Source organism: Bufo bufo, chromosome 9 (genome assembly GCF_905171765.1).
Source record: "Bufo bufo chromosome 9, aBufBuf1.1, whole genome shotgun sequence".
NCBI lineage: Eukaryota > Metazoa > Chordata > Amphibia > Anura > Bufonidae > Bufo > Bufo bufo.
The window spans coordinates 197,085,615-197,157,703 of NC_053397.1; the positions used below are offsets into that span (position 1 = coordinate 197,085,615).

Genomic DNA, 72,089 nt, shown 5'->3' on the forward strand with positions numbered 1-72,089 from the left:
AAGGGGCGGAGCTAAGTCACGGCCTAGCAGGCCGAAAAACCGGGGACTAAATTAGTTGAAGCGGCCGGACCGGAGCTCCGGCGGCCGCGCACAGAAACGGAAGGGAGCTGGAAAGAAGCGGACCCCAGCAGAGGCAGCCGCGACGTCCCAGGAGACCACCAGAAAAAGGTGGAACCGACCGAGAGGCAGGATTGCAGGCCCTTATGTCCAGCTACATGCATCCCTGAATGGAAGAGTCTCCTTCAGTGACTCCACCAGGAACCCCATGAAAAGACGCCCTGGCCAAGGTAGCAAGGGATCAGTGGCCCAGGGGGGGGGGGGGGGGGGGGGGGGGAGAGCTGTACTTACCCAATGACGTCTTCAGGCGCAGCAGGGTCACCCCATCAGCAGACAACACGGGCCCCGTGGGAATGCTGGTAAGCCACTGCGGAAGCAGTAATGGGGACTGGGTGACCAGCGGTACCGAAGTACGCGCCCCGCAGGGGGTGCAACTAACGTGGCACCCCACGATGGAGCACCCACCTGCAGCAGGAGAAGATCCTGCATAAAGAAGAAAAAAACATGAAGAAAAAAATAAAACAAAATAGCACCAAGACCTGCAGGAAAAAGGCAGGTCGTGTCTGCCTCCTATAGACACTAGAAAAAAAAAAAAACTGGTTTGCTCCTGCATCTGCAGTGGGGATAGCCCAGATAGGAGGAGCCAACACGTTTTACTTCTAGTGTCAGCCGGGCATATACCCATGGTGCTGTGTCCCCCAATGCATTCAAGAGAAGTGTTTTTATGGCTTTTAGTCTAGAAAAAAAAAAACAGAAAAAATTGAAGGGGCCCCAATATTATTTTAGAAGTGAAAGCTGAGCTTAGAGTGCGATGGCTGAGGTAAAATGCAAGGAGCCTGGAACTGAGCAGCTGATGTAAGGAGGTTACAGGTCTTCCATGACAGTTCACATCAGGGATGCTCAACCTGCGGCCCTTCAGCTGTTGCACAACTACAACTCCCAGCATGCCCTAATAGCTGTAGGCTGTCCAGGCATGCTGGGAGTTTTAGTTTTGCAACAGCTGGAGGGCCGCAGGTTGAGCATCCCTGTTTTAGGTCATCCAAGTGGCCAACCCCTCTGAAGGGGTTTTTACCAAAACTGACATTCATCACCCCTCAGGGCCCAAACCCTATATCATTAATAAAGTCTAATAGATTTTGATTCAAAGAAATAGACCATAGTGGCAAGTTATTGGCTCAATTTTTTATTTATTTTTTTGCCAGACGTTTGGGGCCCACTATGGTATCAGAGCCTGGGCTGGCCCACTGGAGGATCCTCTGGTGGGCCAGTCCAGTCCATGTGTACGGGGCTGACAAAAACAGGTGCGTGCAGAACTAGACTTTGAAAGGCATGAAAATTTAAAAATACAATAAAATCATGACCACTGTTTGAATTTATTAAATTTATTACAGCATGGAGGCGGAAAAATTAACCATATCATTCCAAGCTGTCCCATATCAAGAGACAATAATTTAACTATCCCTTTTTGAATACACAAGGAATTTTCTTGTAACAATGTCCTGAGAGGAGCTGCTAGTGTTCCCTCCTTCAGTTACTCCTGACAAATAAAATGAGGGGGGAAAAAAAAAAAAATTACAAAAACCCTGGAACACGTGAGAATTTGATCAGAAACTCAGCCGACAGCTTACAAGGACTGTCCCTTTTATAATACACAAACAAGCAAAAAAAATAAAAAAAACGGGGTGTAGCTGTCCGTAAAAGTTTCTTATTTCAGACTGAAGGAAATTTTTTTTTTTAAAAATGTAAAATAAAAATTACAGTGTTGTATATCAGCGGAACTTGTTCTGGGTCGATGACGATATGATGGAAAACCAGACCAGGCAGTGGTTATGCAAAGAACAAGATGGCAGCCTGGCAGGGGGCGTTTCTTTCTGCTGCCCGGGTCCTTCCAACCAGTGCCACCTTATGCATTAATCTCATTGAAGTCTGCAGCCTGAAGACAGTCCATAAGAAACCTTGCCACAAAACCTGTAGATCGTAGGCGCCATGATCCTATAAAACATCCCTTTCTGCAGCGGGGGCTTCTTCTCGATTCTAGGAGTTTCTAGTTAATTATCGCTCTTGTAGAGGTAAAAGAAAAAAATAAAAATATATATATAGTAGAGAGAGTCTTAGGTGTTTAAACAAATATCAAGTGTTGTACTGTATGAGGTAAAGGGTGCAGGTCCAACCAGAGTTTCTGCACAGTGGGAAAATAAAACAAAAACCAAAAATATATATATATAAAAAATAATAATTCCAGAGGTGGTTTTTAGACTGCATGAGACAGAAAAACTCTTTGGAGGGACGTGGGCATCTGAGAATCTCAGTTCATTTCAAAAAAATAAAAGCTAAAAACTAAAAGACACATGAAGTTTCCTATTTCAGCTATTCTCCTTGAATATCACGTCACAGACATAGAATATTTGGGGCAAAAAAAAAAAAAAAAATATCAGACACAGCGAAATCGGGTTTATACCTAGAAGTCTCCTCTTGAGAAAAAAATAAAATAAAAATTTAAAACAAAAAAAAAAAAAAGTTCTCTGTACAGGTATATATCCTCTGAGCAGGATTTTCTTGTCTTGACAGTTTGTTTCCTTTTTTTTTTTTACTGTGTTTGATGGAATAAAAAGTTTTGGCTTTTTATTGCATGAAACCAAACTGAGGGAGCTGTTCTATTCACTTCTGCAACGCCAGACAATTCTCTTCTCCAATCACCGTGACCTTCTGAGCAGCAGCTGAGTTGAGTATTGTCCCCGTTGTCACACACTCATAGTCATGCTGGGAGAGTACTGAAAGAGAACAATTACTAGGTGTTAATGCTTTGGCGGAACATGTTGCTAAGAAATTCACTCTTCTTAAGCTTGTCAAATAAGCTTTACATCATCCTTAAAAAGGGAATCGGTCAGCAATTCTGACCATGGTAATCTGTTAAAGGGGTTGTCCGGGTTCAGTGCTGAACCCGGACATAACCCGTTCTTCGCCCCTCCAAGTGGAGCATTTCATACGCAGACGCGCTCCCTTGCCCTGCATCGAAGTATGCTTCCGCCTAGCAGTGTTCCTGTGATGTCACTGGCACTAATGGGCGGTCTTTAGTGCTGCCTGCCCTAGGCTATGGTAGCGCTAAAGACCATCCCTTAGTGCCGGTGACATCACCAAGCTCACTGCTAGGCGGAAACTTCTCCCCAGTTCCTGCACAATGTCACCAGCTTAGTATGGTCCCATCAGGAGAATCTCTTATTCGTAATCCTTTTTAGGGCACAATTACCCAGATTGGAGACTAACTGCAAAGTGTGGCTCCTACTCCAGTGGGGGGAACAAGATCATGTATTACATGGATCAGCAACCTTCAGCACTACTACTACTTCCAGCATGCACACCAGCTCAGCAGTTCTTTGCACTCCCACTGTAGTGAATACAGCATGCTGGGGGTTGTAGTTGTATAACAACTGGAGGTTGCTGACCCCAGATGTATTGCATTCATTTCAATAAGCACCATTTTATCCCCCTGGTAACAAACATTGATCAACAAAGGTTTCTGCTGCCAGATTGGTGGCGATGAGCTGAACTTTAGCAAGTCCTCATTTTAGAAAAGTGGAGTTAGTTATTTTGTATGATTCGTGTGAATTGCGTTATGGATTCCGTTATCACGGACCATAACGGAATGCTTTTAGAGGCATTCCGTCATAATAGAAGTCTATGGCCTGCATAATGGATTCGTTCCGTTTAACTTATGCAGTAGAGGACTCCCCTGCATAACGGAAACGGATCCGTTATGCAGCCCACCTCTAAAGGAATTCCGTCATAGAATTGCGTTATGGTCCGTGGTAACGGAATCCATAACGCAATTCACCTTTAACCAGTAAACGAAGCGTAAACCTGAGGGGTTAACTGCCGCTGATCTGCTGCCAGTACCCGCCTCCTGTATTAAGGGGTAACCATTATCGGTGGCGCAGTGCGATTCGCCATTTGGCTTTTTTGGTTTATTTTTTCATGTGGTATCGAACATCGCAATACTTTATGGTATCGAAACCAAATCAAAAATTTGGTATCGCAACAACTCATAAACCGTATAAATAATATGTACACATTGTATTTTTCAGGCCTTAGACATGTTTAGAATTAATCCTTTCATGGGATTCGCAGTGTGCGTTAAATCGACTCACATTATCATTTTGGAAGGAATGAAGAAAGTTTCCTCCTAACTCTCCGTCATCTCGCGGTGTCCCAGGAGGGTTACTAATGCCACTTATGTTATTTGGGGAATTCTGGAAGAGAGAAGATTACCCATCACATCGTTCAGTCAGGATATCTACAGATACAAGACACACACAGCTTTCTGATACACTGCCCCAATTACATCCACATTACTACCAGCTTAAGAGGCACATAATCTGTCTCCAGAAAGGAAACATCTACCCAACCAAAAACCCGAGATCATAATTTTTTTTATTTTTTTTAACCCCTTAAATGAGATTCCAGGGTTTTAACCAATGGTCTATCAGTATCTCATTGGAAGGGATACCACAACCTCGGGATAGGGCAAAACTAACTAGTTTTTCTTGGTTCGATGTTGGGGTACACAGTGTTTTTTTGGGAGTTAGAAGGAATAAAAAAAACAAATTTACGCCTGTTTTTTTAAAAATATTTTTGATTTATTTTATATCATGTTCACTATAATGAGTAACACAGCCGACTGTATAAGTGGGGAAAGAGTTATTGATACATTGTTCCAAGTCCCTACACCGACAGAGGTAAACAACATTTAATATACCTGCGACTACATAAGCTTACTGTCTGGTGATTATATATTGACCTCCATAATTAAAACCATATGCAGTCAGTGCCTCAGCTCCCCCTGGTGGTGGCTGCAGGCAACAGAACTTTGCGTTTTAACTTCCATCTATGCAGGGGATCTGGAATGCTATAAATATATATTTATAAAATTGTTGGGCCTAAAAAATTACACATTATAAAAAGGTAGGCTCTTTATTTCTTTTTAGATACACAAGAGGAAACTGCATTATGCACAACTGAAAAAGGTAAGACTAGTTTCCTACACTCGGCAGGGAGCAGCCAGCCAGAGCTGTCTGGATCTGGCATTGCCGGACGCTATCCAATACCGACCGGCCCCATTCACTATAATGGGGATCGACAGAGATCCGGCCGCAACTCGACGCAGTGATTTTCGTCCAGCCGATTCTCTGCATATTTGCAGATGCGCTTGGATCCACATCATAGTGAATGGGGCCGTACAGCAATACGGAACGCCGAGATCTGTCAGGCTGCTTCCTGTCGGATCTAAAAGCGCTAGTGTGAAACTAGCCTAACAGCAGCAAAATCCCTGTTGTCCTAGGGATCTGTCTATGATGTGTGGGATACAGAATGACAACGGCAGCCTGCACTGTGGACGTAGGACATTTGTGCCCCACATGGCAGCAAAGCTCTCAGAGATCAATGGTATTTTTTTTACAGCAGCAACTCAGCTATACAAAGTATATTGGGGAACAGCAGATGATGCTTTTCCCCAACACAATCTTATGAACCTACAGACCACTGTGCACACGTGGCAGATTTATTGCAGACATTTTCTACATTGGAAAAATATTTTCCATGTATCAGAATGGGGTTGCTGCTGCATGCATTTCTGCAAGCCCCATTCAGAGAAACTGAATGGTCAAAAATAAAATTCTGCAACAAATCTGCCGCTTGTGAATATACCCTTAATATATGGTTTGACCAGATTTTATGCAATCCACACTCCCTTCACTGAGACCACTATGCAAAATGCAGCTAGCACGTATGGTGCCTCACCTTAGGGAGTCCGTCCATGTCTCCAGACCCTAACAAGAGAGAGAAAAATCAAAACTTTGTGAGGGGATCTATCAGGAGGGGAAGCAAGAAAAGATTCTGAATAAATGACATACAATATTTTAAAAGCTCACATCGCTTACCTAATGACCCGTTCATATGATGAGGTTCCATGCCACCCATTCCTCCCATCGGGCCATCGGAGCCGGGTCCCATTGGGAACTAGAAAAAAAAAATAAATATATATTATAATAATTAGAATATTTACAGTACAAATCATTCCTCAGACTCCTGATATGCCCATGAGGTCATATACTGTTAAGGGGGCGGTTGTCAGCATGAATTCTCGATGGGAAGTGAACCAGCGTGCTCGTGCTCTGCCAGCGCCGCGCCTCGACAGTATCTAGTATCAGCAGCCGAAACTACCGGCACCAATTGCTCTTGGGGGAAGAGATTTGTGTTGGAAGCTGTGGAACAGCAGCTACAGTCAGGTAAAGGTGGCTGCTGTTGTTGGATGACCTCCTCTTTAAAGGGGTTGTGCCAAGTTTTCAAATTATTCTCTACCCACAGGATAGGGGATAAGTATCGTTGGGAATCTGACCACTAGGACCCCCACCGATCCCAAGAACGGAGGTCCCGTCCTGCTGTCCTGATCAAGCAGCAGGCCGCATATACGCCCTGCTGCTTCATTCAATGCCCATGGGACTGTCAGAAATAGCTGAGTGCCGCAGAGTATGCATGAAGCAGCAGGGCGCATCTGAGGCGGGACAGGGCAGGAGAACAGGACCCCCGTTCTCAGAATCAGTGGGGCTCCATGCGGTAGGACCCCCAGCATTTAGTTAGTTATCTCCTATGCTGTGGATAGGGGATAACTTGAAAACTTGGTATTCACCACTAAGTAGCATCATCTTCCCTTCCGTCTTATTCTATGACTTGACTGGCCTTATAGCGGATGCCTCGTGAAGAAAGCCCTTTCCCTGAAGTCCACTTCTGCGATGATCCCCTGAACACTGCTGGTGGGGAAATGTAACGTATGCTCTCAATGAGATAACCCTGAAAGTTCAGGGTGGATCAGATTTAAATCAAACTGATTTAAATCACGATTTAAATCACTAGTCAGTAAGGCTTGATTTAAATCATAGTTTTCTACATAAAGACTAATTCTTGCTGGTATAACTTATAATATGCAAGTAGATGAACGATTTTAGAACAACAACTTTTCATATTAGTTTGATTAGGTTGATTCTGCATTCATAGGTTTGTAGAAGTTAGGATTAAAGGTATTTTTCTCAACTCTGTTCAGGTTATAAAATTTTTGCTGAGAAGAGGCATGTGATCTCTGCTGAGTCAAATTCAGTTTTGAGAACTGCAAAAGTAAACCAAGCATCTGTGATAATATCTTGTAGGCAGATAAACTGCCCAATAATCTTACAAAAACCTCTGGAAGAGCATTATGTAATACATTTTCCTCAAAAAGCATTTTATATTTAAAAAAAATCCGATTTAAATAAAATAAATCCGATTTTTTTTATTTTTTTAAATCATTGATTTTTATCCACCCTGCCTGAAATGCATCGACACTTTCCGTAAATACTGCAATATGGCACCGTGGTGGCACTTGTGTTCCCAGGATATTCCAACACGGGAACCTTTTTATACAGTTTGCATGTTAGTAAGGTGATCGATTTACTGACAAGAACAGTCACCAAATTTCGATGGCTAGTGTGATCGGATGCCAAGCACAATCTCCAATTCTGCAGGATTGCACTGCATGGACATCTCCACAGTCTCTCACAGGAAGTCCACAAGTTGTAACACAATTTTCTTGGCTCAGTTCAAGTAATTGATAAGAATCCAGTAGCTGACCCTATTCATTAAAATCTGACAGCCTGGGCTAGACTGAAGCAGAGGCAAGATCTTCAGAACTAGACCAACCCGTGGCTCTATGGCTGCTCCAAGTACAACATCTCCCAGCAGGTTTGGACCATCTGTGACCATCAGAGCACGCTGGGAGTAGAGGTTTTACGGCATCTGAGGGGACACAGGTTGATGGCCACCGATATGCAGACCCCGCAGACGTTTATTCACTTACATTAGAGCGGTTCCCTGTCGGTGGACCAGGATTTATCATTGTGTAAATGTTGTCACTTGAATTGGTCGATTCTATCATAAAGAAGAATGGGGTGTGAAGATATTATTTTATTATAATGACATCTGTACAAAGTAATAAAGCAAAAAACAAAAGCCACACACACACACACACACACACACACATTCTGTGACATACATACCTGCAGGACTGGGCATGATGGGTGTTCCTGGAGGTCCTCCGCCACCTGGTGGACCCTGCAAAGGTACAAACAATGTATTATAACGTGAAAACACTTCAGCCATGACATTGCCTTACATCACCGTCTCCATCCGGCCGGGAGAGCCCAACAGAACCTCAGCTGATTGATGCCAATGGGTCTAGAGGGCTCTCTAAACCAAATAATGCTTTAACACATGTCCTGGAGGTGTCCAAAAAATGTATTCAAGCCTTGGTTTATGTCACACATACACGTTCCATCATAAAATCAGTGACCCCGGTGTACACACATTATCGGTTAAGGGGTGAATATACTCACTGGAATATTTTATGCCCAAGTAGAGATTTTCATTTTAATAGTTATCATCATGGCTATTCAAGTACCCCACAAAGAATGACCTCCTACTTACCACATATGTGCCAGGCGATGACGACGAGTATGGAATCTGCTAAGAAAAGAGGACAAAGATGATTACACGCGTCTCTTTATTCACTTAAAAGGGTTTTCAGAGATTTTAATATTGATGACCTATACTCGAGATCAGCAGTTTGAAGAGGAGGCTACCCTCCATGGGACGGCTCTGTTTTATACACTTGCATAGGAACGAGCAGTCCCATAAAAGTAAATGGGATGGCTTCTTGTAATTACACTGCTCACCGCTGCAATGCCGAAGGCGAGCAGGTAAACAATGAAGGGAAGGATGTGCTCACACGGAGCGTGGCCTTCTCTTCAAACAGCTGATCAGTGGGGGTGTCGGACCCCCGCCGATCTGATATTGATGACCTATTTTGAGACTACATCAGGAATAAAATATGGAAAATCTTTTAAATGGATTGTCCCACACAACACATTTATCCCCCATCCACAGAATAAGTGATCTACAGGGGTCCTCTGCCAGTCATAAGAATGGGAGTCCTGCTTCCCCATATAAATGGAGCGGCAGATCACGCTTGCACATTGCTGCTTCATTAATTCATTCTCTATGGGACTGCCAGAGATAGCCGGAGTACAGCGCTCAACCATCTCCAGAAGTCCCATAGAGTTGACCTCCGCTCCATTTAAATGGGGGAAAACAGGGCCTCCTGTTCTCGTGATCGGCGGTCACACACTTATCCCCTTCTATTCTCAGGATTCTTTGGATAGAGCATAAGTGTGTTTTGTGGGAGAACTCCAAATATAAAGAACTACATAAATAAAATCTACATACATACATACATACATACATACATACATACATGCTACCCTGGGGTCTGTTCACATCACACATTTTGTACATTTAGCATATAGGTTAGGAAATTCCCCAACAAGTACCCCTGAATGTGTAGAGCTTAAAATTGGCTTAACATGTCATAAGAAGGTTTTTGGTGTACATTTGGGGCAATATGCATCATTATACTATTTCTGTGTGTATGGAAACAGGAGGCACAAGGTACTCCTTTCTGCAAATGGAGTCAATCGTTCACCTTCACATCCTACTTGGCGACTACATGTTTAATGTACAAGGTAAAGATCCTTTATCATAAGAAAACAGAAGGATAAGAAACCATAGGAACTAACACAAGTCTGCTACTTCTGCAACACTTACCGAATTTGCACTGTTTGGATTTGGCCACGGCCTGCCTGCACCCGGACCCCTGATCAGGGAGAGAGAAAAAAAGAAATACAAATAAATAAAATAAAAAAATGTTCTGACAAGAGGTCCTGTCAGCACTCCACACTTCTGTTTTATTAAATAATTGTATTCCACATGAAATTACATTTCTAGAGGCATTTTTCTATCACTTTGTTGTGCCAATCATGTATTACGCCTACTAAAAATGTATAAATTTACAATTGGGTGTTACCATTGGGGGGTGGGGGTGTCACTGCACAGTCAGACACCATCCAATCAGTGCAGCCAGTAGCAGACTGTGCAGGGACACCTATATCCATTTACTGCTAATAGGAATAATAGAACGGCCCAGCACAGAGCTATAAGAAAGTCAGGGGACGACACAGGTCCTCTCCAAAAAACAAACAAAAACAAAGTGATTATCCCCTGAAACGCCATCCTTACATGTTCATGCCAGGCCCTAAAGAATTGGGTGGTGGTCTCATCCCGCTTCCATAATTCTGCAATGATAACCAAGGATCAGACTACAGTAGCGAGGAATCATCCGGAAAGAAATGGAAGAGAAGAAAACGAGAGGGTTAGTCACACAGGATAACATGCCACCGGACTGTAAATGCAAATTACGTAAACAAGCGCTTCGATCATTATCATAATTAGTTGAAGCAGAACATGATTAATGGTTCGATTGATCCGCGCCATAAGCGCTTCAGATGACAGAACAACCAAAGGCACTAATGACTTCAAGGCGCGAGAGGAAAGAAATCTGTTCTCCTGATCCCAAAGGGGTAAGTCGCCTGCCACTAGACTCGTTAATTTCTTTAAGTCGCTCTGGAGGTAGTGTGCCAATCGCAGGGCTACATCTCCATTTCCATACGTCTGCTTATAAGCCACATGTTCAGTACCGGTCTAAGGGCTCACGCACACGACCGCGATCGGCTCTATCGCCCGCCTCTCCTGAGCCGACTGCGGGTCCCCTGACCCAAACTGACTGCATCATAGTCAATTATACAGTCAGTTCATATCTGGTCACGGGGCTATTGCAGTTAGTGTTGAGTGAAGCGAGATTCGGATGCTACATTTGAAGTCTCTTCATTCAAAACTTCTGAATAATACTGTACAGAGATCCGTCTCCACACGGTATTCGAATGTATGGGTTCCGATGAGCTGAAAGAAGTCAGTTATTCGCAAAGTCGCACGAGACTTCATTGAATAACTTCGGTAGTTGATTTTTAAAGTGGGAAAACCACTTTAAAACTTGAAACCGAACTCGAGTTCTGCTCCAACTGGTACTTCAGAACCAAAGAGGAGTTCGTTTGGGAACCATCTCCTGATACCCACGAACTCTTCAACCGAAGTGACGCCTAACGATTTACTAGTGGACATTCATGGCATATCCTGTGGATGTCTAGATGGGAAAAATCCCTTTAAGATTAGCAGTCCTAGGTTTGTTTTTTGTTTTTTTTTGTGGGAAATATAATATTGTGTGGGGAAAAAAAGGGTCATTCACAATTATTAAAATCCAGTGTGCATCAGTGGCTGGCAGCCTGGCACAGCCAAAAGGGAATATTATTTGAGGCCTGATGTCAACCAAATATCAAATGATTCTCCACTATACTTTTTTTTAGTCTTGTCTTTTTTCCCCTTTTTGTATTTTTACACTTGGGATAACGCCCTGGTGGCCATTGTTTCCCATACATTCCTATAGAGTGTTAGCAGGCAATCCTATTCCTACAGAGCTGCTTTATTTTTTCTGACATGTGCAATGCAAAAGCTGGGAATCCTCGAGAGTAGGAAATGGAAGAGCTAGTAAAGTACAGAAGCATGCCAAGCTATTACTGAAGAAGAGGAAAAATATAGAAGGTGGAGTGCAAGTACCAATATAAAAAGGTGCTCACCTGAGGTCCCGGACCCATGGGGCCCATTGGTCTAGGAGGATTCATCCTCTGCATGGGGCCTCCCATGCCAGGGTGTCCTTAAGTATAAAAAGGCAAGCTATTAGGAAGCCGCAGAGGAATGGTGACATAAGCACATTCGGCTTTGTCAGAGGGTTACCTTGTCGGGTTGGATCCATGGAGTTTGTTAACAAAGGCTGTGATCCTGGAACTCCTCCCGGTGGCTGCAAGAGAGAAAAGCTACCATGAGACAGAGTAATGGAAGACTAGGGGAAAGAGGGTTTGTTGCTGCACTATTATAAATGGTGAGGTCTCCATTTTGGACGTGCTGGATGTCTCTGGCAGCCATATACCCCCACGTACAAATAGCAAGCACATTCAGCTCCAAATATGCATGTTAGGCTACATTCACACGTCCGTGGTGTGTTGCGGACCCGCAAATTGCGTGTCCGCAACACACCAGCCCGTCACCCCCATAGAAATGCCTATTCTTGTCCGCAAGCTGCGGACAATAGGACATGCTCTATCTTTTTGCGGAGCTGCGGACCCAAAATCAGGGCCGTGCTCGCAATTGCGGCTGCAGACAGCACACTGTGTGCTGTCCGCATCCATTCCGTCCCCATAGAGAATAAATGGGTCCGCACCCATTCCGCAAAATTGCGGAAAGGAGGCGGACCCATTTTGCGGACATGCGAATGGAGCCTTAGAGGTGATAGCTGTAATTTGTGCAAACCCCAGCCAACATCTGTATAATATTTATATAGTGCACATACATTATAAACTTAAAAGGCATCTGTCAGCAGTTTTGTACCTATAAAACTGTCCGACCTGTTGCATGTGCGCTTAGGAGCGGAAGGCATCTGTGTTGGTCTCATGTTCATATGTGTCCGCATTGGTGATAAAAATGATGTTTTAATATATGCAAATGAGCCTCTAGGAGCAACGGGGGCGTTGTCATTACTCCTAGAGGCTCTGCTCCCTCTGCACTCTGAGTGACAGAACCAGGCAGTAAGTCATCACACCTGGTCCTGTCAAAGTGCAGAGGGCGCAGCAGTTGCAGAGAGAGCAGAGCCTCAAGGAGTAAGGGAAACGCCCCCGTTGCTCCTAGAGCCCGATTTGCATATATTAAAACATCATGTTTCGCAGCAATAAAGATACATATGAACATGGGACCAACACAGATGTCTTCAGCTGCCAAGTGCACATGTAACCGGTCAGCCAGTGTCATAGGTACAAATCTACTGACAGAAGCCCTTTAATGCATCTCTGGCAAACTAAGGCCTCAGGCACACGACTGTAGTTTGGATCCGCATCTGATCTGTGTTTTTACAGATCGCACATAGACCCATTCATTACTATGGGTCCGGAAAAAATAAAATATGGTCAGCACATGTCATGTCATCCGTCCCGCAAATTATCGAAAAAAGGCCTATTCTTGTCTGTTTTTGCAGACAGGAATAGCCATTTCTGTTAATAGGACTGAGAAAATAGTAGACTGTACATGGAAGGTATCTGTATTTCTGGATCCGCGGTTTACAGACCGTAAAACGGACACAGTAGTGTGTATGCAGCCAAAAATACATTTGAGCGATATTCTCTCCATTCCATTTTTCTACATGTCGTCTAAAACCTTTAATTGCTGTCAGTGATGTTGCAGCACATTGGTAGATGTAGGTAACCCAGGGGTCAGCACCTCCGGCATACAAGCTGCTGTGAAACTACAACTCCCAGAATCCTCTTTTCACTTCTATGGGAGTTGCAAAAGAAGCAGAGCAAATGTGTTCGCTGGGATCTGTAGCTTGAGTGCCGGAGGGTGCTGACCCCTGATATGAGCCACCATTAACTTCTCACCTGGCTTCCCATTCTTATGTGAGGCCTGGGTCCACCACCATATCGAGGAGACATAAAAGGCTGTAAAGAGGAAATTCAAGTATTAAAAAACAAAACAAAAAAATAAAATAAAAAATCACATACGACCAAAACTACATACAAATCCGACCAAAAATAGATATAGCAGAGCTGAGTAGGTCACTTAATGCTCAGCAAGATGTATTTTATGTGGCTTTCCAATGGTGAGTAGGTAAGTCTATGCCCCAGTTACAAAAGGGGGATAAGCATCTGATCACTAGGGGTCCAACCAGGTTTGAGAAGAGAAGTCCAATGTCCCCCACTTGAGCAGTAGCTGGGGTAAACAGCAGACTTCCAAAATCCATAAACCCCTTAAAGTGAATGAGCCATGGCATCAGTGACTTACCTGACTGTGAGGACCCATCATGTTGGGGTTGTGAGGAGGTGGCTGTGCGTGAGGAGATGGCTGTGACCCTGGTGGACCCTGCTGAAAAGAACATGCACAAAAAAAAAAAAAAAAAAAAAAACAGTTTAGCAATTGGCGCACAACCTCCATCCATCTCCCCATCATGAATCACCCTTGGCGCATTTCTGGAGAACAGAAATATTGCTCCGTTTAGAGGCTGGCGTGCGCAGATGGAGCAGACCGCGCTCAGCACCACCGCACCCTCTCGGTGGAGCAGCCTCTGCAGCTGTGATGCATCCCCTTAACACCGTGAACAGAAGCCTGTCCCCTGAACCCTCTGCCAGAGACAGCACGGCTAGTTACCACCAGCAGTTGCCTTAATTAAGAGAAATTAATTAGCCATTTTGCAAGCATTTGTTTAACAGCTTTGCTAAACATTAATGCCACTGATAATTCGTGCTGATTAGCGAGTCCCATAATTAGCAGCAACGTAGCAGAGCAAGGACGCCTCGGCACCTGTACGCCCACTAATCGGAGATCTGGCTGCTGCACCAGGCGACGTGCCCGCTGGAAGGCTGACGAGAGGGAGCTGCTGCGAAACGCACACGATCTAGAGGCGGCGTACAGATCTTACCTGGAAGAATCCAGGGGGAATCGGCCCTCCCGGCATGCCATCGTTTGGAGGAATGTTACCAAGCACTGGGCTCGGGGCAGCAGCTGCACTCTGTGGAGAGAAGAGAAAGAGTCCATGATCTAGAGCCAAGGTAAGCAACATGTGGTTGTATAGCGGCTGTGGGACTACAAAGCCCAGGACACAACTCATGCAAATAAAATTATTCTGCATGTGCTATCAGCCATTTAAAAGGCCACAAGCCCAGAGGGTATAAATCATGGGGAGGGGCATTCTTTTGGACTTCTAAGACTATTCACCTTGTTTGCCCGCCAGCGATCCTGCGCAGAAGCTGCAGTGGTCACTCGCTGTATCACTGGAATCATGGCTGCCATGGGGCGCTCATACCAGTACTACAGCACGTGACTGCGGCGGTACATGCCGACAACAAATCGGGAGAACTACCGATGTTTCTGCTTATGATGGCTGGGGGAAAGAGGAGATGAGGCGTTTTTTTTCTTTGTAAAAAGGTGAAAACGCTTTTAGGACGCCTTCACATACAGCAGATTTTGTTACAGAAAAGTTGTGCCACATTCACACAAAATGGTTTTTTTTCCAAAAAAAATAAAAAATCTGCCATGAGTGAAGGCCACCTAACAACGCAGACTTTCATTGCCATTTCTTAGTTTGTAATTTGCATTACATTAATTAAAATATTATTGTTGGTAACCAGACAATTTTCAACTCCGATACCGTTTTAGTTCAGCTTTGATCACTTTTTTTACGCATTGCAAATACGGATGTAAAATACTGACTTATGCCTCTTGCACACGAACGTGCGCTGCCTGTGGCCGTATTGCGGCCTGCATAAGGCGGGTCCACAATGCACGGGGCACCGGCCGTGTGCATTCCGCATCACGGATGCGGACCCATTCACTTGAATGGGTCCACAAAAGCGGAGATGCGGTGCGGAACGTGGTCTTCCATGCTTCCATTCCGCAAAAAGATAGAACTTGTCCTATCTTTTTGCGGAACGGATTAATTGCGGACCCTAAATAAGGCTACTTTCACACTTGCGGCAGGACGGATCCGACAGGCTGGTCACCATGTCGGATCCGTCCTTCCGCTATTTTGCCGTGCCGCCGCTCCGTCCCCATTGACTATAATAGGGACGGGGGTGGAGCTCCGGCGCTGCCCCCGTCCCCATTTTAGTCAATGGGGACGGAGCGGCGGCACGGCGAAATAGCGGAAGGACGGATCCGACATAGTGAACAGCCTGTCGGATCCGTCCTGCCGCAAGTGTGAAAGTACCCTATTCGCGATTCGCATGCGGCTGGCCCACGCCCAGTGCCCGTGCATTGCGGAACGCAAGCAGTCTAAATCTGTATGAAATGAGGAAAACTGCCCCTAAGTCTGCCTCATTTTTTGTTGAGGATTTTCGGTTTATGTTAACAACCCCAATGAAGTCTATGGGGAAAGTACTCTACAGAAGGTGCGGAATAGCACAAAGAATCGATAGGCTGCAGAATCTACACAGCAGGGCCATTTTGACACAGAATCAAAAAGCAAAGGGTGTAGGAGTTTTGTCAAATCTCATACACTTTGCTGTTACCGTATAAAGCTGCGGTTTTCCATGCAAAAATCTGTGTGTAATCCGCAACGTGTGCAGCTACCCTTAGGGCCCATTCACACGTCCGTATGAGTTTTGCAGATCCGCAAAACACAGACACCGGCAATGTGCGCTCCGCATTTTGCAGACCACACATCGCCAGCACTCCTAGAAAATGCCTTTTCTTGTCAGCAATTGCGGACAAGAATAGGACATGTTCTATTATTTTGCAGAACAAAGTGCGGATAGCACATTCCCGCCCCATTGAAAATTAATGGGCCCGGTGCCAGACTCCCACCAAGCACCCCTGACGATCAGCTGTTTGAAGAGGCCGTGGCACTTTAGTGGGTGCTGCAGCCTCCTCACAGCTTACCAAACACTGCACTCTACATTGTATAGGGGCTGTGATTGGTATTGCAGCTCAGGCCCATTCACTTGAATGTAACTGAGCTGCACAAAGGCAATTCACCGACCAATTTTGCGGAACAGCTGGCCCCTAATAGAACAGTCCTATCCTTGTTCGTTATGCGGATAATAATGGGATATGTTCTATTTGTTTGTGGAACGGAAATACGGAAACAGAATGCATACAGAGTAAGGCCTCATGCACACGACCGTTTTTCGGGTCCGCATCTGAGCCGCAGTTTTTGCGGCTGAAGTGCAGACCCATTCACTTCAATGGGGCCGCAAAAGATGCGGACAGCACTCTGTGTGTTGTCCGCATCAGTTGCTCCGTTCCGTGGCTCCGCAAAAAATAAAAATAAAAATATAACATGTCCTATTCTTGTCCGTTTTGCGGACAAGAATAGGCATTTCTACAATGGGCTGCCCGTTCCGCAAATTGCAGAAGGCACATGGGCGGCTTCTATTTTTTGCGGATCCGCGGACCGCAAAAAATGCCATGGTCGTGTGCATCAAGCCTAACTTCCGGGGTTTTTTTTGCGGACCCACTGAAATAAATGGTTCAGCATACGGTCCGCATAGAAGAAAAAAAAAAAAAAAAAAGACTAAACGGAATGGACACAGAAAGAAAATGCGATCATGTGCATGAGCCCTTAGGAAGAGGCCACAGCATTTACTGGGTCACTGATAGGTCATCAATATATGAATCTCAGAAAACCCCTTTAACAATCATTTTGGAAAGTGCCCATGTCAGGGCAGCTAACGCTGGGTCACTACAGCTGGCGTTTCCAACCCCATTCAATAAACATAACATTTTTCACAATCACAGATATTTACAATGATTTTCTAGCTGAATAAGTTGCTTCCATGACAGACGTACCGTATCCTTTACATGGATGCCCGTTATTTCTAGACTTTTTTTCCCCAAAAAAAAATTGTAAACACATTTTGAGGCAGGTCCTATAGATGTTCCAATGTTCTATTTCAGAAACCACATGCCGATAATTGCCTCTATGACCACAACCTTTTTGTCAGAGCAAAAGCTGCAGCAGGCACAAAAATAATGAGGCTACTTTCACACTGGCGTTTGGTGCGGATCCGTCATGGATCTGCACAGACGGATCCGTTCAGATAATACAACCGCCTGCATCCGTCCTGAACGGATCCGTTTGTATTATCTGTAACCTAGCCAAGACGGATCCGTCTTGAACACCACTGAAAGTCAAAGGAGGACGGATCAGTTTTCTATTGGGTCATAGAAAATGGATCCATCCCCATTGACTTACATTGTGTGCCAGGACGGATCCGTTTGGCTCAGTTTAGTCAGACGGAACGGAGGCAAACTGATACATTCTAAGCGGATCCTTTTCCATTCAGAATGCATTAGGGCAAAACTGATCCGTTTTGCACCGCTTGTGAGAGCCCTGAACGGATCTCACAAATGGAAAGCCACAACGACAGTGTGAAAGTAACCTGATAAAAAAATTTATATAGCGCCACCATATTCCGCAGCGCTTTACAAATTCATAGGGTTCATGTACAAAACAAAAGTAACTGGCTAATATGCAACTGAAACACTAGGAGTCAGTCAGGGCCCTGCTCGCAAGAGCTTACAATCTATGAGGAATTGGAGGTGACACATAAGGTAATTGATTGTGATAAGTCGGATTCGATCCATTATTGAACTGACAGGAGTGGTGCCGGCCGATCCGCTTCGGGTTTGGGACTACTAGAGGATCGAGTTCAGGCCAGAGGAGTTGGTGGGGGGAGGTTTAGTCGGGGAATAGTCAGTTTCGGTAGCTTGATAAGCCTGCCTGAAAAGATGAGTTTTTAAGGCACATTTGAAGGTGGAGAAGTTGTGAATTGACCTAGTATTCCGGGGCAGAGTATTCCAGAGAGTAGGTGCAGCTCGAGAAAAGTCTTGAAGACAAATGTGAGAGGTACGTATTATGGAGGTTATTAATCTTAGGTCGCTAACAGAACGGAGAGCACGAGTAGGGTGGATGGAGATGTATGGAGGTGCAGCACTGTGCAGAGCTTTGTGGGTGAGAAGTTTAAACTGTATTCTGTGGTGATGGGCAACCAGTGAAGTGACTGGCACAGGCTACTGGCATCAGTGTAGCGGTTGGATGGATAGATGAGCCTGGCTGCAGCATTTAGGACAGACTGAAGGGGGAGAGTTTAGTGAGAGGGAGACCGATTAGTAATGTGTTGCAGTAGTCAAGAGGAGAATGAATCAAGGCAACAACAAGAGTTTTTGACGTTTCCACCGTAAGAATAGGGCGGATTCTGGCGATATTCTTGAGGTGCAGACAAGAGCGTGCAAGTGATTGAATATGGGGAACAAAGGAGAGATCAGAGTCAAATGTGGCCCCAAGACAGCGGGCATTTTGCACAGGAGTCCTGATAGTGCTGCAGACCGAAATTGAATTATCAAGTTTAGGCGAGTTAGTAGATGGGGGAAAGACAAGAAGTTCAGTTTTTGAGAGGTTCAGTTTTACATACAGAGAGGACACGATGTTAGATACAGCTGCAAGACAATTACTGGTGTTTTGGAGTAAAGCAGGGGTGATGCCAGGGGGCGAAGTGTATAGCTGGGTGTAGTCAGCATAGAGATGGTATCGAAAGCCAGTTCTACTGATTGTCTGTCCGATGGGGGCTGTATAAGAGGGAGAAGAGTAGAGGACCTAGTACTGAGCCCTGAGGAACGCCGACAACAAGAGGAAGAGGAGAAGAGCCAGCGAATGATACACTACAGGAGCGGCCGGAGAGATGGGAAGAGAACCGAGAGAGCAGTGTCCTCAAGGCCAATTGAGTGGAGCATGGTGAGGAGGAGTTTAAGGTCTACGGCAGGCATGCTCAACCTGCGGCCCTCCAGCTGTTGCAAATCTACAACTCCCAGCATACCTGAACAGCCTACAGCTATCAGACTACAGCAGGGCATTGTGGGAGTTGTAGTTTTACAACAGCTGGAGGGCCGCAGGTTGAGCATCCCTGGTCTACGGTATCAAACACTGGAGAGATCCAGCAGAATCAGTAGAGAATAGTCACCATTTCTTTTTGCTGTTAGGAGATAGACACTTTAGTAAGGGCGGTTTCTGTAGAGTGAAGAGGGCGAAAGGCAGATTGTAAGGGGTCAAGAAGAGAGTTTGCAGAGAGATAGCTTTTTAAGCAAGAGTAGAGAAGACGCTCAAGGAGTTTAGAGATGAAGCAGAGCTTAGAAACAGGTCGGTAGTTAGCAGCACAGGTCGGGCAAGAGATGGTTTCTTTAGTAGTGGGGTGATAATAGAGCGTTTGAAAGAGGAGGGAAGATACCAGAAGAGAGAAAGAGGTTAATAATTGTAGTTAGGTGAGTGATGACAGCCGGGGAGAGGGACTGGAGGAGGTGTGATGGAATAGAATCATTGCTATAGGTTGTGGGTCAAGAAGAAGAGAAGCCTGGAGACTTCTTCCTCTGTTATAGGGTCAAAAGGGGAGAGAGAGCATGTGGAGGGAGGAGGATTGAAAATATTTGGGGACTTGGAGATTATTTCCTGCCAATCTCGTCTCAGACTAAATAAAAGAAAAAAATAAATAAAATTCCCTCCTTCCACCAGCAGAGGGCGCCCTTGTACCAGTTCCTGCACTCCCTCCAGGTCAGGCTCAGGAGATCAGCAAGTCAGCAGCAGTGTCACAATGCCGTCAAAGTGCGTCAATCAGCATAACAATGGCGGCCTGGGTGACGTGCTGCTATATACATACAGCTCAGCCCGCTCTCTTTGCATTACAACACAATGATTTATCATGGAAAATAACTTCTGTGAAGTGCACTCCATGCATAAGGGCCCATCAGCCTCTCCTCCGAGTATCAAGATCCCGTTCTCCGCACATATGGCATTCCTGTACTCCTCGTATTAAATCAATCGATACTCCAGAATCTGGGCGCTGGGGGAGGGGGGCGTTCCCTCTTCCATGGTAGCACACACTTGGGGGCATTTCTGGAAGAATGGCCACGCGGACTAACACACACGCGGCGCTGTCTGCCGCCCTGGCCAGTCTCCGGCGACCATAGAGAATGAGAGCGCAGCTGACAGGTTTAGCCAGCGGGGCGGTCAGGTACGTTTAATTAGTTAAGAGACTTAGCTGGATTCCAATTAAAGTAATCACATCATCTGCAGTCGGCGAGAGCTGTCACACCTGCTGTTCTCAAAGCAGACGGCGGACACAATAGCGTCAACTGATATCAGGTCAAAGAGCCACGAGTCCAAAGACGACGACAACCCCCCCCCCCCCCCCCCCTCCCCTCCGATACAGACGTGCTCCTTAACATTTCCAATCGAGTTTATAGAGGATTCCCTTGCACACTGTAACGATGGTTCAGACAGGAGTAAGCCAGGAATCAGTGACTGATGACGTCTGGCTGTTACGTTCCATTTACTCTGAGATATTAGCATTTTTCTATGGCAATTGCGACAACAGGAAGTGCAGCCATATTGGATTTCACAGTTGTTGAACTGGCTTCTCTGTAAAGCTTTATCGACTGGACAGGCTGACAAAATGACAGTAGGCCATCGGTATCTGAGCAACTGAGTAGACACATAGGGTCAGGAGATAAGCGTCACTAGATCATGTAGCCCACCGCAGGCAAATGTGAACGAATGTCACCTTCAAGAGGTATCCCCGCTTATACGCTGTATATATAGCTAGGACATGCCATTGGAACTCCTGCACCAGTGAAACTACGACTCCCAGCATGCACACTCGCTGGGCTGCTCTTCCAATTCCCACAGGAGTCAGGGGGGCATGCTGGTATTTGTAGTTTCACAACAGCTAGAGCGCTGGTGGTTGCTGTCCCCTGCTCTAGCATTAGGATTTCCTGCAAGCCCCATAAACATAAGCCAGCCTATAGACAGAAGATCCGCTGATAGCATCTCTCCTATGGTACTTGACTGCCTGCTCTCTGATCCTATTAGCAGAGACAAGCGTCGTCAGTAGTAGCCAACGGCTGCTTATCCCCGTCTCCACCACAAAGATCACATGCCCGTGCAGATCCGTCAAGATCCTGACTGATCGGCGGTGGGATTAGATCTGCGCCTTTTCGGTATATACGCTGCCTATCAAATCCAATCCAAAAGCGAATGCATGTGGGATATTTTAGATTTTTTTTTTTTTAACCGTAAGCCTGCGCATCTAACGTGTCATGACCGAACTGGACCCGTAATGAAATGTCACCCCGACACCAATCAAATCGGATACAAGTTTGTTTTTCTTTGCAGCACAAAAGGAGAGAAATGTAAGCACCGGATGTGCAAATGTGTGCAAGTGCACAAAGCAGGTGTGAACAGATGTCAGACACACACAGGCCGGCCCAGCTCTTTGTTCACACGTCTCCGATTATTATGGACTACAGGGTGTCCCGGGGGGGCATCTGTTCCAGGCTGGCTGCTTGACAGCCATCAATCAGACTCAATACGCTGGGCAGAGGCCGGACACCAGAGCTTACACTCGTCACACACAAAAATGCACAACGCCAAAGTCTGGTCGCCGGGGCATAGAGCGACCTCGCACCTGAATCCGCACGTGTACATGATATGGCTGCCTATTACAAGCTACCATACCAACCGCTCGTGGATACATAGGATATCCCAGCGGAAACTAAACGGTCTTACTTTATTTTCCAAGGAACATGCAATATTCAGGACGCATTTCGGGCCATCCCAGCCTGCATATTACTTGGAAAATACCGCAAGATTGAATAAGACATTTTCGCGTCTGCTGGGAAATTCTGTGTACGCAGCGTTGGGAATCTCTCCCTTCATGGGCAGGACATTATCCTGGGATCAAGTGCTGACCAAGACTGTCCACTGCCGTCATGCTTTACACCGCAGCTGTACTCGGTCGGATCAATAGGGGATCAGTGCACGGAGAGCGCAGAAGACAGGATGATCGGATCCAATGAGTGACCGTTTTTACAACAATCATCAGGGAGATTTCAGACTCCCAATTGGTCTATAGAGAGAAAAATTGCTAAGAGTTGGACTTAATGTGCGCACAGCCGTATCCGTATTTCAGCTGGCAAATCACAAATCTGCAAAATACAGTGCACTCCGCAATTTCCGACTCCTTATTAATAGAAAGGACTATTCTCATTTGCAATAAGGACCAGAATTCATGTTCTAGAATTTGTGGAGCGTCCACACTGATCCACAGAAAATACGGGGGTGTGCATGGCCCCATAGAAACGATTTGGTCAGTGTGCCATCTAGGGAAAAAAATAAATAAATAAAATAAATAAATGAATGAATGAAAAAATAAAAAAGGCGGATATCACACGGATTAAAAAAATAGCCAAACACCTTAGATAGCTAACCGGATATTACTCCTGACCCCTTCCCCATATAGGGAGCAGGGAATAAGCGGCTGCAGACTTCTCTCCCATGGGAATAAAGGATCAAGCATGCTGAAATCCAATATGTCCAATAACTCTGGGACGCCCCCATATAATCGGAAGTTCAGCTAGTCCCACCAAACCAGTGCACATTAATCTAATGTCTATGGGCACCTATAATCAAGCCTGGTATAGGACTACTATCCATGGAGGCAATACATATGATCATCTATAGATTTACTGTTTTATATATATTTATATATTTCAGGAATGGAAATAAACGCACATGAAAAATTAGGCAAATAATTAAAATGAAAAAAAAATTGGGACTGGGGAGAGTGAAAGGGAACAGGGGGGTTTCAGAGGCACCACCATTCACAGACACAAATACTTTAGATGCCAGAGAGTCTATAGTGTAAAGCATGGAGGAGATCAGGAAGTCGTCCACTGAGTCACCTGCATATAAGGGGGCCGTATCCAAGGAAACCACAGCGATTAACCCCATCATCGCCAATTGAGTAAAATGGGTTCATTGCTGCAACCTTCACGGTCTTGTAGAGGACTGCACTATTAAGAGCAAGTCTCATAACCATATATTATTTTTTATATATATGCACGTACATCTGACGCATAGATTTAGCTTGGGGTCAGGCCTAGAAAAAAAAATAAAAAAATTCCTTACAATAAAAGGGCATTATGGGGGAATGCCGCGTATCTGCATCCTTTGTAGCATCCATTGTGCCATCACCAAACCCTCCCCCCCACCTTTGCCAGTAATCCCCCTGAAGGCCTTAATCAGTTATGCAAATACTGCCCCTTCCCCACCCCCACCCAATGCATCTGCTCAGGGTCCTCAGCAGAGCTGCTTGCCCTATTCTGAACCACAGGGCGTTAACCCCTGAACTGCTGCACAGACACAAATCTCTGAGAAAAAAAAAAAAAAAGAAAGGACCAAGAGTGTGAGGACGAGAAACAAAGCCGAGCCTGATCTCCAACCCAGCACCAGTGGAAACCTAAAGAAAACATACATGAACTGCTTACGTCCAGGAAGAAGTTGCCCCAAGACCTCGTTTTGTCACGAAGCAGCACGCTATGAAAAGTACACGCATAGAGGCACATGGCGCCGCGGTTCTGTACTACGGACCCATAGGCACTCTCCAAGCCCTGCTACATGGGGTCTCCATACTGCACCCCATCACAGAGGTATAACCCCCTAGAAATAGAATGAATGACGGAAAGAACCTCCGTATACAGTACTAAATCGAAAAAAGGTACAAAAAAAAGCCGCACATGTCACTATGGGTGCACGGTACTGCACAAATCGATGGCTGCACCGTGCCGCAATATGAGTATATATGCGTGCTCTCTGCGCTGTAACATTGGACTTTTAAAACACAAAGCAAAAAATAAAATAAAAAAGCTAAAGGGTCATTCATACAAATGACTTCTGGTCAACGTTTAAAGGAGAGTGCAAAGATGGCTGACAGGTACGAACGCGCAACGCAAATATTTAAAGTGATCATTCCAATTTTAGAGGGATTTTTTTTTATTGTAGAGCAGGGGACTGCGTAAAATAAGGGGGGGGGGGGGAAATAACAAACTTTTAAATGACTTGCTACAGTGGTCGCCACGTGCCGTTCAAGACCCGGAGAAATAAAACCAAACCCCGGAAACGGCTCTTCAAAGCTAGAACACGGCTGCCAACGCCCCCCTCGGCCTATCCCTTCATATCGCACGGTGCAAGGAAACAGATATAACCATTTAGCCTGAAGAGACGGCGGACTGGATGCTGCCCGGTTTGGCGGATTGTCCCGTGGCCGGCGCTCGCCGCGCAACAAGCAGCTTGTTTGCAAAAGGATAACAATCTCCTCAGTCGTGAAGGTCACGCCCCAAGTATCTCCAGTTCACGTATATATAACTCCGGATACATTATAGAGGTGACCTCAGATTTATTTCTCGCTTCGCCCAACAGATTGGGCAGACATCAAAAAGTGACAGCGGCGCAGGAACAGCGGCAGATCTATGGGGAGAGGAGACACATTGACAGCGTGCGGCAGAGGCCGAGAGGGGTTCCCAAGCAGCCATCGATTATGATCTGACATCACAGGAGCCCTCCTGCCCTCACCCATATGCTCAATAACCCTGCCAGGCAGCCGTGGACTCCTGACCCTGCCGTTTAGGATGCTTCACAAAGATTTTTAGTGCGTTTTTACAACAAAAACCCCAGCTCCAGATGTTTGTTCAAGGTCTATGGGAGATATGAAAGGTAGGATAAGTGTTTTGGGGTTTGTTTGTTTGCTTTTGGTGCTGGTAATCGTTAATTATGTGGCTTTTTGGGTCTCTGGCATTTTTTTTTATCCCCCCCAAAATGCAGTATCTTGAAGCTTTTAGGATACGTCCACACGTACCAGAAATTGTAGCATAATAGTCAGCATTGGCTTTTGTAAGGGTGCCGCTGCAGCAAAAAAATAAAACTAAAACCCAAAATGCAACAAAAACTGCATGGACCAGATGCAGAAAAGCGAGCAGACTTCACGCCATTGCAAAAGGGTGAAATCCGCTGCGGAGAAGCGCAGCATAAATGGACATGCTGCAGGTCAATCTATGCTGTGTTTTTTTTGTATGCAGTGTGTGCATGAGACTTCTGAACATCTCGTCCAGCTTGCTGGTACGACGCTGCGGATTTGCCACACAAAGACCCAAAAGCTATTCAGTCATGTGTGAACCCAGCCGTAGTGCGTCCCCCCCCCCCCCGGTGGTTTGACATCTTGTGCCCCATAAGGGGGTGCGGTTAGGAAAACAAAGCATAAAAACAGGTATGGAAATAAAAAGCAGGACGTTTCTATGATGTTTTTAGTGAGAGAAAAAAAAAAAAGTGTCAGACCAAGTGAGTGTGTGTTAGGCTCCATTCACACGTCTGTAGCGTGTTTTGCGGATCCACAAAACACGGACATTGGCAATGTGCGTTCCGCATTTTGTGGACCGCACATCACCGGCACTAATAGAATATGCCTATTCTTGTCAGCAATCGGACATGTTTTATGTTTTTCGGGAACGGAATTGCGGACCCGGAAGTGCGGGTCCGCAATTCCGTATTCGGGCAGCACATCGTGCGGCCCCATAGAAATAAATAGGTCCAGAATTCCGTTCCACAAAATGCGGAACAAAATTGCGGACGTGTGAATGGGCACTAAAAGGACAAATTTGCGCACTACGTTATTGCAGCATATACTGAAAATAGGTAGCAAATCCCAGCACATGCACTGGTTTTGTAGGGGCAATGGGTGCGATGCAGGTTTTGAACTCCACAGAATGTCCATTATGTTGCCAGTTTGTCGCAGGATGGATTACACCTTTTGCAATGCACAGGATGAAATCTGCATCAAAATCTATACAATGTGTGGGGACTCTGAATGACACAAAGAGCCATGCATGCAATTAACACCGTACTGTCCAACGGTATCTGATAAAACCGTTCCCTTCCAAGACGTCATTTTATGGCAAACCCACATCATAGATGGATGTCCCAATAATCTAAGGCAGGCATCCTCAAACTGCGGCCCTCTAGCTGTTGCAAAACTACAACTCCCAGCATGCCCGAACAGCCTACAGGTATCAACCTACAGCAGGGCATTGTGGGAGTTGTAGTTTTACAACAGCTGGAGGGCCGCAGTTTGAGGATGCCTGATCTAAGGCCTCATGCACACAACTGTAGTTTTGGTCTGCATTGGATCCACGGTTTTTTGCAGATTGCACGTGGACCCGTTCATTTCTACGGGGACAGTACACAGATTTCATCCGTGTGCAGTCGGCATGTGTGCGGCTGCTCCGCAAATGTCCGTTTTGCGCACTAGAATATCCGTTTTTATAATATGGAACTAGGAAATTGCAGAATGCCAAGTTGGGACTTCTTCGGTTCTGCATCCCATCAATGGAAGCCCAGACCAGACCACGGCAGAGATCGAACTGTTGTTTTGCCATCATGGCGCTGTCGTCCGAGACCTCACCCTCCAAAGACCAACCATGAAGGACAGACGAGTCACCTAAAAAATTTGGGCAACCCGAGTGGAGACCTAGAAGACATGGGGGGGGCTACAAGCAATGATTTTCTTGATCATTCTAATGCATTTTATATCAACACGATTTGGTAAAAGTGAAGCCCTCGAGACCACCACAAAACTACTGGGTGGTTGCACCTTCATGATGCACAAGAACAGTCATCCGGCTTCACTGTCTTATTCACAAGAGAACAAGTCTTCAAATTACCAGTAGCAGATGGTCCGGAGGAATCACAGGCCCTTCCAGAGGCAGGATGATGTCTGGCCGGGATCCAGCAACCCGCCGGAGTTCCTTTCCGCTAAAGTAACCTTATGTTGTCAAAAGTAGGGATCAGATGCAGACGGCACGCCCACTCTCGAAGCATTAAAGGGGTATTCCGGTTGTTTAAGCCATCCCCTATGCACAGGATAGTGGATAACTATTAGATCAGTGGGGGACCCAGAGGTAGAACGAGGGCCATACCCCCCTTTGCGGGGCTGCGGAACAGACATATGGATGTGGACAGCACGCGGTGTGGATAGGGAATAACTTCAAACAACTGGAATATCCCTTTAACACATGAAGCAATCCAATGGCTTATTTGGAACTTACATTATAAGGAATAGTGGCGGGCGAGAGGGAGGACAATCTCTGTACAGCGCTGTGAAATAAGTTGGCGCTATATAAATGAATAAAATAAATAACTACCCCGTATTGTGCTCACAGTTCATGCCCCGGAAGGGTGAATATTGTCTTTTATGCTCCACTGCACAAGCCAACTTTTACGATGATGTCAGAAGGATGACACTGGCATCGCCTGAGGTCATCACCGCAATGATACAGCGCGACCTTGGACAGCCGAGCGGTGAGACCTTATGCAAGGTTATCAGCATAGATGATGGTCTTGGGTCTGGGATTGTACCGAATAAGGGCTCGTTCACACAAACTTATTTTGCGTTCCGTATATGGGCTGTTTTTTGCGTTCTGTATACGGAACCATTTATTTCAATGGGTCTGCAAAAGAGGTGGACAGCACTGTGTGTGCTGTCCGCATCAGTTGCTCCGTTTCATGGCCCTGCAAAAAGAATGAGTCCTGTCCTATTCTTGTCAGTTCTGCGGACAAGAATAGGCGTTTCTATAAGAGGCCTCCTGTTCTGGTCCGCAATTTGCGTACTGCAAAAAACAAACAAAAAAAAAAAAAAAAACACAAGCATGGTCGTGTGAACGAGCCCCAAGGCAGCATGTAAAGAAACTTTAAACATGCTGTCCCAGAGTAGAAGAGATGGCGGCTTTCTTCCACAAAAACAGCACCCCACTTGTCCACAGGTCATGTCTGGTATTACAGCACCTCTCCATTTAAATTAATGGAGCTGAACTGCAATACTGCACACAACCTGTGGACAAGTGAGATGCGGTTTTAGGGAGACAGCAGCCATGTTTAATCTACTGTCTTTAAGGGTTCATTCACACAACTGTATGCATTTTGAGGTCCGCATCCATTTTTTGCAAACAATGCCTATTCATGTCCACAAAACAAACAAGAATAGGACTTTTTTTGGCGGGGCTGCGGAACGGACATGTGGACAGCCGCATTTTTTGCGGCCCCATTGAAATGCAGAAAAAAAAAAAATGCAGAGCGGATATGGAGCAAAAATACGGTCATGTGAATGGCACCTAATACGGAGGGGAGGGGGAGATTAACTCTTTTGGAATTCAGATAAACTCTAAAAAGGAGACAAATCACGGGGGTCATGACAGTAGTACAGTCAGCTGATATAAGGGGCTATTGCTATAAAAGATATACTGTCTGATAAGTGCAGGTCCCGCTCCTGGCTCAACGCAGGACCCCGTTCTTGAGATAGGTGCAAGTCCCACCATTGGGACCTACCCTCATCAGATGATGGGAGATACCCGTCAGAAAGTGACGGATTTTCTTTGGTCGTGGTTAGGAGCTGCAGTTAAAAAGCAGTTCATGCCAAATTATAAATCTGCATCCCAGGCCACTGATCATGGCAGCAATGGATCCATATTCTCATTTTAACTTAAAGCTAGACGAAAACCTTCAGAAGTGACCCCCCCGAAATACAAGTAGTCATGTATGGCCGGCTGCTGCAGGGAGCAGTGATGCTACTAGGAACCTCCAGTGTAGGAGACATACACTTCCTTCAGCCGCCCGCCCCGGCATCTTATGTAGCACCACCAAGGAGCCGAGCTGCAGAGCCTGTATAACGTCTTCCATGGACGGAGGATGGGAAGTTCAGAGTTTCTACCCCTAATCTCCCGGATTCTTTTCACGCCAGATGCACGTTGGGGGAGGGGAAGCAAGCATTTTTATCTCCTCAGCACAAAAGAATGTCATCCCCACCTTTGTCTTGACATACCTAACACACGTACACATCCATGTCAGACCTGCATTCAGCTTCCAAACGTAAAGACCATTAACCCATTATCATAAGGAGCCTGCCTTGAAATGACGTAGGCATGGCTAGCTTTAGGTAAGGCATTATGGCGATATAAAATGCTGCGGTCCACACGTGGCAGCCACGTTTACACAATCCCATTAAAATGTAGAGGGATGCTCTGGATGACCGAGATGAGCGTGCATGTGTAATTCTCAAGATATCCCCCAATAGACAAGCCTGATCGGGTCAGCCGAGCGTGCACGTGTTATGAATGGGGGCAGCTGCTTATGTCCCCTTGAGAACAAAGTATCGGGCATACTGAAATACAGCAGCCTAAACCTTTCTTCCTGCGACATCTGCCACTGGGGGAATGTCAAGAGGACCCCCCCACCATACATGAGAGGCTCAGACAGCACTACTAAAATCAGACACCAATGAGTAAGAGTTGACCACTGGGGGTCCCAGCAGTAAGAACCCCACCATCGGTGGACGCAGCCACTGAATAGAAGTTGCTTAAAATACAATGTAAAAAAGAAGAATGTAGATATATTACTAAAAACGACGGCCAAGTAGTGATCTCTCTGCAATCTAACCGCTCGCTCTCACCCTGGCACCTCCGTGGACATTAGAGACAGGCTATGTTTGCACAGCGGCACAAGCTCCTGTTTATTTCAGCTAAGGAGTGACAAGTGAATCCTGCGCCTCCTCCACTGCCACCGGCAGATATTGTCTGTTTGCTTCACAAGGCAGGGAGGACGAGGGGGCACGCCCAGCTGCCCTACAGATCCTGGGGGAATCAGAGTGATCAGTGGCCGCACAGCTTTCACTATAAGGAGGTCTGCATCCCGCCCAAGCTACAGTAAATACATCTAATTGCACCTATTGTCGCTGCGACACTGCAGATCACTTCCTGTGCAATTACAAAAAGTGGGCATCCCATAACCAATGCCCTAAATGACTTGGATTTGTTTATGCAAGAAACACTGCAAATCATAGCTATTATTTCAGCATTTTTGTACCCCCTCCTCTTGGTGCTGCTGCTAATTAAATGGAATCACCCTCCTTCCCCCTCTGGCAGCTGACAATATCGTTCCTTCTCAATTTCCTAGCTTGAAGGCACCTTCTTTAGCTACGCTGCTAAATTTTTGCTCCAACTTTTTTAGGAAATGGCAAAATCAGCTTCATTTTTTTAAATAACCTTTACTTGGACAACCCCTTTAAAAACCACAGACTACATAGACCGTACAACCAATGTTCATTGGACTCTACAGGACACCAAAATTTGTCCGACAAACCTGAAATTCATAGAAGGTGCAACTTGGAGGAGGCAAAGACATTTGTAACGTGCTTTTCTCACATATGCCGACTTCAGGCGCGGGGACGGTCATGGAGCAGGTAAGTTAGTAAGTGCCATATAGGCGCTCATCCTCAACACCCTAGGGTCAGTTTTATAGGAAGCCAATTCACCTCTTTGTGTTTAGTACGTTTGAAGAGTCAGAAGAAACCCATGCAGATGTTGCCCATGGTCGGATATTGAACCCAGGACCACGAAAGCGACCACACATGTTCTTATGCATGCAATAACGTTGTAATATTTCCATATATCAAAGGGACTGTCTGGGTTACAGATATTGCTGACGTATCCTTCAGGCAGGTATCAGATCGGTGAGTGTCTGACAACCTGCACCCCCAGCTCCTTCTGGCTGCTGTAGTGTGAGGGGACAAGCAGTGTGCAGAGTGGAAGCAGAAGGCTCCATCCACCATGTAGCTTCTGGCACCAGAGTACTGAACGGGAGCAGAGTTGCGGTATCCCAGCATGGCCAATACAAAATGTACGGAGCCATCTGCCTCCAGATAGTACTCTATATAGTTTCCAGGGGCATGGCAGCCCAAGACAGCTGAACGGTGGGGCAGACCCTCACCAGCCGGATACTGAAGGCCTGAAGATAGGTCATCAATATCTGCAGCCTTGAGGACCACTTTAACATTACATCTCCCACTGGATGGCCAGCTCCATGTTTGCCTTTCAAATGAAAATACAGGACCCCACATCGGGTGCTTTGGGGCCGTTCGCAACCGTTTAAAATAGCGGATCCTAGTGGTTGTGATATTTCTTTGCACCGTCCTCTATGGAGCGGGGGAGAAGCCACGCCGTTCACCAATATTAACGCAACAAATTATATTCACAAACAGTGTTGAACGTAACCGCAGAACGCCTTGGTACTTTCTTGCAACTCCTATGGATCAATGCACCATGACTGTGCGGTTGCCCCTAACGGACGAAGAGCCCAATTGTCCACATCCCATTGTCCATGCAAAATTCCATCAAATTGAAGCTAGCATTACAAGTTTTGCTATGATCCGAACAGAAACATTGCTGCCTGTAAAATGATGGGAACAGGCCTCTCGACCCTGGATCTATAGTCCTCGCCGGGTGTTCTCCTCAGGCGGCAATGTACATGCACAAGACGTTCTCAAGTCCCAGATACGCCATAAGGAGAGCTACAGTTTGGTGCGGGACGCGAGCAGCGCTGTACAGAAGCCAGCGGCTTAATCCACATCTGCTCCGCAGGACACCTGTGCGCTGAAGTCCAGCTAATCCTCACTGCCTGTATAGCCGAGCAGCAAAACATTGTGAAGGATGAAGACCTCAGCGCTCCTGAGGAGGAGGGCAGAATTTCACGTCACGTTAGAATATGATCGCCCACATCCTATTTGTCGTGCATGCCAGGGTTTAAGGATATCAAGAGTTTTTTCAGCACGATCCAGGGGTGTCGCATTGTGAGATGCCGGGCCCTTGAGACAACACAAAGCTGGTAATTAGAGCGCCAGTATGAGGAGGACGATGCTGGGGCAGAGGTGTTCCAGTCTGGTTCACTGATTTATTGCTGTCCGTTACCTCCCATGGAAAGGAGGCTTTTTGTTCTTAGCCATGTGGAGGCACAGAACTGCAAATGTGAACGGCTTTTGTATCCCTTTTGTTTCCTTGACCAAGAACAATAAAAACAGATAAGTGAGGTTTATGGGCCGGGAGCCGGCACCCCCTGGAGATCTACACCCTCTGGTCACTGAGGATAGACAAAAAGTGGAGAGGAATATGAAACCTCCAAGAAACCAGTAACACACACCAAAGATAGACTGATCACATTTCACAGTGTTTTTTTTGTGGTTTCTGCATCAATTTTGTGATAAAACGCATGCGATTTTTGCCCACATGACTACTGATGCCGCCATGCAAGGTGGATGATTAGCAGGTTCGGCCGTTACACCTCTAATGGGTACGGCCAGATCAAAGGTGGATTTTCACAGCCCAATATTTGGGCAGATTATCAGGAACGAACATTCTTATGAACTTTCATGCCCAACAATCTGCCCGTGAAAAGGTGCAGTCGATCATCCGGTGGACGAGCGAAACGCTGGTTCATCGGGTGAAACTGTCGTTTACACAGGCACCTAAATTATCATTTCATATTTCTAAACATCGACCTGCTGCCCAGAAACAATACAGCCGTAGGAGGACAAGGGATCGGAGGACTGTGGAGGGGATCGCTGCATGTAAATCCAGCGCTTCACCTCCACTGAACGAGAAGCCGACTGTCGGGAAGGAAAGCCATCTGCTTCTCAAACCCACTTTAAGTCTTACAAGGAAGACAAAGGGGGCCTCATTGATTAAAGCAAAGCTCCGAATGGTTTGTGTATACAGCTCCGGTGCGGACCTATACCTCTCCACGGTAACAGACCACAAACAAACCCTGAGTAGTTGGATCCTGCAGCAACACAAACTTTAATAGGGGTTATCCAAAATGCCTGGGCCCCTCACACAGATTGTACATGCCTCGCTCCCAGGCACCCGCATGCATGCATGTCCGCCGCTGCATTTCCCTGCGATGCTAGGGAGGCTCGTTCCTGTCACGGCCAGCAATTGGCTGCCCCCACCCGTCGGCAGATGTTTTGATCCGCCCGATGGGGAGATGCAGCGGCGGCAGTGAAGGCAGCAGAAGCGACGCGGGTGCCGGGGAGTGAGGCAAGTACAATCTGTGTGAGGGGCTTGCCCATTTGGGGGTTCGATAACCCCTTTAATCTATCCTCTACTGCCCCCGTAAGGGTACGTTCACATAAGCATTTACACATTTCCATTGAAAAGTTTCAGCCTAGCCGGATACTGCCCCGCACTGCCAGATTCCCACTGACTATAATGGAATCCCAAAGCTTTCCAGCCAAAAGTCAACTTTTGGCTGGACAAAAAGCCACACATGCACAAGTTTCTGTCCGGCCAAAACCCAGAATTTATGCCGGAAAGCACACGGAAACCATTATAGTCCATGGGGATCCGACAGTGAGCAGGCAGTATCCGGCGTGGCCAAATACGGTGAACTCCGGCAGGACGTTCCTCTGGGAGAACAGCCAGATTGGCATAGGTGAACGTAGCATAACATACACTGGGTATCTTAGCAGTAAGTATGGGTAAGATGGACAGCAATGCAAGTGTAGGATCATGCTACACAGCGTAGAAGCTGTATACGGTTAACCAAGGCAGCGCCTTCCCTAGCCCAAGGATGTATTCACACAACAGGTTTATTTTTTTTTTCATTTTGAAATGTTTTAAACAGCCAGTGAATATAGACAGACAATCAAAACATGAGATGTCCTATTTTTGGCCGTTTTCATGGATTACCAACACCCATACATCTGAAGGGGTGCAGCGTTTAAGAAAGAACCCCTTAAAAAAAATGCTTTTATTTTTTTACAGTTGTCTAAACGTACCCTAAAAATGGCTTCTTACATGGAAGACCAGATTACATATGATGTAGACAGAAGGCAGAATTCCAGGCTACTGTCTCTTTAAATCTCTTACACTTGTGAACATCCGACGTCAGATCTCCCATCTTTTAGTGGGGGAAAAAAAATAATAAACAACTGGCAGCGACATACCCAGCGTTCGGTCACAAAGAGAGTTAATTGGAAGTTTTGGTGTTCCAACGGGTGACTAAGCATTGACTCATCGCCCAAAATGTCAATTCACCCTCAGGAAGAGTCATCCTTTATCAGTGCTGCGAGATTTTAAAAACATGGACGAAAAGAAGTATAAATTTTATGTCATGGGCAACGTAGAATACTCCTGTCAATTTAAAGCCACCGTCTGATCCGGACTTCAGATATTATAGGCAAGTCAGTACCTACGGGGGGGATGCTTCCCTGTTATTTATTATCCTCAGATCTTGCTCCTTGGCTGCCAGAAGGGCAGAGAAGCGACTACAGCGTAGGCTACTTTCACACTGGCGTTTTGGCTTTCCATTTGCGAGATCCGTTCAGGGCTCTCACAAGCGTCCAAAACGGATCAGTTTGCATTCTAATGCATTCTGAATGGAAAAGGATCCGCTGAGAATGCGTCAGTTTGCCTCCGTTCCGTCTCCATTCCACTGGAGGCTGCTTGCAGCGTTTTGGTGTCCGTCTGACAAAACTGAGCCAAACGGATCCGTTCTGACACACAATGCAAGTCAATGGGGACGAATCTGTTTTCACTGACAATAGAAAACGGATCCGTCCTGGCTATGTTAAAGAAAATACAAACGGATCCGTTCAGATAATACAGTCTGTGCAGATCCATGACGGATCAGCACCAAACGAGAGTGTGAAAGTAGCCTTAGCTACAGCGCCTGCAGGAGGTAGTCCGAGACACCCCCTCCTCGGACTACCTCCCTCGCAATATTGATTTCGGACGGTTTACTGAATATCTTACCACTCTGACTGTATTAATATTTCATCAGAAATCTAAAACACTCAAAACTATCTTCCTCCGGACAGAGCGAGGAGGACAAGGTTTCATCAACACTTCTAATGATCTTACTAATTTATGGGCCCAGCCAGAGATCAGGCCATCAGCGGATTATTTATTCATTTGTTTATGAGCGGTGACAACTCTCCATTTCCTTGTAGTACACATGTATTAACACCATATCATACCAGCTCTGAATATGGGACGCCTCCATCGGGTACACGGGCGTACAAGCTGCAGATTTCCTATCGAGGTGTCAGACCCCCTGCAAACCTACCAAACCGCTCTTTTGCAAGTCCACGTTGTTCTGGGGAGCGCTGCATCCCCAAAAAAGCTCACCAAGCACAGCGCCATACACTGCATAGTGGTTGTGCTTGGTATTGCAATTCAGGCCTATTCATATGAATGGCTGCAAAAAAAACTGCCACGGCCCTCACCGAAGCTCCATGACCTCTTCAAATGGCTGTCCGGAGACAAATCCCCACTGATCAGATATTAAGAATAGGCCAATAATACCGCACTTCCAGAGTCCACCCATTCAAACAAAACATACCAACCACACGGAGTCAAGAATCCTGCGTGGAATCTGTGCAGAAACCGACACATGGTGCATATTTTAAAGCCGCAGAACGTCAAGTTGTTCTGCCGATCTTCACCTTTTGCAATGCAGAGGGCAAGCTCCTCGTGTTTGCGACATTTTACATTCCACGTGGATGTACCCTTGCTAAAAACTGTGCACAAATGCGTTATGTGACCATACATTACATGCAGGCTTGAAACTCAGACTGGTTAAACATGAAATTTTGGTTTGGCCACCCACAAGGCTAGCCGTGGAGGATGGGAGCCTGACACATGACCCCTCAGGTCACACACCCGGATCACTCCTGGCGATAATGTGTGGTCACAGGACTAGGCACACAAGGGGAAAAAAAACATCAGATTCTTAGGACTCTCCTCCCGACGACATCTTTCTTACGTGGCTGACCTCATCTCATTGCTGAACACAACTCGAACCGCCTCTACTAACATTCCTCCATTATAGTTCAGGCACTTGGACAATCTTGCAAAGGTCATGAACATTTTGCAAGCCATTGTTACTCCTCCAATGCAACCAGAAAATAAAAAAAAGTTAGGAAGCAAGTTCAGAACCATGTGTCGCTATGGTTACAGACTACAAACAAATCCAGCGAGCACTCTGATCCCTCCAGTCATGTTTTACTCCTTGCCCTCCACTGTTAGGGCTCATGCACACGACCGTTTGTATTTTGCGATCCGCAAAACACAAATGACGTCAGTGTGCGTTCCGTATTTTGCAGAACGGAACAGCTGGCCCCTAATAGAACAGTCCTATCCTTGTCCGTAACATGGACAATAGGGCATGTTCTATTTTCTTTGCGGAACGGACATACGGAAGCAGAATGCATGCGGAGTCATTTCTGTTTTTTTTTTTTGCTGACCCATTGAAATGAATGTATTTTGCGGACCGTCCACGGAACCAAAAAATAAAAATAAGAATATAGTGGACAAGGAAAGAAAATTTGTTTATGTGGATGAGCCCTGTCCATTTACATGTCTGCAAAATGGGTCCGGAATGTGCTGTCCGCAAAAAAAATTAATAAATAGAACATGTCCAATTCTTGTCCACAAATTGCTATGAGAGTGCCAGCGATGTGCGGTCCACAAAACACATACGAACGTGTGAATGGACCCTTAGTCTGTAGGTTGGTAAGGGGTGCAGGAGGGGACAATCCTGTGACCGCAGGAAGGGGGTACACACTGGGCTGTTTGTAGATGCAAAACACCAGAATGTTTTCTTCACAATTTTTTTTTTTGTACTAATAATTGCATTCAAAAGTGAACAGTCTATAATCATCAGCTCACGATAGAAGATCTTTGTCCAGAGATAAGTGGATTCAGGGGTATCTGGCAGCTGCTTATACTTCAATTCTATTGAAATATCATGCACGAGTAGCTGACCCCCAAAAAAAATGTAAAAATGGCAAGATCATTGCATATGCAGCACACCAGTTATCGAAACAACCATAAAAAAAAAATATATATAATTTGGAAAAACCACAAATGTGCATCTTCACGGTAATGCTGCCATATACAACACGGATAGGCAACAGAGGAAATACCGAGCAATCACTGTCCGCCAGCACTACACCGCACATGTTACTTATGCAGAAAGCCCGTCACCAAGAGATCAACAAACACCTCCACAGGAGGACGACCAGTTACCATGAGGTAGTAACAATCTGTCCATACTGGAGGAAAGGGGAGTCTGACAAAGTCAATCCAGGCTGGTGATGGAGCCTGCGGATCACCTAAAAGCAATGTGTGTGAGGCAGCCGCCATGATGAGCAAAGATGTAAGAATCAGGTCCTGACACTGCCGAATTCATCATTTACCAGGATTTCAAGCCCCCGTCATCCTTTTTGGTAACTGTTTGAATTCCCCAAGAAATAATTGTGGTCTTTGTTTCTATATTGTTCCAGTCCTCTATTATTCCTACTAAAACTTTAGAAGAAAGGTAAAACTGGGTGTTATCAGTAGGGTGGCGTGTCCATTAACAGTCTGCTACTGGTAGCACTGATTGCATAGTGTGTCAGACTGTTCAGGGACACGCCCCAACTAGTAACACCCAGCTGGATCTTCAGTGCAAACTTCTAGTAATTCATCCAAGAGGGTCCAGAATTGCATTGAATATCCAAGGGCTCCCATGTTATACATAGGACCTTATGGGACATAGGTGCCAAAGAATGCTCAGCCAGTGGCATAAGTCAGAGACATGCATCCAATATATACTGCTGACATACACAATGGGAATTAACCGTAAAAGTTCTGACAGACCACACCTTTTGGCCTTTTTCACACGAGCGAGTTTTCCGTGCGCGCGCAATGCGTGGCGTGAACGCATAGCACCCGCACTGAATCCTGATTCATTCATTTCAATGGGTCTGCGTACATGAGCGCTTTTTTTTTCACGCATCAGTTCTGAATTACGTGAAAAACGCAGCATGTTCTATATTCTGTGTTTTTCATGCAGCCCTGGACCCATAGAAGTGAATGAGGCCCGGTAGCAAGTGCGGATGCAATGCCTTTTTCACTGATGGTTGCTAGGAGATGTTGTTTGTAAACCTTCTGTTTATTACACACGTGAAAAACGCATCTGAACGCAATTGGAGACAAAACTTGCTTGCAAAATGGTGCGAGTTTCACTAAACACACCCGGACCTAATCCATCACGCTCGTGTGAAAGGAGGCTTAGGCCCCTTGCAGACGAGAGTGTCTGGATGCGTTCAGTGATTACTGCGTGATTTTGTAGGCAAAGTCATTCAGCTTTGCCTGCGATCGTGTTCACTTGTTTGCGCGGGTGCAATGCGATTTAATGCGTTTTGCACGCGCGTTATAAAAAACTGAATGTATACAAACATCTAATAGCAACCATGCGTGAAAAACGCATCGCATCTGCACTTGCTTGCTGATGCGATTTTCACACAGCTCCATTCACTTCTATGGGGCCTGCGTTGTGTGAAAATCGCAGAATATAGAACATGCTGCGATTTTCATGCAACACACAAGTGATGCGTGAACACTAACGCTCATGTACACAGACCCATTGAAATGAATGGGTCCGGATTCAATGTGGGCGCAATGCGTTGGCATCACGCATTGCACCCGCGCAGAATACTCGCTCATGTGAAAGGGGCCTAAGTGGATTCACCATTTTATTAACAACCACATTTTATCTGTGCATTATATCCAGAACAACAGGGGATAAAACCAAAACCTCCGGCTACTTACATAGTCGTGGAAAGCTTTTGCTTCACTTGAATGTTCACAGGTGTCTCTGCGCTCGGGCGCTGCACAGTACAGGTCCCAGAATACACTGCGCGCAAAGAAGAGGGAGAAGAACAGAGTAAGACGACAAACTAATATAATATACTATGGAAAGTAAAAGTACTGCATGTCTCGTCACTTGTCATATTACAGGCATCACCAATTATTGTGATATTTTTGTTAAAAAACTAAGAATTATTTCATTACAGGTAATGAAGAAAAACAACCCAAGACAAAATCGCAGCAAAGGAAGAAAAAAAAAAGGCAACACCATAAAAAACACTTTTTTTTGTATAGTACTAATCTCCGTCACATTTAGGTAAAATTTGGACAATGTGGTTTTCAAGCTGCATATAAAAAATAAAAAAACAACAAAACACAGACAGAAACTTGCTCAATGTTTCACTCACCACCACCATGAATGTAAGAATCCTGGAGGTTCTCCTAATGTGATATTCTTCTCCCACCTTATCTGTAAGAACAATAAATGACATTTAAAACTGCAAAAATAGGATAAATAGAAAAAATAAATAAACAGGAAATCCCCCCCCCCCCCCCCCATACACAGACTTTCTGCCGGTGACAGTCTGATGCAGGGATCAGCAATCTCCTGCACTCCATCTTTTCAGAAACTACAACTCCCAGAATGTCAATAAACAGATGGAGGGAGTTGATGTCTGTATTTTAACCGAAGACAAATTAAGATAACGGCAACATATACAACCCTGGAACTTCTGTGAGTTAACACAGAAAAGAATGCTTCATTCACTTCTATGAGATTTATAAGAACAGCCAAACATGTTTGCATGCTGGGAGTTGTAGTTTCACAGCAGCTAGAGTGCCAAAGGTTGCCGATCCCTGATCTAATGTATATGGGGAGCTTCCAACTCTATCTACAGATGTCAGGGGAGATAAGGATCAGGGGCATTGAATTACAACGCCTGATCTTTTCATTCTCCCGGGAGGTAAGCTGCCGCCATCTGTGTCTGGCACCAAGTGAACGGCAGTGCTACAGTAACCAGGTGCGAGCACTACACAACGGACCGAGGTGTAGATCCGGTGCCGCACATCACATTCCCAACTGATCTGATACTTACAGCCTTTAAGTCCTGGAAGAGCCCTTTAAATTACTAAAATGTATGACTGGTCACAATTTCAGTAGCAGACTGCGCCATGTTGGAGCTCTCCCGGTCTTTTTGACTTTAAAGGGGTTGTCTCATCTTAGACGCTTGTGGTGGGACTCCTGAGGTGAGCAGAGAGCAGCTGCGTACGCCCTCTGTTTATTTCTAAAGGGACTTCCGAAAAGAGCCGAGTGCAATAGTTTGGCTATTTTCAGAAGTCCCATAGAAATTAAGAGCACGCTGCGCTCTCCTTCACTCTTAGGGGCCCCTTCTGGAGATAGGTAGGTGCGGGTCTCAGAGGTGGGACTCACACCTATCACTAGGATATGCCATCAAAGTCTGAAATAACACAACCCCTTTAATAGTTCAGCAATAAATTAAAGCAGTGTCCAGGAGCAGAAAAACCATGGCTTCCAAAAAAAAGAACCGACTCTGTCCACAGGTTTTATGTGGTACTGCAGCTCTGCCCCACTAACGCCTCATGCACTATTTTTGCGAATCTACAAACTGCGGATGCGCAAGATACCGCCATGTGTTTTGCGGAACGGTACGTCCTGCCCTATCTTTGTCCACAAAACAGACATGAATAGGTAGGACATGGTTTTTTTTTGGGAAGGGGGGGGGGCGCTGCGGAACGGGCACTGAAGTGAACGGGTCCATATCTGATCCACAAAAAAAAAAAAAAACACACAGATAAAACCCAAAGTCATGAGCACTAACGCCAATGGAACCAAGCTGCCATTACCAGTCACAACCCAGGGACAGCGTTGGTGGTCGTTTTGGAAGAAAGCAGCCATGTTTTTCTAATCCTGGACAAACCTGCTGTAAGTGGCAATCCCAAATCCTGGGACATCCATATGTATCAGTCGTTTCCTTTCCAAGCAGGAGGTGTGAGATCTACCCAAGTGTCCTGACTTTCCTGTCGCCTATGGAAGCTTGAGAGGCACATGCAGAATAACGTCTGCTGTAAATAGAGGCCTGCATTCTGCAGATGTCTCAGGCCTGGGCCCGTCTTAAGTCAGAGCTCTGATCGCAATAGATCCTAGTGCAAGACGATAAGCCAATACTGCTAATGTTACCCTATGGGGGGGGGGGGTTAGCAGAGGGCACCACAGCGATTGCACACACTGCCTAACCACATGGAAATTGCATTACTGCCGTTAGGGATAACCTACGTGGTGCATGAAACTACATGTACACATGCAACTTCACGCACCTCCGTAGGTAAGCATTCACGGCAATCATGTCTGCTATTGCCCTGCGATCTACCGTGACTGCAGTAATTGCCGTACATAATGTCCCCGTGGAGCCCCGGCCTAAATGATAGCAATATAGACATCTAGATCTTACCTCTGACAGGAAAGTCTGTGCAGATTTCTGGGCACCAACATGAAGTAGATATTCATACACGTAAAGAGCAAGCCTAGAAAAGAGAGATGAAAACAATAAGGATGGATCCTTCTTATCCTAGGAAGCAGCACGCCTACAGTGGAGGGGGCGATGTACAAGAAGCACAATTACAGTCTGTGGAGGACTCACGTCATGAAAAGGAGCACAGGGTACCATAGACCTTTAAAGTGATATCCCCCACCTGGGACATGCCCGGCTTTCTTCTTTCAATGCTATGGGACTTCTGAAAACGGTTCAGAGCTGGCTCGGCTAATTTCTTAAGTCCCATAGCAGCGCGTGGAGAGGAGGAGAGGACGTTCTGCGTGCGCAGAACGCTCTTCATCCACGTCGCTATCCCGTTCTTGAGAAAGGAGCGGATGCCAGAGGCCGAGACCCGCACCTATCAGACATTTACGGCGCGTCTGATGGATGCCACAAAAGTTCACCTTTTTCAGAGATTTTATTTTGTAAGCTTCAGAGCTGCAATCCCCCAGCATTCAATGCTGGCTCAGAGCTCGCTGTGGCGATTTGCATTCTGGGAATAAACCAGGTACGACGGAAAAGCAGGAAAAAAACTAAAAAGATGGCCATATACATTAGGCCTAGTTCACACTTCAGTGATTTGGTCAGTTTCCATCACAGATATCTGATCAATATCTGTCCAATCAGATCAAAAGTTAGTGTGTATAACAAAAAAGATGTAAAATCGCCATCTGACCAATGATTGGTCAAGAAATCTGTCAGATAATCTGTTGGTGTAATACAGCCCTTATGTCCGTGGAGGCTCACAATCACTGACCAAACACTAATGTGTGAACTAGGTCTTAGACAACTGTCAGTTGAACGCATTTCCCTGCAGGTTCCCTCTAAGTTTGGCCGAGTGTGAATGTGTCGAGGTGAGAAAGCTAAGAATGCATGTGCATGGGACGTGGATAGAGAGAAAATGCAGGCAGTAAACATGGAAGATCTCTTGCAGATATTTTTTTCAAAACAAAAAACAGTTCCCTTCATCTAAATAGGGTCCTATGGAAAGAGAAGGGGGGGGGGGGGGGGGGGGGGAACGCAGTAATGTTTACTATTGCATCACTCGTCTGAACGGGGCTTGCAGAAATCCTGCCGCAAGTGAATTCCCGATCTGTAACTCGGCACCACTGTTAAGAAGCAATGCGATGTATGTACACGTGCTTGCACTTCATGCCGTGCGTCGCTTGGGACGTACAGATGATCAGACGGCAGACAAGAGATCACTGCTGGAAAGAGCGTACAAAGGAAAAAGGGGGTGGGGGTCCTGATGCATGAAATCCCAGGGAAACAGGAAAAGAAGAAACCTGAACCATAGAAGACAGGAAGACAGAGCAGGGAGGAAACTTTACCAAGATGGAGCCGAGCATGGAAGAGGTGGAAAAGGCCGCTATATGTATGAATAAGGATACTTTCACATCAGTGTTTTGGGTTTCCGGCAGAGGATCTCAAAACCGGGCCATAACGGTTCCGTTTAGGGCCAACGTATTGTGAATGACGTATGCATCAGTATGAAATCCGTTTAGTGACCGGACATGAAATGAAATTGCAGTTCATCAAAACCGATCAATTCGGATCTAAAAACAATGTAAGGGCACTTTTACATTAGCGTTATTCTTTTCCAACACCGAGTTCTGTCCTAGGGGCTCAATACCGGAAAATAACTGATCAGTTTTATCCCCATGCCTTCTGAATGGAGAGCAATCCGTTCAGGATGTCTTCAGTTCAGTCACTGAACGGCGCCTTGGACGGAGGAAATACCGCAGCATGCTGCGGTATTCTCTCTGTCCAAAATTCCGGATCCGGTGTTAATTTACATGCTGGATCTGGCAATAAAAATACCAGAATGCCGTATCCGTCCTACCGGTCTGCGCATGTGCAGACCGGTAAAAACGTGAAAAAATAATAAATAGAAACGGATCCGTTTGTCCGTATGACAAATGGAGAGATGGATCCATTCTTGCAATGCATTTGTGAGACTGATCCGCATCCGTATACAAATGCTGTCCGTTTGCACGCAGATTGCCCGATCCTTGCCGGATCACTCTGCCGCAAGTGTGAAAGTAGCCTAAGTCAACAATGCCGGATCTATTTTTTTTATCCGTCAACCGCTGACTTACAATGTTTTTAATGACGGATCCGGTTTGTTCCGTTTCGTATTAACACAACCGTACGCATCAAACGCAACGGAACCATTTTGGTCAGGTTTTGAGATCCTCTGCAGCTTCTCAAAACCGGAAACCAAAATGCAATTGTGAAAGTAGCCTAACTGAAGACTAAAGACTGGAAATAAAAGGTGTGGGGGGGGGGGGGGGGGGGGGCGTCAATATCGGATGAGTGGAGGTCCCACACCCCCCACCGATCGGCTGTTGGAAGAGGCCTCTTCCTAGGCCAGTGACGTAATGTTCATTTGGTCACATGACCGAGGCGCAGCTCAGTCCTACTCAAGTGAAAGGGACTGAGCTGCAATACCAAGCACAGCCACTACACGGCGCTGTATCACACAGCTGATCGGCAGGGGGCCCGGGTGTTGGACCCCCACCAATCTAACCTATCCTGGAGGATAGATCATCCTTATGAAAACTTCAGAAAACTCTTACAATAACGACACGCAGGGCTGCCGGAGACCCCGGGTTCCCAGAGCTGAACTACATACTCCCTAGAGCAGGGGTGCACAACGTTTCCTGGTTGGGGGCCACATTGCCAGACTGAACCAATGACGAGGGCCGAAATTAAAATTTAAAGGTGCATTAACAACTGAAATATTGTACTTATGGCATATTGAACACACATTATATACCATTAATGTCTAGTTACACTTCCAGGACTCCCATCTAATGGGAGTAATACATGAAAAATACATATGAGCAGCCACAAGACATAGGCATACATGTCTGTTACCAAATGGTTGGGGGCCGCACAGAATAGTATCAAGGGCCGCATGTGGCCCCCGGGCCGCAGGTTGTGCACCCCTGCCCTAGAGGAACACAGGCGGACGGGAATCAATGGAGCGGTCAGCAGACCACAGGCTGTTAAATAAATGACTATAGCCCGTCGACAGGTCTTCGGGGCGTAACCAGAAGGCTCCGCAGCTAAAGGGGAGCAATCCTGATAATATGCGATCAATTTTAAGAAATCACAACTTTACGGGAAGGAACGTTCATCCGATCGGCCCGTCAAAAACCTTCCACTGATCAGGTGACATTAGCGGCTGATCGAATCTTTTATATAGCCGCTAAAATGAAAAATAATTTAGCACCGCGTCTCCCCTTGTAAAGAGAGGGCATGTCGACGACAATAGGCAAAACTGAACGGGGGGCAAATGATTGCACGACCCCCATACAGTTTGCACCGACATATGTAAACAAGCGCTGGTTGACTTGTCGTTTCTTCGACTGGTGCACGTTACGGCCCATGGAAAAAAAGCCCAAAGTGTCCCCCAGGGGTGCCACACCGGATCAACAACTCCGCTCAGTCTGACAAAACAACGACTACAGGATCTCCTCACGAGACCGACCCCGAGCCAAAGCATCGGAGCTCCCAGGTCACAAATGGATATATGTAATGGAGCTCTCCACTCCGGACAATCCCAACTTGTTGGATAACACAATGATAAAAGTACCACCCCACCCCCTTTTCTGGGCTACCTGACAGTAAGTGTTCAGAGGCAGGAGGGGGGGCAGCAGGTATCACCAGAGGGGGCATCAGTAGATAGAAGAGTGGGGGTATATAGCATGGTTCTGGGACACGGGCATCATCAGGAGGTCCATAAAATGGGTACAGCAACAGATCTAGTTAAAGGGACGCAGGTCACATGACTAGGGGGGGGGACCCAAAACTTAGGGGAACAAAAGAGATTACTCTACAGGTACAGAAGCAACAGGTAGGCACAGGTATGGGGTACATCATTATCAGAGGGGCACATACATCAGAGACAAATATACTGTTGGGGCACAGAAAGTCTTGGTGGGGAGGATGGAAATTTTGAGGGGTACGTAACATTTGGTGAGGAGCCGACAGAAGGGGGCAACATACATTGCATAACATGCTACAGACATTAACGGGGGGACACAAATTTTTTGGAAGACCTCAAACATCAATGTCTAGGGGAGCGGGAGGAATCACTACGGGGGACATAGTATTAAATAAAAACCAAAGGTTAGGGGGGCAGCAGACAGAAGTATGGGGGTACAAGTGCGTTGGGGGGGGGGGCAGCAGACAGTGCTATGGGGGTACAAGTGCGTCGGGGGGGCAGCAGACAGTGCTATGGGGGTACAAGTGCGTCGGGGGGGGCAGCAGATTGCTATGGGGGTACAAGTGCGTCGGGGGGGCAGCAGATTGCTATGGGGGTACAAGTGCGTCGGGGGGCAGCAGACTGTGCTATGGGGGTACAAGTGCATCGGGGGGCAGCAGACTGCTATGGGGGGTACAAGTGCGTCGGGGGGGCAGCAGACAGTGCTATGGGGGGTACAAGTGCGTCGGGGGGCAGCAGACTGTGCTATGGGGGTACAAGTGCGTCGGGGGGCAGCAGACTGTGCTATGGGGGTACAAGTGCGTCGGGGGGCAGCAGACTGTGCTATGGGGGTACAAGTGCGTCGGGGGCAGCAGACTGTGCTATGGGGGTATAAGTGCGTCAGGGAGCAGCAGACGGTACTGTGGGGGTACAAGTGTGTCGGGGGGGGGGCAGCAGACGGTACTGTGGGGGTATAAGTGCGTCAGGGAGCAGCAGACAGTGCTATGGGGGTACAAGTGCGTCGGGGGCAACAAACAAAACTATGGGGGCACAAGTGCGTCAGAGGGCAGCAGACTACTGTGGAGTACATGTGGGTCAGGGAATAGATGTGGGTCGGGGGCAGCAGACAATACTAGGGGGTATATGTGGGTCAGCACAGTATTTGGGGGGGGATACATGTGGGTCGGGGGGCAGCAGACAGTACTAGGGGGGGGTACATGTGGGTCTGGGGCAGCAGACAGTACTAGGGGGGGGTACATGTGGGTAGGGGGGCAGCAGACAGTACTAGGGGGGGGTACATGTGGGTAGGGGGGCAGCAGACAGTACTAGGGGGGTACATGTGGGTCGGGGGGCAGCAGACAGTACTAGGGGGGTACATGTGGGTCGGGGGGCAGCAGACAGTACTAGGGGGGTACATGTGGGTCGGGGGGCAGCAGACAGTACTAGGGGGGTACATGTGGGTCGGGGGGCAGCAGACAGTACTAGGGGGTACATGTGGGTCCAGGGCAGCACACAGTACTAGGGGGGTACATGTGGGTCAGCAGACAGTACTGGGGGGGGGGTACATGTGGGTCCAGGGCAGCAGACAGTACTAGGGGGGGTACATGTGGGTCCAGGGCAGCAGACAGTACTAGGGGGGGTACATGTGGGTCAGGGGGCAGCAGACAGTACTAGGGGGGTACATGTGGGTCAGGGGGCAGCAGACAGTACTAGGGGGGTACATGTGGGTCCAGGGCAGCAGACAGTACTAGGGGGGTACATGTGGGTCGGGGGGCAGCAGACAGTACTAGGGGGGTACATGTGGGTCCAGGGCAGCACACAGTACTAGGGGGGTACATGTGGGTCGGGGGGCAGCACACAGTACTAGGGGGGTACATGTGGGTCTGGGGCGCGGGCATTACTGTGGCGGTCCCGGGCACATAATGGCTGAGGCCGGACACAAAGACACAGGCAGCCGCGGAGGACCCCGACCATGAGCCTCCCCCCTACTCCCCACTTACTTCTCCCGGGCCTGCCCGTCTGACGGCACCGCTGAGCCTTTCCCCTTGGCGAACATGACGAGCGTGCGGCCAGGAGCCGAGGCGGCCTACCGACACCCGGCGAAGACTCCCGGCGCGGGGAGGAGCGCTGTGTCCGTGCGGCTGCGGCCGGTGCCTTACACGGTCTGCTACCAAGTGCGAGTCCGGGCGGTAAAGCAGCAGCTGCAGGGAAGGTGCGCGGCTTAGTCCCGGGCTCTAGTCGTCGTCTTCACGCCTGACCCCATCTCCCGCTGTCCGCGCTCTGTGTGTCCCGGGCCTGGCCCAGGTCTCCCCCAGTCTGCTGCATGCACTGTGTGTATGTGATGAGAACGTGTCCTGGAGGAGGAGGAGCCCGGACCTTCCGCTGCCCCTCACCCACCCGGCCGGCCAATGGGAGGGGGAGCCGTCCCCTGTGTGCACTGTGCATGTATCCCCCATTGTGTGTACTAGGCTTTGTGTGCCATCCATCAGCCGTGCAGCCGGCCCCGGGCTCTGTATGCACATACCTGCCACCATGGCTGAGACAATAACATCATGTAGGCACTGCTGTGCCCAATGCAGGGATGGGGCAGGTGCACGGGGTGCCAGTGGGGGGCGCTAAGAAGCCAGTGTGCCATGGCATTTACATGCAGGGTTAGGGTATGGCCATGGCACCATATTTATTATAACCCAACTTCACCATTGCCAAGTGATTAGATTGGTGCAACATCTTAACCACATGCAATGCAACAATACCGTATAATGCATGGCCCACCGCCTTCTTACAAACCCTAAAGCCATTTGTGGCCCCGTTCCTGATCACATCAGCATTGGAGGGCCCTTCAGGAGCCTCCGCTCCGCTGCACTGTCCATCACATTTGGTGCATGCAATTTTTTTTCTTCATACAAATGATTGACAAAGCGACGGACCCCATTCTATGTGGTATGGTCCATCAGCTCCAGGTCCAACTGCTTTGTTTGGACTCTTTCACATGGTCAGTGTTTGATCACTGATTTCCATCACTTATTGTGAGCCAAAACCAGGCACGGGTAAAAAAAAAAAAAATCAGAACAGGTGCAAATCCTTCCCTTATACCTTATCTCCAGGCAGCGTCGGACTGAAGTCCCTTGGGCCCACCAGAAGAAAAGATTCTGAGGGCCAACACTCTATGTATACAGGCCCTGTAGGGTTTTATTAGGGATCCATTATCGTCAGATCTTGGGTCCACTGGAGGATCCTCTGGTGGGCCAGTCCGACCAGTCAATCTTCTTGCTTGCAGGGGCCCCATGGGGCTCTACACGATGTACATTTTGTATGTAGACCTCTAGCCATGGGTGCTATAATAATATGGAGGACAGAGGTGTAAGGCCGTGAACGGTCCGTGGTATCCCGGCCTGGATTCCTGCTGACAGCAGGAGTGCATGGCGTCATTGGTTGCTAAGCAAAACCTGTATCAGAATCCCCATCCCCACCTGCCATGTGCCATAATTGGTGGCTTATTATGTGGCAGAGGGACCTTTGAGACCCTCAAGGCCTGGGAGCATCTTCTACCTCTGTACCCCTTATAGTAATGCCCCTGAGAAAGGCTTTAAAGGGTCGTCTCACTTCAGCAAATGGCATGTATCGTGTAAAGATGTTAATACAAGGCACTTACTAATGTATTGTGATTGTCCGTATTGCCTCCTTTGCTGGCTGGATTCATTTTTCTGTCACATTTTACCCGCTCGTTTCTATGGTTACGACCATTATGCAATCTAAGGCTACTTTCACACTAGCGTTCGGAGCGGATCCGTCTGATGTTTCATCAGACGGATCCGCTCCGATAATGCAGACGTTCGCATCCGTTCAGAACGGATGCGTCTGCATTAAAACTTTGAAAATTTTCTAAGTGTGAAAGTTGTTTGAGCGGATCCGTTCAGACTTTACATTGAAAGTCAATGGGGAACGGATCCGCTTGAAGATTGAGCCATATTGTGTCATCTTCCAGCGGATCCGTCCCCATTGACTTCCATTATAAGTCTGGACGGATCCGCACGGCCAGGCGGACACCCGAACGCTGCAAGCAGCGTTCGGGTGTCCGCTCACTGAGCGGAGCGGAGGCTGAACGCTGGCAGGCTGATGCATTCTCAGTGGATCCGCCTCCACTGAGAATGCATTGGGGCCAGACGGATGCGTTCGGGGCCGCTCGTGAGCCCCTTCAAACGGTGCGCACGAGCGGACACCCGAACGCTAGTGTGAAAGTAGCCTAACAGTGGTGGTCGTGCTTGCACACTGTAGGAAAAAGCACCGGTCTAATGAATCCAGCCAGCAAAGGAGGCAATATGGACAATCACAATGCATTAGTAAGTTCCTTGTATTTAAGGGGTTTTCCCATCACAGACAATGGGGGTATATTGCTAGGATAGGTGCGGGTCCCACCTACACCGAGGTGGTGGAGGGCGCATGCGCAGCCGCCCCCATTAATTTCGACGGGGCCGCCAAAAATAGTCTCTTGGCTATTTCCGTCAGCCCTATAGAAATTAATGGGGTCGGTGGCCGCACAAGCGCGGTGTTCTCCCATTCACTTGGATGGGGAAAGCGCTTGGCTGTGGCGGGACCCTGGGAAACCCAGGGTCCTCCAGCCACTGTTCTGCCCACTCCGTTCTCGGCGTAGGTGCGGGTCCCAGAGGTGGGACCTGCACCTATCAGACAAGGGGGGCATATCCTAGCGATATGCCCCCATTGTCTGTGATGGGAATACCCCTTTAATTTTCTCTACATGATAAATACCCTTTAATAGAACAGCATCAGGACCTGATTATAGGGAGGGCACAAGGGGCATTTGCCCAGGGGCTCTACCATTCCCAGTGGTCAAGCAGGTGTGTTTATTGCCATAGAAGATAAGCAGTTGCCAGATACCCCCTGGCTCTGCTAATCTCCACGTAAAAACCAACATGCCAGACCTTGTTTCACCCAACAGATGGGGAAAGGTGGGTTATACACTTCATGGCAGGCGATGGCTGCGCCATTTTACCGCTAAATTGTGCAGTTATTGGCTTTTACCGGTAGGCGTGTGACTTGGCTACATGCAGCCAGCCGGACCGTCAGGCCAAACTATACAGGTGGCCATAAACCCTCAATAGCTATTGTGTATTCAGGTGACAGATATTCCTACCGACCTCACCATTCACATGCTTGGTTTGACCGGGCGAGCATATGTTCCCATCGGAGAGAGGGGAATTAGGCTACTTTCACATCTGCGTTTGGGGATCAGCAAAAACGCATCCGGTCAGTAATACAAAAAAAACGGATCCCGCGCCATTGACTTACATTGTGTTTCATGACGGATCCATCTTGATCAGTATTCCGTGCCGCACACAAAAACGCTGCTTTCAGCCTGGGAACGCAATAAAATGGATTCTGTGCATTCTGTTCTAGTTTGTTTAGTTTTGTCCCCATTGACAATGAATAGGGACAAAATTGAAGTGTTTTCCTCCAGTTTTGAGACCCTATGACGGATATCATTACCGGAACGGAAAACGTAGATATGAAAGTAGTCTTAGCTACCAACAGACACCTTAGGCGTAGGCTTATCTCCCTTGAGAACCAAGAATCAGGCATGTTGAATTTCCTTTTTTCCTCAACATCGGCTGACCGAACATCACCCGAGCATCTAATACACATCTGAGGCTCGGCCTCCACTGCAGTATGGCGTCACCCCTGAGTCTCGGTGAACGGTGCCACTTCTGTGACCTGTGCCGCTGGTTTAATGTTTTCCTAAGGGAACTAAATTTGCTTTGCAACCAGTGAAAAAATAAATTGACAAGAGCAAGATGTGGTAATGCCACCATGACTTGTGGACTATACTGTGGAGCACCAGCACTGCAGGCAGGAACGCATTGGGGGTCACTACTGAAAATTTTTACGCCTTTTTGCAACTTTTTAAATGATAAAAACGAAATATATATAACAATATGTCGTCACACGATCCTCGTCACTTGGGAGTGGCGGGGTCAGGGCCGGGACTTTGGCTCTGGCAAATTTACTATTATTTACACCTCAAAACAGGAGTAAAAGTGGGGTGAAAACGACTCCAGTCAGGGACTTACGACAATTTTTGATCTAAAAAAGTCCCCTTTTCTAACCGGCCGTGCGACAATATTTAGTCACATGGCCAGTTTTATGCCATGTCTGCCAGTTGGCCAGAAGAGGGTCGTGCTGTGGACGAGACTTCAGCGCTGGCAAATTTACTGGAAACATGCGTAAATGTTAGTGGAAAAACGAAGCCAGCCAGGGGTTAGGTAGTTATTACACCAAGCGCAAGGACTGTCACAGATGCGCCTAATTTATGAAGAGGCGCTCACCTCGTCATAAATTAGACGAGTCTTACAGTAGCGCAAGGAGGAAACTAAGAACGGCGTAAAAAGACAGTGGGGGAGATTTATCAAACTGATGTAAAGTAGAACTGGCTTAGTTGCCCATAGCAACCAATCAGATTCCACCTTTCATTTTCCAAAGTAGCTGTGAAAAATGAAAGGTGGAATCTGATTGGTTTCTAGGGGCAACTAAAGGCTCATGCACACGAACGTATTTTCTTTCCATGTCCGGTCCGTTTTTTTTTACGGATGTGGAACCATTAACTTCAATGGGCCCGGAAAAAAAACGGAAGTTACTCCGTGTGCATTCCATTTCCGTATTTCCGTTCCGCAAAAAAATAGAACATGTCCTATTATTGTCCGCATTACGGACAAAGATAGTACTGTTCCATGGAAGGTCAGCTGTTCCGTAAAATACGGAATGCACGCGGACGTCATCCGTATTTTTTGCGGATCCGTTTTTTGTGGACCGCAAAATACATACGGTTGTGTGCACGAGCCCTAAGCCAGTTCTACTATACACCAGTTTTGTAAATGTGCCCCACAGACTAATAGACTGCTGGAGGTGAGCCTAATTTGTGACAGGGGGCATGCCTCGTCATAAATTTGCTGAATCCTTCTTCCGGCAACCCGGGTGGCGGGGGGTTTATGGGACAAAGACCAACGTAAGAAGCCGGTCTTTGTAAACGAACCCATTGGGACAAATTTACTAATCTGATTCGGCCTACAGTTTGCTGTAAAATGTGAAAAAAAAATGGGGGCATTTTATTTGGCAGAAAAAAATAATAATCCATTGCACTGAGCAAGTCAGTTTTGGTTTTCTAGTTTGCCAAGGGGGCGGGACTTAGCAGAAAGGGGTGTGGCTTAAGATGAGACCATGTGAACCATCATTTTGACACAAATAGTTGGTGTAAAGTTATGCAAATGTATCTAGCCATGCGCTCGTTTTCAGACAGACGGAGCCACGGTGAAAAATTTGGCACATCTTTGGGGTAAGGCCAAACGGACGCACAGCCACACCCACCAACTTTTCCCTGCGGCTGCCATGGCTGTAAGGTATGTTCACATGTAGCGGTTTAACTGTGGATTTCTGTGCGCCTAGTCCAGCACCAGCAGAGCGGATACGATTTTGAGAAGTATCATCCACACACCGCTATAAAAATTTAAAGAAAATTTATCTATATACACTGAAAATTGGCATCTTGTTTAGATTGCAGAGGATGAATTCCGACGAAAATCTGCAGAAAATTCTGCAACGAATTCATTGCAGCAAATCCTCCCCAGCGTAGGGGCACATGCAGTGTAGCTTAGGCTACTTTCACACTCGCATTTGGTGCGGATCCGTCATGGATCTGCACAAACGCTTCCGTTCAGATAATACAAGCGTCTGCATCCGTTCAGAACGGATCCGTTTGAATTATCTTTAACATAAGCCAAAACGGATCCGTCATGAACATCATTGAAACTCAATGGAGGACGGATCCGTTTTCTATTGTGCCAGTGAAAACGGACCCGTCACCATTGACTTACATTGTGTGTCAGGTCGGATCCATTTGGCTCCGCATCGTCAGGTGGAACGGAGGCAAACTGATGAATTCGGAGCGGATCCTTTTCCATTCAGAATGCATTAGGGCAAAACTGATCCGTTTTGGACCGCTTGTGAGAGCCCTGAACGGAGCTCACAGACGGAAACCAAAACGCCTGTGTGAAAGGAGCCTTATGCGTTTGCGGCCAGAATCTGCATCAAAATCCACGTAACTTGCACATTTTGTAGTGGATTTTGATGCATATTCGCCCCCAGATTTAACCCTCTGCATGAAATCCGCACTTAAAATCCGCACAAACAATCGACATGCTGCTGATTTAAAATCTGCACCGCAGGTCAATTTCCACACCAAAATTTTCCGCACCATGTAGATGAGATTTTTATATTCTCATCTACTTAGGCCTCATGCACACGACCGTTGTGTGTTTTGCGGTCGGCAAATAGCAGATCCGCAAAACACGGATGGCGTCCGTGTGCGTTCCGCAATTTGCAAAACGGCACGAACAGCCATTAATATAACTGCCTATTCTTGTCCGCAAAACGCGGACAAGAATAGGACAGGTTATATTATTTTTGCGGACCACGGAACGGAGCAACGGATGCAGACAGCACACTGAGTGCTGTCCTCATCTTTTGCAGCCCCATAGAAGTGAATTGGTCCGCATCCGAGCCGCCAAAACTGCGGCTCGGATGCAGACCAAAACAACGGCCGTGTTCCGCGGCCGAGAGCGGTCCGTGGATACACGGCCTGGATTCCTGTTGAGAGCAGGAGCGCACGGCGTCATTGGTTGCTCTGACGCCGTGCGCTTCATGTCGCCGCTGCACTACAGTAATGCTCTCAACAGGAATCCAGGCCGTGTTACCACGGACCGCTCTCGGCCGCGGAACACGGCCGTGTGCATGAGGCCTTAGGCTGAGTTCACATAGCATTTAGATTCCAGTAGCCTGATCCTCAGCCAGATCAGCTCACTGCACTGCCGGATACGACAGTGTACCACCGGATCACCTTTGACTATAATGGGATCCGGCGTTCCAGACGCTTTTCTGGCATAATTTTGGCGCAAGTGTGATATGGTTTAGCCACTGTCAGTAAAAGTACACCAGAGGGTTGCAATTTTTTTTTTTATCGCACATTATAAATGAGTCTTAACACTGTTCTAATCTCTAATCCCGACCTACGTTTCACTCCACTTTTGAAAGTAGCAAAACTCATTAAACGTCGAAAAAGTTCACCTAAAGTCACAGAAAAAGATGCACAAATGTTTCACGCCTGTAACATTTTTATGCCACAAAACTGGCAAAGCAGATTACATATGATCAGATACTGATGACCTACCCCAGGGAAAAGCAACCTACAGCACTCCTGCAGTTGTGAAACTACAACTCCCAGCATGCCCCTTCCACTTGTGTGGGAGTTTAGAGAACAGCCAACTAAGTGTGCATGATGGGAGATGTAGTTTCACAACACCTGGAGTGCTGGAGGTTGCTGACCCCTGACCTACCCTGAGGATAGTTCATCAGTATCAAAATCTCGGAAAACCCCTTTAATGTGTGTATTTATGGATCAGTGGTTTTCCACGGACCACGGATGTGTGACGACAGAGGGTGAAATCTGCACTGATAATGAGCACCAGCAATTGATACGGTGTGGATTTCAAAATCCGCAAAGCAAGTAAATTTCCGTTCTGAAAATTTCCGCACCCTGTAGATGTGATTTTGATCTCCTGTACTTAGCTGGTACTGTAGTACACTGTGGGTTTTCCGCAGGAATATCCGTGCATAACACACACCATGGGGGTCATTTACTCACATTTTTATGGCTGTGCAAAAGGAAAACACAAAAGACCGTAAAAAGCTGGCCTTTGTAGATGACCCCCCTCCACGTGCACAGGGTCGGACTGGCCCACCAAAGATGGGAGTACCCCATTAAGGGCCCTTTTTTGTAAGGGGTCTATTAGTGTCAGAGCTTGAGCCCACCAGAGGATCCTTTGGTGGGCTCAAGCTCTGACACTAATAGACCCCTTACAAAAAAGGGCCCTTAATGGGGTATTCCCATGTTTGACATTGGGGACATATCGATAGGTGCAGGTCCTACCTCCTACTGAGCAGCCACCCTCCATTCATTTGTATGGGATTGCACTCGGCTATTTTTGGAAGTCCCATTGAAATGAATGGGAAGCGCACTGTGCAAGCGCGGCCACCGCTCCATTCTCTTCTATGGGGCTTAAAGGGGATTTCCAGGCTTTTAATATTGATGACCTATCCTCAGGATAGGTCATCAATATCAGATTGGCGGGGCACCCCCGCCAATCAGCTCTATGAAGAGAAGACACGCGGCGTGCGCCCATGCAGTCTCCCTTCCTGCTCGCTGCTGCTATGTCTATGGCAAGCAGGAAGACAGACAGGAGACGGCACGTCCTCACGTACAGCTGATCGCCGCCGATCTGATATTGATGACTAGGGATGAGCGACTGAACTTCGGATGAGACATCCGAAGTCGATTCGCATAAAAATTTGTTCTAATACTGTACGGAGCGGGAGCTCCGTACAGTATTAGAATGTATTGGCTTCGATGAGCCGAAGTTATTGCTAATAACTTCATAAATTAATTTCTAGTGTAAAAAAAACATTTCCCGAACTCGGGTTCAGTTCCAAGTGGTTCGGGAAGGGAGAGGGCATGGGCGCACGCCGCGTGTCTTCTCTTCATACAGCTGATCGGCGGGGGTGCCGGGTGTGGGTGCCCCGCCAATCTGATATTGATAACCTATCCTGAGGATAGGTCATCAATATTAAAAGCCTGGAAAACCCCTTTAAGCCCCATAAAAGAGAATGGAGCAGTGGCCGCGCTTGCACAGTGCGCTTCCCATTTATTTCAATGGGACTTTCAAAAATAGCCAAGTGCATAACTTTATAAATTAATTACCGAACCTGAGTTTGGGAAATGTTTTTTTACAGTACAAATTAATTTATGAAGTTATTGCGCCAAGTCTTGTGAGACTTCGCAAAGCAATAACTTCGGCTCATCGGAGCCAATACATTCTAATACAGTATTAGAACAAAGTTTTATGCGAATCAACTTCGGATGTTTCATCCGAACTCGATTCGCTCATCCCTATTGATGACCTATCCTGAGGATAGATCATCAGTATTAAAAGCCCCGAAAAACCTGTTTAAAGGAAATAGCTGAGCCAGTCCCATAGACATGAATGGAAGGTCGGCTGCACATGCGTGGTGCACCCTCCAGCACTTTGCGGGCTCCGTTCTAAGTATAGGTGCAAGTTTCAGAGGTGGGACCCGCACCTATCAGTCTAGCTCTGTCTCCAATGTCCAAGATGGGAATACCCCTCTAAGGTCCTGTGCGCACAGAGGGCGGACCCTCAGTATAATTTCTTCTGGCGGGCGCTGTCTGTAACCTTAAACTGCGCGTCCGGATTTTCCACAGGACTGGTTAGCCTGCGTCGCTGGCTCCAGTTGAGGCCCTTTGTACCCGGAGCACCCACAGGTCTTGTGTTGTGTATACACAGGGCTTTGTGTAGCCTACACAACAGGTACAAACAGTCTGCGTTGCCAATTTAGGATGAACAAGTTATATTCAGAAATGTCGCCTATTTATAAAAAAAAAAATTGTAACACACTGAAGAACGCGTATCGGTATGTGACGCCATATGCATGGACCGCGCCGCTCCTTTCCTATGGGAGGCTATGATACCAGTGGGCACCATGCAGCGCTTCCAGTTTCATAGTAATGGCCTAGGACCCCACTGGGTATAAAGAGGCAGGGGTCACACATTGGGTCAGAGAGCAATCCAGCTTTTTACCTGCAATCTGCATGGCTGCGCAGTTTCTGATGCAATGTGTGAACGCAGCCCAATAATGCATGGTGTCTGGGTGGATACCTGGCTACTGCAGATTACATGGATGGACTCGGAATATATGGATTTGCTGTGCAATAAGAATGATCAAATAAAACAGGAAGTGTTGTCATAGGGCACTGCACAGGCTGACAAAGCGTTAACCCCCTTGATGCAAGGCATCGATGACTAATGCCTGATCAGAGCAGTGCCTGGTCTCTGCACACAGATCACTCAGCCTCTAATCTGGGATTCACACAGCAGCAGCTACATTAGTTGCTCCTCATTATTGACTATAGCACAGATCTCTTCCACTGGGGTTATTAGGCCTCTGCTCACTTACCCTCCCTCCCCTTTAAATCGTATAATCGTTCTCCCCCCACCTCTCCTCTTTCTCTAACTGGTGCTACTGCCCCTTTAAGTCAAGCGAGTTGGGGCTTCCTGTCTCTTTAAAATTGTCTGAGGTTCAGAATGCTCTGATTGGCTGTTTTCCGAGGGGAGACTTGAAACTGCTCGGCCGGCCCGATTATGAGCGCCGCTGTTCCAAGAAGAGACACTGCCCCCCACAATGCGCGAGCGCCCGTCCGGGGAGGATGGAGGGGGAGGGAAGGAAAGACTGCCTGCTGGAAAGAGCCTGACAGGAGGGAGCACTGAGGGCTCCTGCAAGAGACCATCGTGCTAGGTGTAGAACCACAAACCCCAGCATTCCAGCTGTAGAACTACAAGTCCCAGCACTCCAGCTGTAGAACCAGAGGTCCCAGCACTCCAGCTGTAGAACCACAAGTCCCAGCACTCCAGCTGTAGAACCACAAGTCCCAGCACTCCAGCTGTAGAACCACAAGTCCCAGCACTCCAGCTGTAGAACCACAAGTCCTAGCACTCCAGCTGTAGAACCAGAGGTCCCAGCACTCCAGCTGTAGAACCAGAGGTCCCAGCACTCCAGCTGTAGAACCAGAGGTCCCAGCACTCCAGCTGTAGAACCAGAGGTCCCAGCACTCCAGCTGTAGAACCACAAACCCCAGCACTCCAGCTGTAGAACCAGAGGTCCCAGCACTCCAGCTGTAGAACCAGAGGTCCCAGCACTCCAGCTGTAGAACCAGAGGTCCCAGCACTCCAGCTGTAGAACCAGAGGTCCCAGCACTCCAGCTGTAGAACCAGAGGTCCCAGCACTCCAGCTGTAGAACCAGAGGTCCCAGCACTCCAGCTGTAGAACTTCTAGTCCCAGCACTCCAGCTGTAGAACCAGAGGTCCCAGCACTCCAGAACTACTAATATAATACCAGCATTCCAACTGTAAAACTACAAACCCCAGCATTCTTGCTATCGAACTACAAATTCTAGCTGTAGAACTGCAAGTCCCAGCATTCCAACTGTAAAATTAGAAAAATTCCAGCATTCCATCTGTAGAATTACTAATACCGGCCTTCAGCTGTAGAACTACAGGTCCCAGCATTCCAGCTGTAGAACTACTAGTGGCAGCATTTGAACTGTAGAACCACAAGACTCAGCATGCCACTTGTAGAACTACAAGTCCCAGCATCCCTGCTATACAACTACAAGTCCCAGCATACCTGCTATACAAATACAAGAAGTCCCAGCAATTCTAACAGTAGAACTACAAACCCCAGCATTCCTGGTACAGAACTACAAGTCTTAACATTCCAGCTGTAGACTACAAGACCCAGCATTCCAGTAGTAGAACAACTAGTGCCACCATTCTGACTGTAGAACTACAAGTCCCAGCATTCCAGCCGTAGAACTACAAACCCCAGCATTCCTGCTACAGAAGTACAATTCTCAGCTGTAGAACTACTAGTACCAGCATTCCATCTGTAGAACCAAAAGTCCTAGCATTCCAGCTGTAGACTACAAGACCCAGCATTCCAGTAGTAGAACAACTAGTCCCACCATTCCAACAGTAGAACTACAAGTCCCAGCTGTAGAACCACAAGTCCCAGCATTCCAGCTGTAGAACTACAAGTTCCGATGCGTTTTTTTGACACGGTTTAGGGGGCGGTTTTTATCCTTCCAAACAATTTCAATGAAAACACTGAACACGGATTCCGCATCGAGATTGGCCGTCACTTCTGTTATCTGCAGCGTGATATTAAAAATAGAAAACGGATCCGTCTTGGCGATGTTACAGATAATACAAACGGATCCGTTCTGAACGGATGCAGACGGTTGTATTATCTGAACAGATCCATCTGTGCAGATCCATGACGGATCCGCACCAAACGCGAGTGTGAAAGTAGCCTCATTCAGACAACCGAATGAATGGGTTTGCATCTGTTCCGCGATTTTACGGAACGGGTGTGGACCTATTTATTTCAATGGAGCCACCAAAGATATTCCGTAGGATGCGCCAAAATTATTAATTGGTGCGTGAATTTTAATCATTTTGGTGCTTGTATGCCAATAAGCTTTTTCCTAATTAGGCTACCTTCACACGAACGTATTTTGTTTCCGTGTCCGTTCCGTATTTTCTTGCGGATTGGATGAGGACCTATTCATTTCAATGGGTCCGCAAAAAATACTGTCCGCATCGGTATGTCTGTTCCATAGCCCCGCAAAAAATATAGAAGATGTCCTATTGTTCGTTTTGCGGACACGGAGAGGCATAGTTACAACAGATCCACACAAAAAAACGGATGTCACACGGACTTCATCCGTATTTTTTTTGCGGATCCGCATTTTGTGGACCCCAAAATACATACAGTCGTGTGAATTAAAATCATATCTGACATGTGAAAATCGAGTGCGTTTCTGAGAATAAGGACTCATGCACATGACCGTATGTATTTTGTGGTCCGCAAAACACGCATCCGCAAAAAGAACAGATGAAATCCGTATTGCATCCGTATTTTTTGTGGATCCATTGTAATAATGCCTGTCCGCAAAACACTAAAATAACGTTCAGTTTTTTTGCGTTCCGTATACGGAACCATTTATTTCAATGGATCCGCGAAAAAAAAAACAGAAGGTACTCCGTATGCCTTCCGTTTCCCTTTTTCCGTTCCGTTCATCCGTATAGAACATGTCCTATTATTGTCTGCATAACGGACAAGGATAGGACTGTTCTATCAGGGGACAGCTGTTCCGTTCCGCAAAAAACGGAATGCACACGGACTTCATCCGTATTTTTTGCGGACCGCAAAATACAGAAAAAAAGCCATACGGTCGTGGTCATCCGTATTTTTGGGGGGAACAGACTTGCGGACATACGGATACGGAATGCACACGGAGTCATTAACGTTTTTTCGCTGCCCCATTGAAATGAATAGTTCCGCACACGGGCCGCAAAAAAACGGGACAGACGTGGACAAAAAATATACGTTCGTGTGCATGGTCTGTATTTTACAATCATTATGGGCTATGTTCCATTAGTGGTTTATTTGAATGGCTGCCTTTTATTTCCTAATATCTTGGGATATTTGTTATTTATATTCGCTTTCTGGCTTGCACTATGCACTTTATTTTGTTTAGGCTACATGCACACGAACGTTAGGGCTCCGTGCCCGTGCTGCGGGCCGTAAATTGCGGTCCGCTATGCACAGACCGCGGGGCAGCCGCATGCGGATCGTGGACCCATTCACTTGAATGGTGTCCGCGATCGGCATCCGACTGTCCGCACCGCAAAAAAGTAATGCATGCGCTACTTTTTTGCGGTGCGGAGGCACGGCCAGAGTGCTTCCGATCCGTGCCTCCGTTCCGCATCTCCGTGATTGCGGACCCATTCAAGTGAATGGGTCCGTGATGCGGAATGCACGCGTATGCGGGCCGCAATACGACCATAGGGGGCACAGGGTCGCGTGCATGTAGCCTTATATGCACTTATGTGATTAGATGATAGTTTTGGGAGCCTTAGGCCTCTTTCACAGTACCGTTAGTACCGTTTGTTTTTTTTTCCATTCATTTAAATGGTTCCGCAAAAAAAACTGAATGTACTCCGTATGCATTCCGTTTCCATATTTCCGTTTTTCCGTTCCGTTGAAAGATAGAACATGTCCTATTATTATTGCCCGCAAATCACGTTCCGTGGCTCCATTCAAGCCAATAGGTCCGCAAAAAATAAGGAATACATACGGAAATGCATCCGTATTTCTTCCGTATCCGTTCCGTTTTTGCGGAACCATCTATTGAAAATGTTATGCCCAGCCCAATTTTTTCTATGTAATTACTGTATACTGTATATGCCATACGGAAAAACGGAACAGAAAAATGGAACGGAAACGGAAACATAACAGAAACAAAAAAATGGAACAACGGATCCGTGAAAAACGGACCGCAAAACACTGAAATAGCCTTATTACGATGTATTAAGCCCATGTGACATATGAAGTTTTTTACTACAGAACCACTGTATCCTCCATTTTCTCTATATGTATGCCGCTGTTGTGACTGATTTTAATATATTTACGTTATTGATGTGCACCTTATATTTTGTTATTTATTATTTTATTATTGATCAATAAGTGGGTGGTTTTATTCTATAGGTGTGTATAGTTTAATTATAAGCTCACATAACCCTAATGGCAGTAGCCAGCTAGTGTTTTTTTTTGGGGGGGGGGGGGGGGGGGTGGCTGGTGTAATAGGGTTGATTCTGCTGATGGGTGCTCTTTCAATGGCATCTTCTGATTTTCCTTTAAGAACGTTTCTAGCAGTCAATGACCTGTGGCGTGAGAGGCGGTAAAGCAGTATAATCTGCCTTAGGTGTTCTCCATCCTGCTAACGTCTCGCTTTTTATCCTGTTAGTGAGAAGAGGCTCGCGCGCGCGGTAGATATGACAGCTGCTGCCGCCTCAGTGCGGTTTTCAGAGCACAGTTTGTGCTGGAATGGAAACAAGTATTTTGTCCGCATTCTGTGCGCTTCCAGGAAAATCCTTCTCAGTAGACCGCTTCTGAAGCGTGCCCAACATGAGACTTTCGAGGAGAAGCCACCGAATTATCTAATCCTTTCCGTGTGATGAGAGTCTTAATAAAAATTAATATTTATCAGCAGATTGCAATATTTGCCTATTAAAAATTAAAGTACCCCTTTGCAATATAGAACCTGTGGGCTGCCTCCTTGATAAAGGGAAGACTGCTCAGAAGCAGTGGGGTACCTACCATGGAGCCTTCCTATGAAGCGATTGTGAAGGGAGTCTCAGGGCTGTAACTGCTTCTACTGTTCCTGACATAGATTCACTGCATTTTCCAGCAGCCACCACTAGGGGGAGTTCAGTGCGGAGAGAATTATTTACAGTTTCCATTGTTATCAATAGTAACTATGCATTTCTATGCACTGAGCTCCCCCTAGTGGTGGCTGCAAGCAGACAGTTTTGCAATAGAAGGGAAGAAAGAAATAATTGATGTATTTATACCAGTTGTCTGGTGTCCATACATTGAGAAATATGGTGGTCAGAAGGAGCGCCATATTTAGGAAGCACCTGTTCCACTTTTCCCAACATGGAAGTTGTATAAAGTGAGTGAGGCGGAGGATGATTTATAAAAAAAAAATGTAAATTACATTTTTTTAATTCAATTTCTTCCACTTTGACATTGATCCAGAGTCAAACAAAATTATTTCAGACTTCAGCCCTAAAATGAATTCAGATCCCAGACTGCAGAAACAAGAAAACTGCAAACCCAGAGGCTGCTGCAACAGGAATGGATGGGGGGGCTAAACATGGATGGATGGGGAACTGGACTTAGGGAAAGGGATCTCTTGGCATGTGCACCTGACCAGCAATCACCCGCCTTACTGGACCGGGCAGCAGGTGTACACTGGTACTGAGCCTAAGCTATGGTGGTTGTAGGCCCATGTTTGGATGAATTTTATTGACTTTTGTTTAAAACCACAACCCCTGCAGCGCCCTCAAAATATATTATGTCCCCCACAGTGCCCTTGGTATATATAGGGCCCCCATAGTGATCCTAGTATAAATAATGCCCCTCTGTAGTGCCTATAGTAGTTATAATGCTACCCATAATAACCCTCAGTTGTGCCCCCAGTATCTATAATAATCTCCAGTTTTGCCCCCAGTAGAAATAATGGCTCCCAGTTCCCCCAGCAGAAATAATGGCCCCTAGTATAAATACTGTCCCCAGTTGAGCCTCCAGTAGAAATAATGGCTCCCACTTGTGCCCCCAGTAGAAATAGTGCCCCTCCCCATTGTGCCCCCAGTGGATGCAGTGCCGATAAATAAAAACTCCCCCAGGCACTCATGGGAGGATTGCTGCTCCCAGTGTGATCATGTGACATCACGAGTGCCTGTGGGGAGGTGAGCATTTAAAAAAAATCTCTGCTACTCATGTACCTGTTTTTAACGGCCGTCAGAGGGGTTCACTTAAAGGGGTTTTCCGAGTTATGAAAAAATAATATAGCACTGTAAATCTGATAAGCAGCAATATATAACTAAGCTAAGCAAGTTTTAGGCAAACAAATATATATATTTCCTCATTTCCCTGGTTCTCTTCTGGCCCTTTGTTTACCTGCAATAAGAACAATCTCTTCCCCCTCCCCCTGCTCTGCAAAGGGAGTGAATACAAGTGCTGCCCTGAGTGACATGTCTGCCTGCTGGGAGACTCAGCAGCATGTTGTATTTGTAGGACTACAAGTCCCAGCTGTACAAGGACACTGCTGATACACACAGGATCTTCCTGTAGCTGGCCAGCTAAGACCTGTCCTAGTTTGCTAATATGCCTTATATGTGTATACAGCGGAACCTGCTAATAACCTTAATACAGTTCCTATGTTTATGTGTTAGAGACAAAAGCAGAGGTATTTACTGTGACATCATGTTTTGGATGTCATATAACTGTTATATTTTGTGTTCACAGAAGCAGAAAAAGATAATATGCCTTTAAGATTCATTTTATAGTGAAAGGTAAGCTAAGTGACACAGCAGAAACAACAGAAAGCATAGTGTTAATCTCTTGTTGCTGGCCAGAAGTCTAGACCAATCACAGACAGCTTCTCACACAGCAAGAGTTTTCACCAATCACAGCCAGCTTCACACACAGCCTGTCTGGGAATTCCCCCAGTTCCTGCTGCTAGAATCATTATTCACCAGAGACAGGAGCTGAAGAGACATTCACTCCACTGAGAGCTGTGTTTTTATGGAAGCAGAAGAGGCCAAAATAGGTATTTAAACAGTTATATAATGTTCATATTGTTAGTATTGTGTTTAGAACTGTATACTGAACTAGATATATATGTGTTTACTTACAGTTCCACCATACTGGGGCATACAATAATACAATCCATACAAATTACAAAACCAAACTGAAATCTGCAGTGGAACTATTAGTTAGACCTCAGATATACTGTACCTCTCAGAGAAATAATAAAGTGTTTAAATAACTTAAAATGAGAGTACAGATACTCAAGAGAGAAATATATTTTGTGATATCTTTTCAACACGTGTTTTGTACATGGACTATCTGCTGCGGAGGCATCAGTATTATATATGAAGAAAAGTTGAAGTTAATAAAGAAGTTATTTGAAGCATTTGGTGTGCTCTTTAAACCTACTGTTTCCATAGAACGGCGCTAGAGGAATTACAGAGTAACTGTCAGTCTGGTTAGACTAAAAGTCAGAGATATCCAAATTTTTCTAATGCCACAGCGTAAAAGGCACTTCATAGTGCTGCGCCTGCCACACATCCCCCTACCTGTTCTTGTGCAATGCTCTGCAGAACTCCTCTAGTCTGTCAGCTCTATGTCCAGCATTTGTCTCCTCACTGCCTGCAGCTACTTAGTAAAGCCTTCAGCCCTGAGTCTGTGCAGCTGAAGGGGTTAATGTTTTTCCTCAAGAATCCAGGGAGAGAGGGACAGCAGCAGAGGCAGTGCAGGGGGGCTTGGCCAGTACAGTAACGTCTCGTGTACAGACTCCTATCTGCTCTCTCAGGCTTGTGCACGAAACATCAGAGCAGGGAGAGAGGCTGACATCACAGGTCATGTGACCCTCAGTGAAATCTGAGAAAACAGCAACTGGAGATAAAGTAAGTGAATTGTAAAGTCCTTACATTTGCCTAGTTAGAAACATACAAAGAACAAAAAAATAACTCAGACAACCCCTTTAAGTCTAAACGACCATTAAAAACAAACCCATTCATTTCAATGGGGTCCTTCTGGCCGTCAAAACGGCCAAAAATAAGACATGTCCAATTTTTGAATGGACGTTATTCACGGCCTTAAAAAAAAAAACAGCAGTGTAAATACCCCCATAGACTTCAATGGTTCTGTGACGGCGGTTAAACAAACACTCGTCGGATGGCTATTTCTCACTTTTGTGTATACGTACCTTTCATGAAGACCCACTCAAGTTAGGATACTTGGCTTTACCTGGGCCATTTAACCCACCGTCATCTAAGTGTACATGTGTTCAAAGCACTGATTGCCTTAAAATAGTTACTGCCTCTCTTCCGGGCTCCATAAATGTTGAGTTTTATGGGTCATCTTCTTCTACCTGCCATGTTTGTGTATTAAATATCAAGGAAGTAAAGAGTTGTCATGTCTCAGGCTCTTCGGTTTTAGAACAAACCCAAAATGATGTTCCACTTAAAGAGACAACCATGATCTTACTATCTGACGTGTCTAGAAATTGATGGACGATCAGCCAGGGGCTGTGAAGGAAAGTTGTGCTTCTTCGGTCTTCTTGACTATTGTGGCAGGCGCAGCACTATGAAGTGCCTTTTGCGCTCTGGCATTAGAATAATTCTGATATCTCTGACTTTTTTAGTCTAACCAGACTGTCTGTTACTCTGTAATTCCTCTATGGAAACAGTAGGTTTAAAGAGCACACCAAATGCTTGAAATAACTTATTTATTAACTTAAACTTTTCTTCATATATAACACTGCCGCCTCCGCAGCAGATAGTCCATGTACATAACACACGTTGAAAAGATATCACAAAATGGCAGTATAACTGTTCAATCTTGTCATTCAACATAAAATGGTGGATATATTTCTCTCTTCAGTATCTGTACTCTCACTTTAAGTTATTTAAGCACTTTATGATCTCTCTGAGAGGTATATCTGAGGTCTAACTAATAGTTCATTTCCTGAATTTGGTCACAATTTGCAGTATGCAGTAAGCAGTAACTATTTGCAGATTAGTTGATATATGATCTGGTATGGTTGTATGCAATTTGGATTGAAATATGGAATTTGGATTGTGAACTTTGTAGTTTGCAATTGGTGGAACTGTAAGTAAACACACATATAACTGGTTCAGTATACAGTTCTAATCACTATATTAACAGTAGGAACATTATATAACTGTTTTAAATACCTATTTTGGCCTCTCTGCTTCCATAAAACACAGCTCTTAGTGGAGTGAATGTCTGTCCAGCTCCTCTCCTCTAGTGTAATGATTCTAGCAGCTCCTGTTAGGGGAATTTCCCACACAGGCTGTGTGTGAGGCTGGCTGTGATTGGTCAAGACTCTTGCTGTGCTGGTCAAAACTCTTGCTGTGTGTGAGGATGGCTGTGATTGGTCAAGACTCCTGACCAGCAACAACAGGTTAACTGTATGCTTTCTGTTGTTTCTGCTGTGTCATTGAGCTTACCTTACATTATATAATGTCTTAAAGGCATATTATCTTTTCTGCTTCTGTGAATACAATATATAACAGTTTTATGACATCCAAACATGGTCACTGTAAATAACTCTGCTTTTGTTTTTAACACACAAACATAGGAACTGTATTAAGGTTATTGGCAGGTTTAGCTGTATAAACATATAAGCTATATTAGCAACCTAGGACAGGTCTTAGCTGGCCAGCTACAACGATAATTTCTTTTATTTTTTATGTTTTATATTATGGGTCCATGGTCTGCATTTTGAAGACTTATTCTATCTTTTTGCAGAAAGGATATATGGATGCAAAAAGCACATGGATGATCCATGTGCTTTCCATATCCATATGTCCAATAGGCCCCATGCACACGACTGTATCGGTTTTGCGTGTACATCGCACATTTTCTCCTTCCGCAGGTCCCGCACTTCGTTACAAATGCCTATTCTTAGCTGCAAAATGCACAAGAATAGGACATGTTCTGTTTGCGGAATTGACATATGGAGGCGGACAGCCCACTCATCTTCTGCGGCCCCACTGAAATAAATGTGGATCGGATGCAGAACGAAAAATAAGGTTGTGTGCATGGGGCCATACTTGGCCGCAAAATGCAAACCACGGACCCACTCAATAGGTTTGCTAAAAATGCAGATCCAACATGGATGGTGTCCATATTTTGCGGATCAGCAATTTGTCGTCTGCAAAATACATACGGTCATGTGCATGAGGCCTTACTTTACTTGTAGATCCTGGCCCTTGATGCAAAGTCTGTAATAAGGCCTCTGACCATAATGTGCCATTTATAGTCCTGGTGCCCCCCTATATATGATAGAGGAGACATCGGGTGCCATCAGGTACCAGGATGCAGGTGTGACTGCAACCCATATTTATCTCAGAGCAGGGCACCAGTGCATGTTCCCTATGCTTCAGCAGCCATGGTCAGAAGGACCATACACATTAGAACACTTGTTTGGCCAATAGCTATCTCTCTGCCCCCCCACCCCCCCCTCATATACATGCATGCTTGACTCTGCCAAGCCTGCATGTGTTCCTTATGGGGAGTAAACCATTGTCCGACACCTCTGGTTGCAGCTTATCTCCCTGAGAACAGATTGGGCATGTGGAAATGCAACTGCCTGATCTTTTATCTCTCATTGGGGGACAGTCTGAAGGCTCCCGCCGAAATCAGGTTCGGCAAGCTTGAGTGTCTCCCTAGCCTTATGTTTAGGTTTAGTATCCTTCTAGATGACATGTGTTGGAACATACCTGGCGGGCTATGAGCAGATCCTTCATGGTAGGTACCCAGTGCTCTGGGGTTTTGAACTTTTGTTCTGATGACAAATGTGAATTGTCTCTTCTTCACCTTTGATGTAAACCTCCAGGAGACAAGTCCAACATCTCCAGTCCCCTCTACTGATAAGATGATATCAGGCAAGCCCTCTGCAAGTGACATGGGTGGAAACGCGTGAAGACTTATTATTTTATTCCAATGGATTTCCCCGAGACCAGCACTTTCCAATGAAAATGTCAGGTCACCCGAGGGTCATCGCACAGCATCCCATTGTCATTTATGACTCCAGTAAAGACATCACATAGAGAGCCGCACTTTCATGTCAGACAGTGACAGAGTTTCTTTTTCTCTGCATCAGGAAGCATCCTGATGGACTGTCTAGCCAAGGGCACAAAAACCAGCATGGTCCCTCCAAAACATACTGCACCAGAGACTGAGCTGGGGGTTATTACAGGCACTTTTTGCATATTTTGTGGTCAATTGATGCATCAATTCGGTCAGCGTGTCCGATGGGTCTACTTCCAGGAACACAGAATTGCTTTCTTATGGGTAATTGAATCAATTAACTTTTTTTTATTTATTATAACCCTGGATGTGCAATATTCTAGGTAACATGAATTTATAGATTTGCGTGCACTTCATAGAGTTATTGTTTATCTATTTTTTATTTATTTTACACCCTTATAAAGCGCTGCTATATTCTGCGTTGCTTTACAGACATTAGCCTCAAGCTGTCCCCAATGGGGCTCACAATCTCAACTCCCTATCAGTATGTCTTTGGAGCAGTGGCGTACATAGAGAAGCAAGGGCCCCATAGCAAGGATCAAACCAGGCCCCCCACACAGGACAGAAGCTAACAGTTGTTCGCAGGGATGCTCAACCTGTGGCCCTCCAGCTGTTGTAAAACTACAAATCCCACGATGCCCTTCTGTAGGATGATAGCTGTAGGCTGTCAGGGAATGATGGGAGTTGTAGTTTTGCATCAGCTGGAGGGCCGCAGGTTGAGCATGCCTGCTTTAGAGGGTAGAGTTCTGACCTTTTTCACCTTCAGTAGAAGAGAAGATGGTCTCAACTAACACTGGGCTCCCTCTTGCCCTGAGCCCCATAGCAGTCGCATGTTCCGCTGCTATGATAGTTACGCCCCTGCTTTGGAGGGTGGGAGGAAACCGGGGAACCCGGAGGAAACGCACGCAAACATGGGGAGAACATACATACTCCATGCAGATGTTGTCCTTGTTCAGATTTCTTTGCAATCGTTAATTTTGCTTGAAACGTAAAGTAAAGTCAAGGAATAAAGTATCATAATAAGAAATTTTATGTTTTGTTTTGTGTTTTTAATCAAAACCATTTTGTCACTCCAAAAGTTTTCATAAGCAGTGTATAAAGCAGGGCTCACACTCGAGATCACAGTGTAAAAGCCACCTGCACACATTGTGGAATATGCAAAAAATGTTCCATGCACGGAAAAACCGCAGCCTAGTTCAGTTCCAGCAAAGTGTATGTGATTACACACAGATCTCATGTACACTTTGTGGATTGTTTCTGTGCGGAAATTGACCTGCCGTGTGGATTTCCAAATCCTCAGCATGTCAATTGTGTTTGCAGTTTTAGCTGCGGATTTCACCCATTTTCATTGAGGGATCAGATCTGCGGCAAAACCACATCTAATCCGCAATTAGAAATTGCAGATTTTGGTGCGGATATGCTGCAGAAATTTGTGCGGATCTTATGTGCGTTGACCTGCACCCGCGTGCAGCTACCCTAACAAACCTGCTGATCTTAGTGGGATCAGCTGGAGTTCTCATGTGTATGGGAGGCACCAACTGTCCCCTGAAGACAGATATTCGGGGAAAGGGGCATTGGTAATGTTGGCATTTCCAGAGGCGCTTGGCTTTGGCCTTATTCCCATCTATCTAATGAAATAAAAGTTTACACTCAGCCGGGCCAAGCTTGCATGTCTACTGTGGATTTGAGAGAATTAGAGTGTTTGTCCGACCGCTATCTGAAGTATATCACTAAACAAGTACTCCCAAGGCCATGGACATATACTTTGCTGAACCTGTTAAAAACAGTGACCGTAATGAGCACTTTTCAAAACTGGGGTGAATACTATGAAAAGGGCAAAATGCCACAAAGCGTTTGTGCACATAAGTCCAAAAAGAGGCAAAGACCTATTTCGCAACTTTTTGAAGCCAGAATTCTGCAGTGCAGGTTTTGATAAATTCCTCCACAGTGTGTACCTTCTAGGCCACTACAGGTTAAGGCCTCTTTCACACGGCCGTTTTTTTTTTTCCGTTTTGCGGGCCGTTTTTTGCGGTCCGTATACGGAACCATTGATTTCAATGGTTCCGCAAAAAAAACGGAATGTACTCCGTATGCATTCCGTTTCCGTATTTCCGTTTTTCCGTTCCGTTTTAACATAGAACATGTCCTATATTTGGCCGCAAATCACGTTCCGTGCCTCCATTAAAGTCTATGGGTCCGCAAAAAAACGGAATGCATACGGAAGTGCATCCGTATGTCTTCCGTATCCGTTCCGTTTTTTGCGGATCCATCTATTGAAAATGTTATGCCCAGCCCAATTTTTTCTATGAAATTACTGTATACTGTATTTGCCATACGGAAAAACGGAACGGAAACGGAAACACAACGGAAACAAAAAACGGAACAACGGATCCATTTAAAACGGACCGCAAAACACTGAAAAAGACATACTGTCGTGTGAAAGAGGCCTAAGGCTACATTCACACGTCAGTATTTTTCTATATCCCGATTTTCGGTCCATTTTTTGCGGATCCGTTGTTCCTGAAAATGTTTCCGTATGTCATCCATAAGTCATCTGTTTTTTGCGGATCCGCAAAAAACGGAAACATGTATAAATTTCAATAAGCAAATAAAGTTGTTTGGATTTCTTTTGAAAAAAAATAAAAATTAAAATGTAATTTCCAGGAACGGAATCCGCATAAAACGGATGACATACGTAAGGACATCCGAATGTCTTCCGTTTTTTGCGGATCCATTGACTTTGTATTTTACCAGGATCCGAATTTTGCGGAAAAGAATAGGACATGTTTTATATTTAAATGGACATGCGGAACACATTGTGCCGTCCGATTTTTTTATTTTTTTTTTCCAGGACCCATTGAAAATGAATGGGTCCAGATCTGTTCCGCAAAAAACGGAACAGATCAGGAAAGAAAAAACGGACGTGTGAATGGACCCTTAAGGGAGTCCGTCACCATGATTTTGGACTATTATCTGCAGTAGTACATGAGTAGTATTGCAGATGAGTCGTCCAGATCTCACATTTTCTATTTTACTAGATCCGCAAAACACAGACAGCGGCAATGTGCGTTCCGCATTTTGCGGACCGCACATTGCCGGCACTAAGAGAATATGCCTATTCGTGTCCGCTATTGCGGACAAGAATAGGACATGTTCTATTTTTTTCAGGATCGGAATTTCGGATCCGGAAGTGTGGGTCCGCAATTCCGCATCAGGGGCGCACGTCGTGCGGGCCCCATAGAAATGTACAGGTCCGCAATTCCGTTCCGCAAAATGCGTAATGGAATTGCGGATGTGTGAATGGAGCCTAACTCAAAGCTGTGCTGAAATACACAGATGCAAATTTACTAATGTGTCTGCCCCCAAAAAATCTATCTAAAAAAGTGGTGCAATTTAGTGCATCTAGGGTTTCAAAAAAATTGTTTTCACCATGCTCAGGGGGATTGGAGCTAAAGTAAAGAGGCATAACCTAAGATACATCATATTGTGCCAAAATTCTGGTGTAAAAAGGTGTCTCAAAGGAAGACAACCAATAGTTGGTAAAGAGTCAGAGAAAAGGGTCCACCCCTGCACCACATTTATCATCCAGTCTGAGCCCCTGTGATAAATCTGGTACAGGTCTAAGCTTATGTTGTCTTTAGGATTAGTAAGGCCCCTTTCACACGAGCGAGTATTCCGCGCGGATGCGATGCGTGAGGTGAACGCATTGCACCCGCACTGAATACCGACCCATTCATTTCTATGGGGCTGTGCACACGAGCGGTGATTTTCACGCATCACTTTTGCGTTGCGTGAAAATCGCAGCATGCTCCTCTTTGTGCGTTTTTCACGTAACGCAGGCCCCATAGAAATGAATGGGGTTGCGTGAAAATCGCAAGCATCCGCAAGCAAGTGCGGATGCGGTGCGATTTTCACGCACGGTTGCTAGGAGACGATCGGGATGGAGACCCGAACCTTATTATTTTCCCTTATAACAT

The 72,089-nt window shown here is 46.3% G+C and overlaps 1 protein-coding gene across 7 annotated transcripts; it reads right to left on the minus strand.

Moving 5' to 3' along the window:
* Positions 1-1,419: 1,419 nt before the first annotated feature.
* Positions 1,420-47,607, minus strand: SSBP3 (single stranded DNA binding protein 3). Of its 7 annotated transcripts, none has more exons than XM_040407437.1 (18): positions 47,226-47,607; positions 41,433-41,505; positions 39,372-39,433; positions 38,926-39,010; positions 14,549-14,638; positions 13,915-13,992; positions 13,512-13,571; positions 11,821-11,884; positions 11,664-11,740; positions 10,213-10,268; positions 9,742-9,790; positions 8,566-8,601; positions 8,139-8,193; positions 7,940-8,010; positions 5,991-6,069; positions 5,851-5,879; positions 4,203-4,304; positions 1,420-2,828 (listed from the first exon to the last, which is right to left on the minus strand). In XM_040407437.1, exons 1-18 carry the CDS (start codon positions 47,279-47,281, stop codon positions 2,799-2,801), a joined length of 1,152 nt encoding a protein of 383 aa, XP_040263371.1. In that variant the 5' UTR covers positions 47,282-47,607; the 3' UTR covers positions 1,420-2,798. The 7 variants fall into 7 exon arrangements, with proteins under 7 accessions (XP_040263371.1, XP_040263368.1, XP_040263366.1 ...); XM_040407434.1 differs by having other exon boundaries at positions 10,213-10,292; XM_040407432.1 differs by having other exon boundaries at positions 8,566-8,604; positions 10,213-10,292.
* Positions 47,608-72,089: the final 24,482 nt, after the last annotated feature.

Bases quoted from the DNA above. Each gene is read 5' to 3' on its own strand.
- SSBP3 (XM_040407431.1), bottom strand. From the start codon at position 47,281: ATGTTCGCCAAGGGGAAAGGCTCAGCGGTGCCGTCAGACGGGCAGGCC. The intron at 41,506-47,225 runs GTAAGTGGGGAG...TCTCTTTTCTAG, and splicing joins GACGGGCAGGCCCGGGAGAA to GCTTGCTCTTTACGTGTATG. The intron at 5,880-5,990 runs GTAAGCGATGTG...CTCTCTTGTTAG, and splicing joins TCATATGAACGGGTCATTAG to GGTCTGGAGACATGGACGGA.